We start from the raw sequence: 69,986 nt of genomic DNA on the forward strand, positions 1-69,986 counted from the left end.
TAGCTCGTAAGAGGCAGAGCCAGGATCTGAACCCAGGCAGTCAGGCCCTAGAGTTCCATTCTAACCTCCAGGCCAGTGGTTCTCCAAGTATATGTGGGGCCCCTGGGGGGCAGCTCTGAGACCCTCTCAGGCCATCTATGAGTCCAGAAAGACTTTCATACATAATTAAGAGTTTCCTTTCTTGCTGTCTTTCTCCAGTGAATGGACAGTGGAATTTTCGGCGAATACATGCGCGTGATGACGTCATTGTTCTGTGGCCAATGGAATGTGGGTGCTTGCATATTGTTCGAACATTTCCTGACTTAATTTTCTAATTAATGCGATAAATATTGATCACTAAAATCCCCATCAGGGGGCCTCCCCGGTGGCGCAGCGGTAGAGCGCTGGGTTGCGAAGCTGCCCGCGGCCTCTGCAGCGCTGGTTCGATCCCCGGCTGCTCCCCGGCCACCGGAGGAGGGTCCCACATGGCGCGCACACCTCTCCTGCCGCCCGCTGCTCCCCTCAGCAGTGTACTTCGGTCCTTCTGCCTGCTCTGCTCCCCGCTCTGGCTCTGGTGAATTCTCTCACCCTCCCGCGCTTCTGACTGTACCCAGTGCTTGTATAAATAAATAAATAAATCTTTAAAAAAAAAATACCATAGACTGGAAAAAAACAACAGACATTTATTTAAAAAATAAAAAATCCCCATCAATAAAAACTCGGGGGTCTGGAGCCAAGGGGGGTCCTGAAACCAGAAAATCTGTGATTGGTGGCTCAGGGCTGCGCCTCCCCTCCCTGGCAGCATGGAGCCTAACGCCCCAGGGTGAGTGCTGGGGGAGAGTCGGGCCACCCAGGTAGCCTGCTCAGGGCCTCCCAGCAGGTGCCTGGCAGCCTCCCCTTGCCCGGGAGCCCTCCACACCGCTGGCTTCTTTGTGCAGATGGCTTGTGGTTGGCCAGCTGCTGACCCCCAGGGCTGTCTCTGCTCCGCCCTGCCCTCTCCTGGGGCAGGTCCCTCCCTGGGCGGGATAGGGTTGGGTCACAGCTTTGGGTGCTGGAGGCCTTAGTCATCGCTCGGCAATCCCTGTAGTGTGGAGATGGTTTGATCTAGGCCAGCTCCACCTGCGCGCCTGCCTTATCTGGTTCATCCTGCACCGGCCAGGGCCAGCCCGGTTCACAGACGCTGGCTCAAGGGGCTGCCCTTGAGCTCAGGGATGGTACCATGGCTGGCAGGAGGCAGGCCCTGGACTCAGGCTAGGTCTGGTGACCCAGCCCAGTCTGCTGACATGGCTTTGCGTCTTCACAATGTCACTTTGCCTGTCCTGCTCTCGGCCACTCACGGGGCGCCTGGCAGTGTCACCGTCCGCAGGTCCCCTGCCCCAGCATTTGCACCGAGGGTCTCAGAGCAGCAGGGTGAGGTGTGGACTGTGCTTTGGCTGCTGGGTGGCTTGATTGCTCCCCACCTCACAGGCTGAGGGGAGACAGCGCAGTCACCGAGGCCTCTGCTGCCACACGACTAGCAAGGAGCTGTTTCCTTTCTCAGAATCTGGCCCCGGTTCAGCATCTCCAGCGAGAGACTGACTTCCTGAGCCCTGTCTGGCACGTGTGTTTTCAGTGCACTTGCCCCGGGTTGGGGTGGGGGGAACTGAGACCCAGAGAAGGTTATTCGGGCCATACAACTGTCTTTAATTCCCAAATGCCTCCCTGTCTGGATGGTGGGTGCCGGCTCCCCGTGACCCAGCGCTGTGGGGCCTCCAGATTGCTGTAGTGCTGGAGTCTCTTGAAAATGAATGTAACTTTGTCATGAGAAAAAGCCGCATGCATTCAGGCCCTGACACGCACGTCCAGAAGATAGAAAAGCAGAAGATCCTGTCCGCAGAAAGGAAGTGAGCACCGGGTGGGTTTGTGCTTCCTCTTCTTGGGGTGACCCCTCTGCCCCTGCCGACCGGTGCCCCCCAGGCAGTGACAGGTTGAGGACTGCGAGGCAGCTCCGTGTCAGCAGATGTTCTGTCTGGGTGGGTGAGTTACTCTTCCTCCTGACTGCTTGGGGAGTGTGGGGGGGTGTTTGGGGGTTCTGTTCCACTCCAGCGAGGACACACGTGACAGTCTGTTTCTGTGGCATGTGAAGAGGGCAGCAGTTGCTGAGGCTGCTGGAGGGAACCCGAGGTGGCTGGTGCACGCACTTCAGTGAGCAGCGATGTGCCGGGGCCTGTGACGTTGGCGTCCTCGAAGGCCCGGTGCTTGCAGAGTAGTGTTGCCACGGACCAGCCCAGCAGCGGCGGGTAAATCGAAGCACTCTCAGGGAATGAGCGAGAACAAGCACGAGGTGGTCGAAGGAACTGTGGCAGCTTCTGCCCCTGCGGCAGCCTCTGCTGCTGAACGTCAGTGAGCATGCTGAACAAAGGGTGGCAGTTACTCAGACCCAGAAAGTCAGAGTACATAAGACCCCCTTCCCCTGGGCGCTGGACTGGACAGCCAATGACGGGTAAGATCGGGGGCAGACGACAGAAGGCACTGCCTGCACAAGTGTCTGCGACTCCTGACAACCTAAGACAGGCGCAGTCCCCGAGGAGATTCATAAAAACCCCTTCTTTGGCCTTATAAGAAGATGGCTGCTATAAAGCAATGCCATTGTATTCCAGCTGACACTGCCCAGCTTGCTGAGACCACACCGCTCAACTTTAACTTACAATTCAATAGCTTTGTGCTTCACTGCCCAGTTGCTACCTTAAACTGGTTTGACTACTTACAGAAAATGCCTGAGAATCTAAATGTGAGAAACAGCTGTTGTGATTTTATAATAGTAAATTTAATCAACAGAAATAGTTATAAGTAATAGTAAAGAAATATCCATATTGTAGTATATACATAATACACAATGTAGATGGAAAATTAATAGTTGAGTCAACGTTTAAACTAAGGTTAATAGGAAAGACCTGAGGGTCAAAAATGGTTTAGGACGAAGGAGACCGCTCTTGCTGTGGTCTCGGTATGAACTTGATTTATTGATGATTGTACATGAATGGAATCTAGAAATGGTGCATATTGTTTTTTGTTATGTTTCACTGCATGTAATAATCTAATTATAATTAACCACAAACTGTAAAAAATAATCTTATGTAATGGTCAAAATAATGTATAAAAAGAGAAAGTTAATTCCAGCAAATCACACTCAGATTTTCACTCCCTCAGAGTGTGTCTGTGTGTCCTTTCTTTCTTTTCGTCCCTCGCCCTAATTCCTTCGACCACCTCGTGCTTGTTCTCGCTCATTCCCTGAGAGTGCCTCGATTTACCCACCGCTGCTGGGCTGGTCCGCGGCATAGTGTGATTTCTGGTTCGGACAGAATTACACGCCTGCAGAGCACATGCTGGCACCATGGTGGCCGCCGGCCGAGTTTTGGCTCTTTCCCGTTGTCTGCTGTCCCAGCTGCCCCCTGGAGAGCTTCGTTCAGCACCACAGGAGTTGTGGTCTGGCCTCGGGCAGCAGCCCTGCTTTCTGGGGAAGGAGCGGCTGGCATCTCCCACAAGTGGGGATGGATCGGGTGGCGGGAACAGTGCAGGATGGAGCCTTGCCCCTCCTCAGCCTCCCCTGCAGTGCTCGTTTGTCTTCGACCGATTGTATTTCTGGGCTCAGGGGGCCCTTTACCCCGCACTGCCCCCCCCCTCACTGCAGTGTCTTTTTCTCTTCGCAGGGGAAGATGGAGACCCTGAAAGACAAGACCCTGGAGGAGCTGGAGGAGATGCAGAATGACCCGGAGGCCATTGACCGTCTGGCCCAGGAGGCCCCCGAGGTAAAGGTCTGCAGCTGGGACAGGCCACGTTCCTCCCCCCTCTCCATGGCCTGATCTCTGGTTTGGACCCAGCCAGGGAGCCCCTGAGATCCCAGCCTGCTCCTCTGGGAGCTCTAGGGGCCAGTGCTGGGGAGTCCAGGGCCCCTGGCGGCCCCGGGATCCCCCTGCCCTGCGTGTCCCCAACCTGCTGTTCCCAGCTGGAGTCTGAGGCAGCTCCTAGAGCCAGGTGCCGTGGTCTTGCCCCAAGCGCCCCAAGGGCCTCGCTGGCAGGCATCTGGGAAGAGCCCTTCTCGGCCTGGGGTTTGGGCTCATGTCAGGGGTTTGGGCTCACCTGCTTGACCCGTTTCCTGTCGTAAGCGCACCTCGTCAGCTCCCGTCAGGGGGATAAAAATAACCCTTCTGTCTCAGAGCTTTATGCTTTTCGAAAGCCCTTCCTGTCTCTTTGACCCGACTCCTCTGTGAGGTCCGGTGACCGGATGTGGCCACAGAGCTGGATGGACCCACAGGCATGCTGGGAGCGGCCGGGCCATCCGTGCTCTGGAAGCTGCCGCCTCCCGCCCCTGCATTAGGAGGCGTCACAGGCGCAGATACGCAAGCTCGTTTGATTAGCATTCGGATGTGTTTTCGTTTTCACTGGTGAGCAGGTGTGTGGTCTGTAAGTTCACACTGAGGAACGGGAAGGCCCGCTCCCGCTTTCGCCTCCCAGGGCGCTTCCCGTTCTCTGTGGCTTGCAGGTGCGGGCTGTGGGCCGGTTGCCTTGCTCCCCACCTCACTGTGCTCTCTCTGGGGTGAGGCCCCCCTTCCCAAATGAGCAGCCTCCGTGGGGCTGCAGCCTGGACAGGCTGTGAGGAGAGGGGAGAGGCGTGGGAGCTGCGCAAGGCTGGTCTGTCCTCGCCCTGAGCTCCCTCAGCAGGACGGAAGCTGGCGAGTCTGGTCAGGCTCCCGGCCCACTCGGACTCTCAGGGTGGGTGGCGGCAGGGCCTCACTAGGCACAGTCAGCCGACCGCCCCGCGAGCAGCTGACAGGGTCTGTGAGGAACGCGCGGGTGGTGGGAAGCATAAGCAGGGACACCTCTGGGCAAAGGCAGCGTGACTGTGTGGGCACGGCTGGGCCTCACTGATCTGCAGGAACAACTCTCCCGGCATGAAGAGAAAACTCGGGAGAATGAGCCCCTCAGGCTTCCAAGACCCCTTTGACGGGCTTTTCCACCAGGGCTGTGAGGGCGTGATGGTGTCGCTGTGGGCCGCCAGGAGAGGTGGGGTGCCTTTAGTTGGGGTGTGCAGCTTGCTTAGAGAAGTGGGTTGGGGGCTACCTTGCCATGTGGAAGGTTGAGCGGTGAGGTTGAGCTCTTTGGGTGGAGTGCTTGAACTGTCTTAGTGACCCCCATAATTGCCGGGTGGGGGGCTCCCTAGTGGAGAAAGATTTGGGGATACTGTGGGGAGAGGAGGCAGAAGTGGGTAAGACAAGGTTTGGGGGGAAGTGATACAAGGTTGGTTAAGACTCGGGGAAAGGCAGTGGATGTGTAAAGAGGCATATCCATGGAGGCCCCGAGGGGCCCCCAAGGGGCAGCTGAGCAGAGGGCTTCAGGCCTTCCACTCTGGCAGCACATATGGGGAGAAAAGCTTTCCTGGCTAATGAAAACGCGAGGCAGACTCCCCAGCGTTGACGTCCGAGTCCATGTGTTTGTGGGTGCTTGTGGCAGCCAACCAGGCGGCTCTGGGGGGCAGCTTGCTGTCTGTGGCAGCACAGCTCTGGCCTGGGAGGCCCAGGAATCCAGCCCCGTGACCCCTGTGCCCCAGCAACCATGTCTGCGGGGCGGAGGGAGCCTGGAACTTGGATGGCGCAGGAGGAGCAGGCCCAGGCCTGCCCCAGCACAGGGCTTGAGCCCCTATGTAGGGGTCAGCAGCTCAGCCTTCCCATAGCCCCCTATTCTGAACCCCCCATGTCAGGGGGTGGACAAGCCAAGCCGGCCTGTCCATCAGGTGCTGTCATGGCGGCGATGCCAACGGTGGCTCCCCTAGGCAAGCTGGTGTTGCTGAGCTTGGCCTGAGCCCCCAGCAGGCCCGAGTCTCTTGTGGGGCCCGTGTGCTGTTGGTGTGTTGTCCTCACTGTTTCAGGGGTGGTGGGCGGATGCCTCCGCCCCCGGTAGAGGGGCTTCCCTGGAGAGTAGATGGGGCTTCGGGTCATGGCAGGGGCTTTGGATGTGGGCGCGGTCCTGTGGCTGCCACCTCACCGGCCGGTGGCAGCCTAGGACCCAGCTGAGGGCAGGCTGCTGCTCATGTTGGGGACGTGCTGTCAGGGGGCTGTCCAGCCATGGAGGTTGGCCTTAGGGCCTTGGGTGGCCCCTGTGCTGTGCTGATGGGGGCACCCCGCCAGCCCCTGGTGGCCCCTCTGCCGCCTCATTGGCACAGCTTCTCTGCAGTGCTCACACGTGGCCGAGGAGGAAGGCACACGTCTCCCTGAATTGCTGTCACCTGGCTTTCTCACTCACTGTTTTGGGACCACATCTGTCCATCTTGTGGTCTGGCTGGGCCCTTAGTCTACCTCAGAGTAGGCCCCTTGACCCTGAATCTTGGGGATAAGTGGTCAGGACTTTTGGTTGCTTCTGCCTGAAAGCCGCTGACTTTCTGATATAAATGGGTCCCCACCTCCCTGGAGCTCTGCACACCTCATGGTGGGCCTGGCCCCCAGGCGCCCGCTTCCCACCTGTGCCCACCACCGCCACCATTGGGCGGAGGATTCGGGAAGGTGCCTGTGTCTGCATGCCCTGCCCAGGGCTAGAACTAGACCAAGCTGAGGGGACCCCACCGTGTGCCAGGATCCCAGGAACCCTGACCCAGCGGCTGGAGGTGAGTGGTAGCGGTGGTGTTCGTTACGGTCCAGTGGCCTGCTCTTCTAGGTCCAGGACCTGCAGCTGGAACGCGAGATGGCGCTGGCCACCAACCGCAGCCTGGCTGAGCAGAACCTGGAGTTCCAGGGTCCCCTGGAGATCAGCCGCTCGAATCTCTCGGACAAATACCAGGAGCTCCGGAAGCTCGTGGAGCGGTGCCAGGAGCAGAAGGCCAAGCTGGGTAGGTGGGCCAGATCCCCGACGTGTGCACTCGGGGGGGGGGCGCCTCTGTTAATAATTCAGGGTCTCTGTCAAGGTTGCACGGGAGAGTGGTGGAGTAGCGTGGAAGAGTAGGTGCCTTCTCCCTTCCCCATGGGCCAGCGTCCCTGGTGGTTGTCCATGCCCCTAAGTGCTTTACATACGCTTTCAGCAGCCGAGGAAGGGTAGGTTGTCATCTTCGCCTCGGGTGGGAAGCACGAGGCTCCGTGAGGCAGCTGGGAAGGCTGCTGTGGGGCTCTGAGTCAGAGAGCCTGCGTCCTGTGCTGAGCTCGCCAGCTCAGTCTCGGCGCAGCTGAAGGTAGGGGTGGGGGCTGGCCTGGTCACCCTCCCCCATGAAGAAGAGCAGGATTGGGGTGGGGGGTGGATTTCAAAGTCCGGGTCCTTTTGCTTCCCAGGCTGCTGCTGGGCAGCTGGTTAGTCAGTGGCTGGGCCGCGCTGAGCTGCCCTTTGCTCAGAAAGGAGACCCAAGGGGACTGGACTGAAAGGAGGGGCCCAGCAGACCCCGGGGCGGTGACAGGGCCTCAGTGCACACAGGCCACAGACTTTGCTGAAACCTCAGCCGCCAGGCCTGAGTCCAGAGCCTCTTTTGAGATGTCGACCTTTCTGCCTTCCCTTCCAGAGAAATTTTCTTCAACACTGCGGCCAAGTACTTTGCTAGACCTTCTGCAAATCGAAGGCATGAAGATCGAAGAAGAGTCAGAGGTGAGAGAGCCGCGGACACCCCCTCTTGCTGAGCAGGAGCCCGTGGAGGGGCGCCGGGTGTCTGCAGTAGACGCAGAGAGGAGTGAGCCCTTTTGGATGAGGGAGCCCAGTCGGATCTCAGGAGCTGCCGCGGAATTGGGCCATGGATCACAAGACCCCGGCAGCTGGCAGACCCAGAAGGGGGCGCTGTGGGTGCAGACCCAGGACTGGAGCCTGGCCCCCGGCCACTGTCCTCTCCCGGGCTGCCTTGTCTTCCCAGCTCCAGGCCAGCCTGCTCGAGTGACCGAGTGGCCGGTGTTTGTCCCGTCACTCAACACACGTGTGCAGTGCCCACTGTGGGCCTGGCACCAGGTCAGGGTGGGGACAGCGGTGACTAGACAAGACAGTCCCTGCCCTCCGGGAGCTGACTCTGGGTGAGGCAGATCGGGGTGAACCCAGGAGTGCATTCCAGTCTGTCTGCAGGGAGAAGGGCCTCGGGGAGCCATTCGCCGGTGGGGATCAGAGCAGGTCGGGAGCAGCCGAGCCCCTGGCCCTGTTGTCACGGGCCTTCATGTCTTCCAGGCCATGGCTGAGAAGTTCCTGGAGGGTGAGGTGCCCTTGGAAACGTTCCTGGAGACCTTTTCCTCCATGAGGATGCTGTCCCACCTGCGCCGGGTCCGTGTGGAGAAGCTCCAGGAGGTGATGAGGAGGCCCAGAGTATCTCCCGAGCTGGCGGGGGATGCTCTTCCTCCTCGCCCACCTCCCCCGCCTCGCCCGGCCCCCCAGGCGACGCCCCCTGTGGCTGGCGAACAGCCACTGCCGCCCCCGCCCTCGGCAGGCCTGCCCTACCCGCTGCCCTACAGCCCGTCTCCCGGCATGCCTGCAGGCCCCACGGCGCATGGCGCCCTCCCGCCGGCCCCCTTCCCCGCGCTGTCACAGCCCTACCCCGCCTACAGCGGGCCCATGGGCCCTGCTTACCCGTCAGCCCAGCCAGCACCCAGGGCTGCTGGGGGCTACTCCTGGTCCCCGCAGAGGAGCACGCCGCCCCTGCCCAGCTATCCCATGGCCCCCGCTGGTGCTTCTGGCCCTGGGTACCCGTTGGCGGGGGGCCGTGCCCCCAGTGCTGGCTATCCTCAGCAGCCGTCCTACCCCTCGACAGGAGGCAAGCCACCGTACCCCACTCAGCCCCAGTTCCCAGGCCCGCCCCAGCCCTCAGGCCTGCCTCGGCCGCCCTATCCCACCGGCCCCACCCCTCCCTACGGGTTCCCCCAGCCTCAGGGGCCTGCCTGGCCTGGGTATTAGAGGCTGGCCTGGCCCTTCCCTACCTCCCCTGTCCCTCAGCCTTGGGCCCACCCTCCTGAGATTCCAGGTGAAACTGGGAGTGGAGCTGGCACTCCTCATGGACTTGTGGGGGCACGCAGGGACCTGGGGCACCTGGCTGGGGCCCTGCGGGCTGTGGGGACAGTGGGCACAACTCATCGGCCTTCCCGGGGAAGGGGGCGCCTCCTTGCAGTGACTGGCTCTAACTTCTGCGCCGCGAGCCTGACTGGGAGTTCACACCTCTCCGTGAGTGTGTGTGAGCGGGCGTGTGTTTGTGATCATCTACTTGTGCCCCACGCTCGCGGCACCGAACCCAATGCGGGTCACCTCGGTGATGAGGCTCCCTACATCTGGCCTTGGCTCCCCCCGCCTTTCCCGGGTGTTGGCCTCTCGACGTGGTGTCCATGCCGAGGGCTGCTGCTCTGCATGTGTGTGGGGTCCCTGAGGATGCCTGCGCCACCCACGCCCAGGGCCGGGTGCGGGGAGAGAGAGCAGCTCAGCAGGACGCTCAAGCACTGTCACGTGACTTAAAGCCATACCTGATCTGACAGGCTGATGTCAGATGCGCGGGGGCCGGGTGCTGTGCATCGAGAAGTCGGGGTTGTGAGGGTGGGCCCCAACCTGACTTGCACTGGTGGAGAATTTGGGGACCCCCTTGTGCCCTGTGGCTGGGAGCGAGTAGCTGTGGTCCAGGAAACTGGCCACCTGGGAGCTCATTTAGGAGTGGAGGGCCGGCTGCCCTCCCACAGCCTCCCCCCCCTCGGGGTGCTCCACTTCTGGCTGACTCCTCTGAGTCACTCCTCTAGTGCCTTGAATCTCATTGGCAGCAGCCCTGCCCTCATCCCCTTCCTCTGAGCCCCCGGATATAACTCCCCACCCGCTCCCCAGCTCCTCCTAAGATGATGTCAGCAGAAGCCCTAACAGTCGCTTCCCCAGGGGTGCTTTCTAGAACACCACCGCTGTGTCGGACTCCGTGTCTTTGCTTCTCTTGTCTTCAGCATGTCAAGGGCAGGGACTGTGACTCCGTGTCCCTGTGGCCTCCAGCACGTCGGGGATTTAGAGCGCGCTCAGCAATAAGCAGTGGCCGCACAGGCCAAAGGGGGGTAAAGAATGAAGCATTAACTTGGCGGCCCCGGCCAGAGCCGGGTCTCCAGGGCGGACGCGAGCTGCTGGGGGTTAGGATGTCACATGTGCCTTGCAATGTCCACTCCTCGAGGACTTAGCATCTGGCGGCCGAGGAGCTGGGGCCGACAAGGAAACTTGACCTTCTGGTGCCTGCCGGCTCCTGGCCCGCGCGTGGTGTGTGCGCAGCGTGGTGCTCGGCCGGCACCGGCGGCTCCTTCCCACTGTGCTCGCGTCTCCTGGTATTTATGAAGAGACGTCACTCCTGGACTCCACCGGTTCGAGCGCTTCGGAACCACATGAGCGCTCGCCCGTGTGTCTGTGTAATTAATTGCCATAATAAACGTGGATGAGTCCAGCAGTGTCGGCCTTCTGGGGTTGGGAGGTGAAGGTGTGGCGGCTTGGCGGGACATGGATTTTCCCGTCCTTGGGGTCACGTTCTGCTGAGAGGCCCCGCTGAGTCCCGTCCACGAAGCCCCCTCCATCCAGGCGTCACTCCTGCGCAGGGTGCCCCGCTGGCCTGTGCCCCAGGCCTGGCTCTGTCCGTATTCCCTTCCCTGTCCTCCGGGTTTCCCCCTTAGCTGTTTGCTGGAGCCTCACTCGGGCTGGTCCTGGCAGTGAGCTGGGGCCCCGCCATGCCTCAGGGGCCCACGAGGGGGCGGTCGGCCCCAATCCAGCTCAGCCTGCCGCGTTCCTGCCCCCCGCTGGGCTAGCCAGGCCCGACAGCTCGCCAGGCTTTGCGTCCCGCCTCTGCTAAGGGGCAGCGGCCGTCAAGCCCCTCAACTAGCCCGCTCCGGCCTTTGCCCAGCCTGCCCCTCCCTAGCTGCCCTGCACTCGGCTTATCACAGGCCTGGGAGGGCGTCCTCTGGCTGGCGGCAGGAAGGGCAGGTCAGGGGAGTCAGGAGACCAGGCGGCCCTCCTGCTCTTGCTCCCCTGCGAGGGGACACATGCGAGGACGAATCCCGGAGCTGCTGCCCCTCCTGTTAGACTTTCCATGGTGGTTGTCTCTTGGGTTCTCTTAACAGCCCTTGGCCCCCCAACTTTAACCAGAGGGAGGAGATTGCAGGGGGGGGCCAGGCTGAGCACACAGCCTGGAGGCAGGTGGGAGGCTCACACTTGATCTGCCTGTCCTTGCTGCTCTGGCTCCTCGGACTGAGAGGTAGCAGCCCCTGGGAAAGCCTGGACAACCTTGGCAGGGCTCCGGTCACGTGCGTGCTGCCCTCTGCCCCCTCTGACCTCTGGTCGGGTCTGAGGAACGGGCTGCAGGGCATGTTGGACAACATGGTGGTGTAGAAAGAAGCTGACACCTCGTTCAAGAGACTAATCAAGTCACGGGCTTGGGTTGGTGCTGGGTGGTGGTGGGGGTGCCTGGGCTAAAGCGAGGGGGTGCCACTTTTAGAGGGGGCTGGTTGGGGGCTGCTTCGGCTGGTTGCTCAGCACGGCTCTCTGCCTTCCTCCCCAGTCCCTTTTCCGCCCTGCACAGAAACCACAGACTCCCTTGGGCCCCCTCCCCAAGTCCACAGTGGACGTGGGGACACCCTAAGGTCAAATTTGAGCCTCAGAGACTCCCCCTCTGGTGAGAAGGTCACTGGCTGTGCCGGCGCGGGTGAGGCCATTTCAGGCATCCCTTTGGCCGACGTGTTCGTCTGTTCGATTCTCCCAGATCCTCTGCAGTCTGAGTGTTCCCCTGGGGTCCTCGGTTTCCTTGACTTGACATGGAATGTGCTAGAACCAGGTGGCACACTGAAATGCCTCCGGGGGTCAGGTGAGTAACCTGCTCAGGAATGTGGGGCCACTCCGCTCTGGCTGGCTGGTTGCTGCAGGCAGGAAGTGGGCGTGAGGTGGTCAGGTCACCCTGGGCATCCTCTCCAGCCCGGGGAGGCAGGGCAGAGAGGGCTGCTCGCCAAGGAAACAGCCCCAACCCAGGCCTGGGGGCTGTACCTCTGCCAGGGCCACCCCTGGGCAGGCTCCTGGTGGTCAAGGATGCTGCTGTTGCGTTGCTTCCTGAAGGGCTCTTTCAGGACTGCATTGCCCACCACTGGGAAAACCGCTTTCTAGAGATGTTTTGCTTCAGTGCAACTTTTGGGGGGAGGTTTGTTTTCCAAGTAGGCCATGGCGGCTTTGAGGCCACTGTCTGGGGCACAAAAGGGGCACCGATGCGGAAAGGCTGGTAGGGCCCCGGTGCCTCCCGTCCTTGGTCTGCCTCTCAGGGTTGCCTTCCAGGTGCCAGAGAGGCGCCCTGAGTGCTGTCCAGTGCAGGGTCATGACTGGGGGTCCCACCTTGGGGTTCCCAGTAGGTCAACCCCGGGCTCTCGTGGAGCTGAGTCGTGAGCAGGGCAGGGCGGGGCCTGGGTGAAAAGTGTTGGGGGGGCCCAGTGTCACCCAGGGCCTTCTGGGGTGCCAGCGCCCCCTCCCCCGCTTCATTGACTGGGAGCACCCCTCCCCCATGCCCACCTAACCCCCAGTTGCTTTTCCAGAGTTGGCTTCTGGGCTTGGACCCTCGACATCTGTTCTCCCTGCGGGCACAGGGCCAGATGGGTGGGCCAGGGGCTGGGCGAGGCCCTGCGGTCTCTCCCCTTGCGAGACCCCTATGTCTAGCTTGCAGGTAAGGAAACCTCGCAGGCCCCGATGACGGGAGGGCCTGACTGTGGTGGAGAGGGCTTTGCACCCCCAGGGTCCAGCAGCGTTTCTCTGCCTCTTAACTGTCATGGGCAGAAAGCGCTCTAGCTCTGGGCTGCTGACTGTTGTGGAAACAGCCTCCAGGGTAGGATTTCTGGGGACCCCTTTGTGCAGGGCCCTGAGGGGGCACTGGTGCCCTTTGGTCTGGACAGCAGGGACCCTGCTCTCTGTCAGAGACTGAAGCAGTGGGGGAGCCGCGGAGGGGTGGGGGGGACACTGGTCGGGGGGCCACGAGGCCTTGCTGGCAGCTGCTGTGACCTCCAGGCTGCAGGGCTCCCCCGGCAGGCGCCCCGGTATCTTTCCCTCCTGCTCCCCAGAGGGATCACGGGTGGAGCTGCACGGAGGAGCGCTCGAGTCCCGGGGGTGAACGAAGCTTATTGACAAGACCATGTTAGACACACACTGGAGAAACGCCCCTGCCCAGCTGTGAGCCTCGTGTCCGCCCCACTGGGGTCACAGTCTCCCGAGAGCAGGTGCCGTGGGGCCGTGCTCCCCATGCACGGGTTGGGTGCTCCAGCGGCCACGTGTGTCTGCTTGGAGCGCTCACTTAGGTCCGGGTTCAGCCTTTTCTTGGCGCCCACAGGTGCCGGGGCCAGCCGGGAGGGGTGGCTGGGTCTTCACTGGGCCGGGCTTGGCGGGGCGGGGCAGAGCAGCTCGCAGGGCAGAGGGACACTTGGAAGGGCCGCCTCACCTCTGCCCCGCCGGATGGGAAACCGAGACCCCGTTTCCAGCGTGGAGGGCTGCGTGCTGGGACCAAAGGTGGGGCCCTTGGGTGTTTCGTTCCTGTTCCCAGTTCTGTGGGGTGAGGAGGAGGAAACCTCGCACCCTGGAGGTGGCTGGGAGGTGGGGCAGCCCCAAACCCCCAAGTCCCCTGAGGTGCGGCCCCTCAGGAGGCTCTTGGGGCCTTGGGGTCGTGGGGACGGTGTCACCAGGCAGCGCGGAGGGGGCCCCTCTTGTGCTACTCGCCAGTCAGCTCCCGCCCCCAAAATCGCTGCTGCTTATTCTTTCGCTTTCAGGAGCTTGAAGCTCAGAGCCCCCAGCGCAAGGGAAGGGCAGGGTGGGCGGGGGGCCGGGGCCGAGGGGCTGGTGCTTATTCCCAGGGATCCTGGGGTCCGGGGTGCCCGGGGTGGGGTGGGGGGACACACCCACCTTCTACAGCCTCAGCGTCATGTGCAGATCGTAGTCGCTGTCGGAGGAGTTATCCAGCGGGGTGGAGACCCGATGCGGGGCGCCCTCCAAGGCTGCGGGGAGGGGAGAAAGGCTGCCGTCTGCGGCGGGGTCTCCCCACCAGCACCTCGAGGCCCGCGGGCGGCAGATCCCCGGGCCCTGGGAGCTGGCGGCTGCGCGCCCGGGCCTGCTTTGGTCATTTGGGCCCGGGCTCGCTAATGGTGCCGCCCTCCACACTCCCTGGGACTGACTTGTTGGGGCCAGTCAGGGGCCGCCCCGCAGGGCTCTGTTCTGCCCCGGAGGGGCCTCGTTTACATGGGGCGTGAGGCCCCGCCAGAAACAGGCCTGCGCTGACGGCTGCCCAGCGCGGCTCTCTGCAGGCGGGCGCGGGCGGGCTGGGCTGACTCCTTGCACGCCCTGCCGAGGCCGGCTGTCGAGAGGACAGGCAGACCCCCCTCCCGGGGCCTCGCTGCCCTCTCTGGACGGTCGCTGCCCGGCCGGGGCTCACCTGGGTAGGCCGAGGCGCGGGAGTTCCTGGGGGGCTGGCTGTATTCGTTCTCCACGTGGGAGGCCGTGGGGTTCTCCGCCTGGGACCGGCGGACGGTGGCCATGTGGTTGCGGTGGAAAGACACTGAGCAGAGGCAGGAGACGGTTAGACTCGCTGCTCGGTCCACCTCCCCCTGCCCAGCGGGGCCCGGAAGTCTGTGTCCTGGTCCCCTCGTGGAATTGGTGGCGGGAGCCCCAGCCCCTGCAGCTCCTTCAGGCAGCCCCCTTTCCCCTCTCCCCTCTCCTCTTGGGGAGGTTCGTACGAGCAGGGGCCAGGCTTTGGAGCAGCTGGGGGTCGATCAGCCACCTGACGTGTGGAGTGGGCCCTCCGACCATCAGTTAGTCAGTCATCAAGCGCTAAGCTGGGCATTAGAACACGTGAAAGGGCCGATCTGGAACTGAGGGCCTATGTGTGGTAAAAAAGATTTGAAAACGGAACCTTCTTGAAGGATTTGGCCCTTGATCTGTACAGGGAGGAAGAATTGGAGTGGGAGGCAGGAGAGCTGCGGCTCCATCCAGAGAGTGGCCTGGCCATGTGCGGAGACCCGGGGCTGCATCGGCCTGTTCTAAACCTGGCCTTTGGGCGCGCCCGTGACAGACCCAGGCTCTCGCCGTGGGACAGGCCCGAGCGTGTCCCGCTTTGGAGATGAACAAGGCAACGAAGCCCGTTAAGCTTCTGCCAAGTCCTGGAGCAGAGACGCAGCCTGATTTCCAAATACGACAGTGGGGCCCCTTAGGTTCCACAGTGACCCCTTCGACGCGCGGCCGCTGGCTCTGTCTGTGGTCACGGTGAGCTCCCCCCGCCCCCCGCGTGCTCACAGCCTCCTCCCGTGGCCCGGGGCGCTGGCGGGGGTGAGGGAGGACCTGCCTGCCGACACTTACTGTTCTGGCTCATTTCTGTGGGGCCGATCCACTGGCGCTGCTTCTTCTGTTGAACTAGGCAGCAGACAGGAGAGGGGCTCAGGGCGGGGCTGGGGCGCTGAGGAGGGGGAGGGCAGGGGCAGCCAGGGAGGGGCCAAGGTGTGGGGCAGCGGCAGAAGTTCTGCCCCCTGCAGCCTTTGAGGTCTGGGCTTTCTGACTGGTTCGGAGGGGGCCTGTCCCAGGGGGAGCTACAAGAGCAGGTCAAGTGTCGGGGGAGACTTGGGACCGGTGCTTAGAGGCGGGGTTGAGACCCGGAGGGCGGAGGGCGCAGGGACCCTGCCCGCCTGCAGCTCCGCTCGCCTTTCCTCCCAACTCCTTGACTCTCACTTCCTTATCTCAGGCCCTTTCCTCTGCGTCTGCGAGGATAAGGAGGAAACTGAGGCTCAGGGAGGCAGCGGCTTGTCTGCAGCACCTGCGGCTGCTGAGGGCTGGAGTGGGCCTGGCCTGCGGCCTCCTGGCCCAGCTGACGCCCCAGGATTCCCAGCCCAGAGGTGGGCGAATCAGCTGCCACCATGTCCCGGCTTTCTGTTTCCTCTACTTTAGCAGAAAAAGGCCAGTGGGCGGCAGAGGGGACTGGCTGGGTGTGGAAGCAGAGATGACCTCAAGCGTCTATCTTGGGTGGGACCCTCCCCCGTGGGGCTTGAGTGTAACCCCTCAATCCCCCCCATGGGGCTCGAAAGGCAGGTGCTTTGGGCCTCTTGCACCTACATTTCTTCACCAGTTTCTTGTAGACGACAGGGCCGCACACGACCAGCAGCACTGCCAGGAGCACCAGCGCCAGGAGGATGCTCATCACGGAGCCGGTGCCCAGGCCTGGTGGGTTGGGGTCCTGGCCTGGGGGAGGCAGAGGAGTCAACTCCGTGCCAGTCCAGGGGCATCGAGACTGTCCATTCAGAGGGACGTGACTGACTGACCGGCTGCTTTTCCCAGGGATCTCACCAGCATGTGCGAAAGGCTGTCTCTCCGCCCATTTCTGAATTCTCTGCTCTCCCTTCCTCCATCCTCCGTTTCTCATCTGACAAGTGACCCTGCCACTATCGCTCGCCACTCTTGTTACCAACTGTTTAACTTTCTACCATTTCTGTTGCTTGTCAGTAATCACCTTGCCATCATACACCACTATGTGATCATAGAACTTCCATCCTTCTATGCACCACCCGTCCAGCAGCCATCCACCAGCCACCATCCACCACCCGTCCAGCAGCCATCCACCAGCCACCAGCCATCCACATCATCATCCATCCATATCCACCATCCGCCATCCATCCACCATCCTTCCATCCATTTCTCTCTCGTGTTCATTACTCAGTTGCCATTAGTGTAACAAACATGTGCCATCTAGCCCTTGCTTGTCTGTCTGCCATTCTGGAAGAGCGGACGGTAGAATGAAGAGTCAGCCACTCATTGGCTGCCGACACGATCGCCACTCTGCATGTTAGGGTTCACGCGCACTGCTGTCCGAGTCGGGTCCCCCCTCCCTGCCATGTGCCTTCCGTCTTCCGGGGCGCCTGTCTAGCTCCTGGGCCTACTTGTCAGACATGCGCTCAGACTGGGCCCTGGAGGTTGAGCGCAGACCCGCCCCCACCCACGGCGGCTGTGGCCAACTCACATGTGATAAATACCCTCTGGCAGGTTTTCTCCTGAAGCTGGTGGCACTGGGACAGATTCTCCTGGGAACAGCTGAGCCCCTTGGAGGTCGCACGGGGGTCCAGCACCTGGTGGGAGATGAACTGGCCACACTGGTGCTCCTGGCACACCTCCTCCCACCTCGCTCTGCTCTTGACCGGGGTCTTGTGGCACAGGGGCAACCACTGCTTGGCCAGGCGAACCTCCACAGAGCCAGCACACGGGCCACTGCCCCCCACCAGGCGGCTCTGCACCTTGGGCTGGAAACCTGTGAAGGGAAGCGGTGGGAGGTGAGAGGCGGGCTTGGAGGCAGCAAGCCTGCCACTGGGCCCCGTGCCGCTGGCCTGGCGCAGGGGTGCGGGTCGGGGGACATTCGGCACCATGTGGGACCACCTTCCCTTCCACCCTCCGCTCCCGCTGGCATCCTCTCATCCAAAGACAGAGTGTCCTGGTGCCTCTGAGCTGCGTGGGCCCCTCAGTGGTGGTGATGCCACCCCCAGGAAGTGGCCTCCTCCCAGGTGGAGGCCAGAGATGAGCAACAGGAAACAGCTCCCACCTGGGCCACTTCCCTTGCAGAAACACCTGCTCATTTCCTGGCTGCTCCTTGGGAGGGGTAAGGCTCATCCGAAAGGGGAAACTGAGGCCAGGGATGGGAACTACCTCCTGCTCTGAGCCCTGGGGTCCAGGTGGGGGTTCAGGGCAGGAACGCTGCTGCCCAGGCCCTGTGTGCTGGGAGACCTGGTCAGCGGACACAGAATTCACTGCTGCTTGTCAGGGCGGGCCTGGTGTCCACCAGGGGACCCGCACTGCGTAGGATAGAGAACCTCTGTGGAGGTTCACCAGGACAAGCCCTAGTGATTCTTCTGTTTAGAAAAAATAGCCTATGGCTCTGCAGGCAGCGACCTGCGGGGCCCCTGGCCCAGGGCTGAGTGGGTTGGGAGTCAACTCACTTTCCCTCCACAGGCCAGAGGGCTTGGGGTTGCTTCTGCCTGGAGCGGGCAGCAGGGTACTAGCTCACACCCAGCCAAGGGGTGGGGGTGGGGGCCTGCTTGCAAGATAAGCCCGGGTCCTGAGCAGGGCGTCTTGGATTCCAGGGATTTCGAGGATCCCGGGGACCTTGCTGAAATGCAGATCTTGATTCACCGGGTCAGCTGTGGCCGAGCATCTCGTGTCTAGCCAGACCCCTGCCCCAGACTGACCCAGGACACACTTCGAGTAGCCCCTGTGTAGACAGTAGCCTCTGGGAGTGACACTGCTTGAATGGACATCCAGCGAGGGCTGTGTGGTCCTGGGCAAGAAATTTGAGCTCTCTGAGCCTCAGCTTCTTCTCTATAAAGTGGGGGATACTAATAGCACCCACCTTGTAAAAATGCCCTTGGCCCAAGCCATGACTCCCCACCTCCTCCTCTTCACCAAACCCAGGAGGAGACCTTGCCTCCCTGGAAGTCCTGGGGGTCCCACCACCCCCCATGGCTGCCAAGCCAGCAGTATGTTTGGGTTTGGGGTGTCCCTCTGCAGAGATCGCCACGGCTCTTGCTGGGTATGAGAACAGCCTTGCTGGCCCCGGTCGGTCCTGTGTTTGAGGCCAGCGGTCAGCTGTCCACCACCCTGCGCTCTGCATAGCGCCGGCACCCTGGGGAGCACGAGTTGACGGCTCATCTGGAAAAGTCCCAGGGTGCTGGCCGGCTCTCACTCACCAGAGCAGACGAGGGCGAGCGCCTGGCCGCCGCCCCGGTGCTGGTCCTTCCAGAAGCACGGCTCCAGCAGGCCACAGCTGGTGTTCTCGACCTTCCACCGAATGGGCAAGTTGCCGCTAGCCCCTGGGTGAGGTCCCCACAGTGCCTCGGCCTCTGGGAGGTGATCCACGAAGGAGCCACACTGGACTTGCGCACAGATGCGGTCCTCCACGCCCCGGAGGTCCTCGTTGCTCACCAAGCCAGCCAGGCTGCCGTTGTAGAACTCCACCACGCCGGCACACTGCAGGCCCCAGGGCCCTGGCACCAGCTGCAGCACGGGAGGAGCTAGAGGGAGGGGAGACAGGGATGGCCGCGCGGGGGCCCGTCTTACTCGGAGCCTTGTGGTTCCCACACACAGACATTACGCGAATGGCAGGCGGGGGCTTTGGGGGCCGGTGAGGCCCCAGGTACCGTCTGGGACGCGCGGACACTCGTGTTTGTCTGAGAGTGCAGCGTAACTGGGCTTCTCATGTTTTATTTGCTAAATCACCAACATTTTGCTAAACAAGCTGTTGGCTAAAACACCAGGATCCAGGGGCTGAGAACCCTCTTACCTGTGGGCGCCGGAGGGGCTGTGGGCGGGGGGCTCGTGGGAGGAGGTGTCGTCTTCGGCTCTGAAATGAGACTCCTGGTGAGGAAGGGCAGGGGACCTGGGTGGGCGGGCGCGGGGGGTGCCCAGGGAGGGCTGGGGCAACCGGCAGTGTTGAGAAAGACCTGGATCACCATGTGGCCCCCGCTCCCCAGGAAGCCCGGCTCACCCACACACTGTCTCTGAGCCCCTGGGGGTGGGCAGTACCAGCTCATTTTTACAGTTGGGAAAACAGGCTCTGAAGGAATAAGGAGCCAACTTGATCTTTTCCATCCCAGCAGGCAGAGGCCAGCACCCCTGGGCTATATTTCTGGGGGGTGTGATTGTAAATCAGGGACCCCCTCCCACATGCCTGCTCAGGCCCCACATCCCAGTTCCTGGGTGGCCTCCTCAGGGTGGTGCCAGGTCAGGGGCCTCCATGTGGCCGACTAGTTGCCCACCTAAGCAGATCAGGCTCAGAGGGTCCTGCGGGCCTGTGTCCTCGGTGCAGTTGGAGAGAGACCCCACTTGTCCTCGGCAGAAGATCTGGGGATGGCTCTGGGGATGGTTGAAGCTAGGCAAGTAGCCGAGGGCCATGGCATCTCCACACTGCAGACTCTGGCAGAGCTCCGAGGCCCACTTCTCCCAGTCGTCCCGGTTCTGGCCCCGGCTCAGGCGCCAGCTCCGGCTGCTCACTGTGTACTGCTTGTCCTTGTAGGGCACTTCCACCTGGCCCTGGCACCTCGAGTTGGAGGCATTTAGCTCCACCAGGCCAACTGTGGATCAAAGAGGTGTGTGTGGTTCAGGCAGGGAAGGGCCCTCCAGGGGGCCCCTCCCTGCACCCCCCCTCCAGCAAAGCTCCCTTTTGCCCCAGTCTGCCCGCCTTGCCCCATGAGAATTTCTGCAGGGACGTCTCAGAAACCCAGGCTGGGGCTGCACCTGACCCAGGTGGTCCCCAAAGCCCGGGCGGATGAGGCTTGAGACCTCAGTGGGAACCGTGGAGCGGTGGACACAGGTTCTCGGCAGCCGCTGCTCAGCAGACTCACCCACCCCAGGAAATTCTGTTCCAATAGATCTGAGACAGCCTGCGACGCCCCCACCCCAACTTGTAAAATCAATACGATGGTCTAATTTGCATGTGGTGAAATGTTCTCACTTCAAGGGTATTTGTCCAATAGATTTGGACAAATTCACACACACCTGTGAGCAGCGCCACACTCAGCACAAAGGACATTTCCATCACCTGGAAACTTCCCTCCATTGCCCTGAATCCAGCCCCAGGCAGTCACAGGCCTGTTTTCTGTCATTAGACGAGGGTCCTGATTGTGGGCAGATGTCACAGACGTGGCCCTGAGAACACAGTCTCATTTGTTTGCGTTCCCGCCTGACTGCTTTGGCTCGGCAGGGGTGGAGTTTTCTCTGTGTCGCTGCCTGCGTCCTGGTCACTCCTTCTGACTGCAGATAACATGCCATTGTCTGGCTGTCCCGGCATTGTCCGCCACTTGGGCGGCCCCCAGGTTTGGGCTACTGTGAATAGAGCTGCTAGGAACATTCCTGTCCTTTGCCTTTGTGTGGGGGACGTGACGCTCTTCTCTTGGGTAAATACCTAGGAGTGGAGTCGCTGGATCATAGCGAGGAGCAGAGCTAATGTGATTTTCTAAAGTTCCACGAAGGAAAAAAGAACCGTATATATTTGTATTTGCGTGAAGGGATTCTGGAAGGACATGCAAAACACGAATATATGCGGTTATTGTGTGGGGTGTCAGGGTGGGGAAGAACTGGGCGGATGGGGGACGGAAATGGAAATAAGATTCTTTACTTAGGTCTTTTCATATTTGTAAGATTTTGAGCCAGTCAAGGAATTTTTCAAAAATGTAAAAGCCTCTTCCAGGTGGCTCTGAGGCGGAGGCCAACCCTGCTTGGGGACTACCAGGCAGACTGACGTTCTCTTCCCACAGATGAGACGCCTGGGGCCCAGAGCCCGAGCCAAGGACACATGGCTCGTCAGAGGCCCTCGCCCCAACCCTGGCACTGCCCTTCCCTCCAGCAAGCAGACTGGTGGAAGCCTCGCGGAGGAAGGATTCAGCCCTCCCCATTTTACAGTCGGGGAACTGGTGGGGCTCAGACAACAAGGAACTTGCTAGAGCTTGGAGCTAGGACACTATTGTGGGGTTCCGGGTTCTGGCTCAGGGCCCAGCAAAGTCCCGCCGGCCCTTTCTCGGTGCAGGGTGGCTTCCTGAGAAGCTCCAGCCCCATTGTCCCCTAAATGCATTCAACATGGTGCTACCTCGGGAAACGTGAAAACAAGTGCTCTGTGGTGAAATGGGTTTGGAACAGCTGAGCTTAAAAATGTCGCAGCCTTCTCCCCCGCAGGACTTCTCAGAGCCTTCACTAGGCCGCGCGCACCGTCACTCAGCGGGTGATGTGCCAGTGCCCACCCTCTGTCGGACGTGTTCCGTGGAACCCTGCTCGGGAAGCGGCAGTCTCTAGGCTTCACGTTCCGTCTGGAACTGAGCTGCAAGCGTCTTTGCTGAGAACTCGGCAGGGACGTGGCAAGGCGCGTCTCTGGGCAGCCTGCTTTCTGTGCATGGGGTGGCGACAGCCTGAGGGATCTCCGCCTTGCTCCCTCCCCGGTTTCTTGCCCCCTCGCAGGCCTCCTGCATTTTCTCCTTACCTGCATCATCGCTCCCCTTGAGCTCTCCCAGTCGGCAGGACGTGGCTGGAGAAAGGAGAGAGGTGTCAGGTGAGCCTTTCCCTGCTCCCCCGTGGGCGCTCGCCCGCCCGAGGCCTGGTGACGGTCCTGTCCCCCCACCGCTGGGGCTCCGGGCAGGGTTTTCACGCTACACCGCCTGGGTTGCTCCCAGGGCCGGGCCACGGTCCTAAGTCCTGGGCGGGCGTGGAATGAGTTGCGGGGGTTGCGACCATCATTTTTGTTCTCTTTAAAAGAACTTTACTTTTTAAATGAACATATAGTAAAATGAATTTTCCGTATCATAGACAGATCCGTGGTCGCCAGCACCGTCATGGCAACAGCACTGGCGTCCTGCCCCCGGATTCCCTCAGGCTATCCTTTCGCGGACATGCTACCACCAATAGTAATTTTTAATGGAATGGACTAGAACAGAGGCTGTCCAATGCACACTACGTCGTGTGGCTAAGGATTGGGTTGCAATGCAAAATAGCCTGTGTGTTGCTTTCCTTCAGAGGAAGAAGGAGAGCAATTTATTGTAACAGCTCCCAGTTTCCAGCAGAGGAAATCAGAGCTCAGAGAGACTTTGATGTAAAGGGACTTGCCCAAGGTGGTGCCACAGCTGGTGCGAGAGCAGGGACCACAGCCCTGGGGACTTGGGTCCCTAGGGACCTGGCCCTCCCTCTGGCCATCCAGTAGAAATGTGGGATGGCGGCTTAGAAAGTGGGGGGCTCCCTGCAGAGTGACCGGTAGCCAGCTCCTCTGTGGGTGGGGACAGGGTGGGTGGCCCGCTGGTGCTGGGCCCTGGCTGCCCCCAGTTCTGAGTGTCCAGGAGCAGCTGTGAGCTGGCCCGGGTCTCACTCCCCAGCGGCTGCTCAGCCGGGAGCCGGGGGCAGCTGCGGTGTCGGGTCAGGTCAGCGCACGCAACACAGTACGTGGCTGTGTTGAAGTAGCTTTTAGGAAATGGTTGCTGGGTGTTAAAAAAAAAAAAATAGGTGTATTTTTAAAAGCCTATTCTTGCCCAAGTGTTCTGAAGCTGCTGGTGAAATTTTAAGGGGATGTGCCCCCACCAACACCCTTCCTGTGACCAGACTCTTTGAAGAAGAAAAGATGACTTCCTCCATCTTGACTAGAGTCTGTCACAGTCGCCCTGGGGTGACGGGCCTCCGAAGGGCAGAGAATTTCTCACAGACGGGGAGTGTCCGTCCAGAGCAGTGGTCTGGAGGGCGTGAGGGGAGAAGCGTGTCAACCAGCTCAATCATCTGATCTCTTGTAGTGGACAGGGCACCTCAGGAGGACATCACCACCACCTCCACCATCTCCACCACCGCGACCATCACCACCACCATCATCATCACCAGCACCACCATCACCAGCACCGCCATCATCACCATCACCCGTACCACCATCACCAGCACCACGACCAGCACCACCATCACCAGCACCATGACCATCACCAGCACCACCATCACCAGCACCATGACCATCACCAGCACCATGACCAACCACCATCTCCACCACTAACCACCAGCACCACCATCACCAGCACCATGACCATCACCAGCACCATGACCAACCACCATCTCCACCACTAACCACCATCACCACCATCACCATCACCACCATCACCAGCACCACCATCACCACACAATGACCATCACCAGCACCATGACCATCACCAGCACCATGACCATCACCAGCACCACCATCACCAGCACCACCATCACCAGCACCATGACCATCACCAGCACCATGACCATCACCAGCACCATGACCATCACCAGCACCACCATCACCAGCACCACCACCATCCCGAGCATTATCATCATTTTTTAATACTATTGTTGATTTTATTCTCTTTTGCTATTTTAAGGTTTTCTAATGGATGCACCATTGGTTTACAATGCTGTATGTGACTTAGAGGTATAGATTCACACCCCTCAGTGTATGTCACCACAACACACCCACCACCAAGGCACCCACAGTCTCCACCACAGTCCATTGTGCCCCCTCCCCACTCTGCCCTGCCCCCTCCCGCTCTGGTGGCCTCAATTCTGCAGTCAGAGTTCTAGGGTTTGCTTTCATCTGTCCCTTTGTTTTGCTTCTTTATATTCCACATGTAAGAGACACGACCTGGTGTTTTCCCAGGCATTTTTATGAATTAACGCTCTCAAACCTCACCACAGCTCTGTAAAGTAGGTACTTATTATTTTGATCTCCATTTCACAGACAAGAGAATGGAAAGAGAATAAATAACTTGCCCGAGCAACTGGTGCGTGCTGGGCCGGGACTCTAAATCAAGCCGTCTGGCACAGTCTGCACTTTGGCCGCGGGCCAGGCTGCCGTCCCTCCAGGCAGAGGGCAGGCAGTGATGGCTGCCTCCTGCTCTTCCTGCGGGTAGGCCTGATGGGAGGGAATGCCTGTGAGCAGTGACACGTGCTGTAGGAAGACCTCCTCGAACTTGCTGTGTGTCCTTGGCAAGTCACTCAACCTCTCTGGGCTTGGTTTTTTTATGTAGACTCCACAAGCCCTCAGCTCCTTCTGCGATCTCTGATCTTTGGCTCCTGATCAGGGGAGGGCAGGGTGTGGGTGGAGGTGGACGGTGCGATGCCTGCCTGACCCTGGGACTTAGCCTCTCTGTTCGTCTAGGGACGCAGTCAGCTTTGGATCCTCTGCAACTTATTTTCATTCTTTTTGCTGCTTCTCAAAGGCGCCAACCCAACATCCTCCTTCTCCTGAACCTGGCAAACTGGGCTCAGGTTCTCGTGACCCCCCTGGGCTTACAGTTTTCTCAGCCCCTGCCAGCGGCTGGAGCCCAAGGCTTTCCTGCTGCAGAATCTGCAAACAGAAACCTTGAGATCCTTTAGACCACGGGATGAGGCGCGGAAGCATTTGCTATTTCCACGTCTGCACCCACAACTGCTCTCAAGGCTGGAGCTGGGAAGGAGAATGTTCTTCCTTTCTTCCCCTGCCAACCCTTGTGGAGCCCCCACAATTTAGGGCTTAGACTGAGAAATGCCTGGGCTTTTGACCCTACCTGCCCTGGTGAGGTCTCAGTGAGGGTGAATCCTGAAGGCACGGTACCTTCATCCCCTGTACCTACTCCGCTGGCCCCCCATCATTCTGGATGATTCTCATGCTGGCTCCCTGCGAAACAGCCCCAGAGCCTGCATCAGGCCACGGGTGAGTTCTGTTGGGTCTGCACAGTGCTTGAGATATTTTTTGAGTCCCCCCACCCTTTTTTAAAATAAGTTTCTTTGCTTTACTTTGCTTTTTGAAAAAAAAAAATCAAAAGATCTAGATTTTTTTTAAAAGTAGGACGCCCTGGCCATGGCAAGCCATGTCATGGGGAGCCTGTCCGGATTGGGTTACCGGCATCCCAGGGCCCCTGCCTCTGGCGAGCCCCAGCTTCAAATCCTTGATGGCTTCTGCAGACCCATGGGCATTTTCCTAGGTGGGAAAGCATCAAGATTTTTAATAGCCTCCTGTTGGCTCAGGGCAGAATTTGCATGGAGAGCATCTGCCAGAAACTCACAATATCTTCTGGCTTCAGGACAGCAGGTGAACACTTACGGCCCTGTGTGCGGTCAGCTTCACAGCGCTCCCCAGGGTCAGAAATAGCCCAGGCCAGGCCCCTCCGGCTCATTCATAGGCCCTGCCTGAACCCATGAGCATCTCACTGTAGCCCCTAGGCTGGGAAACTGAGGCCAGGGCATGGTCTGCTGAGGGTCCTCTGGCATCGGGACCCCCAAGGATGCTGAGGCGTTTATGGGACTCCTACCCCAGCAGACCCCAGTTGGTTTCATAAAGACCCCGTTCTTCCCTCCATGAGGGGGCCCGTGTTCACCCTGCTTGCCGGGTAGGGAAGCCAGCAGGCGCTTGGTGTGCTGTGGGGCCTGATGTGCCGCAGCCACAGCCATCAATTCACCTCCAACGTGACATGCCCGACAGCCTCAGGGGCTTTCTGGCTTTTCCTTCCTTTCATCCTCTGATGAGAGTTTGACCTGGAGGCCAGAAATCCCTCTTACTGGCAACAACACAAATCAGCAGAGACTTGTCTGACGGAAGCTGTATCAGAGCTTCAGGCTGCTTGGGGCAGGGGAGCCCGGATGAGGCCGCTTATGATCAGGACCCTTTTTAAGTGCAAACTTGCAGAGAATCACCCTGGACTTTTGCCAGGAGAGGCCTGCAGAAAGGAGCGGGTGGAAGGCCCAGCACTTTCGGGTCTCTGCTCTTGCTCAGCCAAGACCTGTGCCAAGAGCATGGACAGGTGATGGCGGGCAGAGGAGCCTCGGTGATTTGAATAGTTACTGCTCCCTCTCCCGGGGCCCTGGTGTGTCTAATGGAATTGCATGAATTTCATGCCCTGTGTGTGTCCCCACTGTCAGTGACAAGCCTTCCGCTTGGTTGAGAGTGTCACATATCCCAAAGCTCTTTCACGCACAGGCCTCCTTCTGGTTCTGGGGAGAAGCATGCTCACCTCCATTTTCAGATCAGGAAATTGAGGTTCAGAGAGGTTGAGCTACTTGCCCCAAGGTCGCCCAGCTCATGGGTGGGAGCAGAAACTCAGTCTCCATCACCCGCCGGGGCCCTGGGCATCTACCTCAGGGGTGGGTCTAGAGCCTGATAGCCCTGGATGCCCCTGGGGGCCTGTGGGCCACACAGGATCCTTGGTGCCTCTGCCGATTACTCCACTTTCTTATCCTGTACCACACATCTCTCCCAGCTGTTCACCAGGAGAGAGTGTGGAGTCCCTGTGAGAAGGTGAGAGTCAGCCCCGGGGTACATAAGGATGAGGGCGTTGGTAGTGGGCACAGTGACAGAGGCGGTGAATCGGGGCCACACTCCCTTGTCTGCATTTCCAATTCCAAAAGCAAAGTCTTTTCTAATGCATTTGGTGGGAGGCTGTTTGTAGCTTCCAGGGACCCTGGTAGGGCAGGAATTGTCTCTTTCACTGCAGAGATGCGGATGGACTTGATGAGGTGGTGTTACCCTCCCAGACTGGCTGGCTCTAATTGCACACAGCACATACGATGTTACCCTCTAAAATCTGAAAAATTCTGAGCTCTGACATGCTCCCGCCACAAGGCCTGGAGAAGCGAGCTACCGTTTCTTCCCAGGGTGCTGGGCATCAGGTGGCTCAAGTTCAAATAGGAAAAAGTCCAAGTCCTCGAAGAGGCCAGCTGCCTCCCCCCGCCGCGTGCTGACCAGCTCTTCACCTGCTGGGCCTCCCCAGACCCCCACCCTCCAGCACTCACCCGCCTCTGTGAGTACTTGCTCAGATTTTAGCCTTTCCTTGTTCTGGCATCTGCCAGATTAAGCACCCTCCAACCAGCTGTCTCCACGCAGCTCACAACCTCGGGCACCCCTACACCCACTGGCCTGGGGGCCTCTCGTCTGCCGTCCCGTCCCACCCCTGCCCCACTCCGACAACTGTGATGGTCCACCAGGGCAGGGATTTTGACTTTTTGTCTCCAGCACTTAGAGCAGTGCCTGGCATGCAGTAGGTGCTCAATAAATACTTGCGTGGATTGGATTTCATGATTGCCACGACCCTTCATCAACTTGGTCTCCCCCATTTTAGAGACGAGCAGCTGACCCTTGGAGAGGTCTTTGTCATCAGCGAGTGGCCAGGTAGGACTTGAACCCGAATCTGCTTTGTTCCAAGCCCTATAGACCTTCACAACACACACGTGTGCATGCACAAACATGAACACAGCAACGCAACACAGCACACAACACACACCACTGTCATACATGTACACACAACACACGTGCCCCGGCACACATGCATGCGCCCCGCATGCTTACGTATGCTCCTACATACTCATAGCTGTCGAGTTTTGTTGGATGGAACCGAAGTCCCTCCCTGGTCACTGTGGTAAGGGCCACACTGGGTCACTGTGGACCTGGGCAGAGTGACCGGGAGGGCCAGTGCCCCCTCCTGAGCTCTCAGAGCCTCCATTCCCCAAGGAGCTGGGTTGGTGCTCCGGGCATGGTGCCTTGTGCCCAGTGCCAACAAGGGCCAGCAAGGGCCTCTGCTTCTGCAGCCTGGGCCCGGCCGGGCAGCCTGCTCCTTCCTGGAGCCTATCCCCTCCTCTCCTGTGTGGGCCCAGCCCCTCGGCCTGTCTCCCTCTGCCAGTCCCTGCGGGCGTTGTTCCCCTTTTCTCTGCCTGACTGACTCCTTCCATCTTTCTCTCTCGGTGAGGCCGCACCGCCTCAGAGAGGCCCTCCCAGCCTGCCCAGCCTGGGGGACAGTCCCTCAGTGCACTTGGTCCCTGCATCTCACCCTTCACTTCCTTCCCTGTACTTCTCGCTGTATTTAGAAATACTTTTCGGGTGCCAGTCAGCCTGTGTCCTCTAAGGGGTCTCTGGAGCCCTGTGCATGTGCCAGCTCCGTGCGAGGCGGCGCTCCGGGTTTGTAACCTGCTGCACCCCAGAACTTTGCACAGAGCTGAACGCAGAGCAGATGCTCAGTCTGACAGATGAACGAATGAATGAACGAATGAATGAATGAACAGCCTGTGCAAGAGGACAGGAGGAGAGAAAGCTGCTGGCTCCCTGGCGTCCGGCAGGACCCCTCCCCACCAGGGCCGGCCCGGCCTTGTTTCTTGCTGACTCTGATGGTGATAATACCCGCGAGCACATACTGGCCCCAGGAATCACTGGCGCTTCCTGAGCACTTCCTACACGACGAGACCCTCCTGCCGAAGCTCCACGTTCCCTGTGCCATTCAGTCCTTACGGATCCACGAGGCCGGTGTGTCCATCATTCCCACTGTACAGAAGAGCTAACGGAAGCTACCAGAAAGAGCCCAAGGTCACCCAGTTGGCAAGTGCAGACGGGAATTCAAACCCCAAGTCCCTGACTGTCCCGTGCCCCAGTGCTGGCTTCTGGAGTCCAGCCTGGGCACCACCTGTAGGGCCCAGGGCTGCCTCCCTGCACCCCCAGCAGCAGGTGCTCCCCAGGCAGGCTGGGGCTACGGGTAGGGCCGGAACGGCGCCTGTGGGAAGCCCGGTCCCTGACACCTCAGGCCAGCCGTGGGCATCTTCACACCTCAAGGTCCCCAGGGCACAGGCACAACCCCCACGGCCAGTCAGGGAGCTGGCACCCTGGGGCGCGGGCAGAAGGCCTCTCTTCCTGGGACGGCTGGAAGGGTGCCTGTGCTGCGGCCAGTCCCAGCGCGGCCCTTGGTGGCTGCGTGTCGCTGGCGGTGGTTGGTTGTGTCTGGCAGCCATTTTCTTACTTGTGGGAGTGATTTGCAAGGGGATACCGGGGGTCACAGGGGAGCATGAGAGCAGGGCGGGGGTCGCTCTGCTGCTCACCAGCTACCCCTGCCTGGACTTGCCACTAGGGTCTTGGGGGTCTTAGTTCTCCCCTCTGTAAAATGGGGCCACTTGGCCCAGGCTATGCCGCAGGCTGTTGTGAAGCATACAGAAGAAAATGGCTTTAACGGTATTTTGCAGGCGGTGGCCCTCTGAGCAGGGGATGCCTGTGATCCCCCAACTCGCACGCTTGTGCCCTGGGCACTGCGTGCTCCTGGGTTCCAGGGGCTTCCACACTCAGGGGAAGGCACTGCCTCCCTGTGCTCCCGACTCTGGGCTCTGCGGGCCGGAGACCCTGCCTGGTCCTGCCAGGAGTCAGCCTCACGATGGGCCTCAGGGGGTAGGAGCAGGGCTCCCACCCCCCACCTAGCTGGTGGGGTCAGAGGCCACAGGTGGAGGCTTAGGGCCTAAAGTCCCCAGGGCCCAGGAGGCCCCCGTAGCTCCTGGGGAGGGTCCCGGAGGCAGCCCGGGCGGCCCGCGCCCTCTGCCCTGGGGACGGGAGGCCTCTGTACTTCCCGTTGCTCCAGCAGCTCCATGTAGAACAGCCACGTGAACACAGCTGGGGACGTGAACCTGCATGTGGGGCTGAGCGCCCCCCCACTCCTGTGAAAGCACGCGCGTGCACACACGCGCACACACACCCCTCACACATGTTTACACACACCCTTATCCCATGCACATACACAAATTCACACACATCCTCACACACAGATGCTCACATTCACACACACACTCGTGTACTATGCCCACACACACACACTTCTCACACAAATCCACAACTCCCTTCTCACACACTCACCACTTACACACGCACTCACACGCTGGCCTCTCCAGCAGGGACTGTGGCTCCCTGTCCAGGCCAGTCATGTCTCCCAAGTCCGTCCCCGGCAAACGTGGAAGACACAGCTCCCCCAGTCCCCACCTGATGCCCCCACAGCGCTTGTCCCAGCCCTGGAGTCAGGTAGCTCTCTCACCCCGCCAGACCTTCCATGCCCCTGAGAAATGGTCGGAGCCCGTCCTGTTCGCGCCGCTGCGTTTTATGAATAGGGGGATGGCGGCCCGGAGGTGCCCGGGCTGTGTCCAGGAGCGCTGGCCACCGGCGCTCCCGTCCCTCACCCTGGTTGGCCCAGGCTCCTCCCCATGCCCCGGTGCCAGTGCCAGGGGCAGGGCGGGGGTCTGGTCCCGAGCCGGGGGACAGCTTTGAGGTGGAGGACACCCCGCTTCCTCCCCACCACGCGGAGGCCCCAGCTCAGCCTCCCCTGACTTCATTCCCTCCCAGCTTCCCCAGAGCCCCGGAACTTTCCAAGTGGCCCCTGGGGACTGGCCAGGACCCCTCTTCCAGGCCGGGGTGTGCTCAAGCCTTGCCTGGCTGTCCCGGCTGGGCCCTCTGGGACCGAACGGGCAGGACAAGAAGGACGGTGTGCGTTTGCCATCTGCTCTGCCGCCTTTTCAGAGGCAGTCCCTGCCCTGCCTTGGTCCATCCTGCCCAGGTCGAGGTGGATGGTGAGTTTCCCGTCCCTGGAGGCTTCCAGGTAAAGGCCGGGCACTCACGGGGTGAGGGTGGGGATGCTGCTGAGGGAAGTGGCCCTGATTTCCAGGCTGAGTCTGAATTGAGCACGGACACCCCCTGGAAGGGCGCAGTCAGGTCCCCAGCAGTGCAAGGCAGAGCAGAATGGCAGCCGCGGGGTGGTCCCTGCAAGGCTGAGAACTGAGACCAAGTTGCGGGAGCCTGAATGCCCCCCGTGATGCTCTAGAGAGGTGACATGTGGGCACCAGAATCAGACCAAGGGAAGAATTAGCATCTCCTTTCCTGCTCCCAGACACCCTGGCGGACGCCCCAAAGGGGTACTCACCCAGCACCCCCAGCAGGTACAGGGCGGCCAGTGGCGGTTGCTGAGACCCCATGGGCGCGGCCTCCTCCTGCCTCAGTCCCGGCAAGTTCAGCACCCGTGGGTGAGGGTGTATGGCTCCAGGCACCCTCCAGAGAGGAGGGGGCGGGGCGGCAGGCGTGGGCAGGGGTGGGCCGGGGAGCAGGCACTGAGGGCCTGCGTCACCGTGTTTGAAGTTGAACTGTCAACTTCCTTCTGGTAAAACCACCTGCCGGAGTTTGAATGGCGCCTCTGGCCTCTGCCAGCTTCCTGCGTGGGGTGGCCGGGCTGGAGCGGCTGTGTGAGGTGCCCCTCTGTGCCACCCTGGCACAGGACCACGGTGTGGGGAGCCTGAGTGGGGTGGGGCTGCCGGGAGGGAGGGCGGGTCTGTGGGGTCGCAGGGCAGGGGCCCAGGCTGAGGACTGAGCTGTGCCGGAGTGGACGGAGTGGGCCGCAGGGTGCAACACGGTTCTTGCTGCAGCCTGATGGAAATCCAGAGGCGCCTCCACCTCCCCTTTTGATTGTGATGAGGTGGGAGTTGGAGGTGAATCCCCAGGTGGTATTTTACCAGCCAGCAGGGGAGGGTTCCTGCAGGGAGGAACGCTCTGTGTGTGTGTGTGCGCGCGCGCGTGTGTGTGTGTGTGTGTGTGCGCGCTCACCGTGACAATGTGTGCTGGTCTCTGGTTGGATGGGTGCTGCCCCAGAGTCCCACTGGGGCTGTTGAGGACGGGCAGGGCTCAGGGCGCTGGGTCCTGGGAGCTGGTGGGGAAGTCAGGGCTGAAGGGTAGGGCTGCAGCTTCCAGCCCTGGGTGGGTTCAGTGACTCCCTCCAGGCCTCTGCTTTCCAGGTGGGGTCGACCAAGACCCAGAGCCAGGCTGCCAGCCCTGCTCAGATCCGGGCCATCCCAGGCAGAAGTGAAGCAGTAAAGGCCACTCCATAGCTGAGCGTGAACAGCTATGGCTGCAGCCTCTCCTCCCTCCACTCTCCCTCCCATGGACGGTGGGCTCCCCAGCCCTGGCCAGTGGGCGGCTTGGCAGCCACCCGGCTGTGGCCACTCACTCTCCGCCAGGCCACACTCCCCGTCTGCTAACATCAGGGCTGGAGGAGTTTGACTATGTTCACCAGGGGGAAAGGTCCAGGCCGGGGGAATGAGAGCTTCCATCTTGGCTCGAGGGCCACACCCCCTGCCTCGGGCGGGAGGGGCCCCCGTCCTTCCTGGGTGGTGAGGCGGGGTGTCTGCCCAGCAGAGGCCTCACCCCGCTGCCCCTGCCCTGTGTCGGTCCCCGCTGCCCTGCGGCTCGGGAACGCCCTGGCTTTCACCCATTGCTTCGCTTGTTCGGTCCCTCGTGCCTCGGGTCTGTCATGGTTCTGGACCAGGGGTGTGGCGACGGGCCTGGTGTCCGCCCTGCGTCCGCCCCAAGGCCTCCCCCCATCATTTCTCGCGAAGGCCTCGGTGTGCACGGGCCACGCTGGCTGTATGCACCCGGCGGCCCTCCTGGCCCGGTCTCCAGACTTCACAGACTTGCGCTGACAGGGAGAGGGATTTGTATTCCAGAGACCTGGGCCTTCCTGACGTGCCCAGGGAACGGGTGGGGCTTTCTGTTGCACACCCAGGAAGCCAAAGCTCAGAGCGTCAGGCGAGAACCCACCAACCCTTGCCTTACCTCCACCCTGCCCGTCCCCAAAGCAAAGAAAAACAGAAAATTGGGCTCCTTAGTCCCTACCGAAGTGTTCGACACAGGCAGGGGCATGTTTTCTGCTTTTTGTTTGTTTGTTTATTCATTTGTGCTTGGAAAGTTGGAAGCAGCCCAAGGGCGCGCGGATGGCCCCTAGGGCGTGGGACCTGCCTGTCCGGGGGGACGGGGTCCCCACACCCCAAAGCCGCTGCTTCATCCTCTGCCTCCCACAGCCCCACCCGCCCTGCCGCCACCCCAGTCGGGTCCCCTCCCTGCCACCGGGCCTCCAGCCCAGTCCGCACGCAGACCCCAGATCCCGGGCGTGCAGCTTCCTGCCCTCACCATCACCGCACTTTCCATGACTCAAGAGGAAGTCAGCTGCGCCCGGCCGGGTTTTCCAGGCCGCCCTGACGGCCAGGAGGGCAGAGGCCGAAGGGTGGGGAGGGGGCAGGCAGCCCCCGGGCCCGCAGGCTCCCCCCCAGCTCAGTGTCTGCTCGGCCTCAGCGGGAGAGGCGGCCGCTGCGCTCCCGGCCCAGCCCAGGTAACCACGGTGCGCGTCTGCCCGCCGGTCCTCCCGGGCTGCCCCGTCCCTCTGGCTTCATGACTCTCCAGCACCCCCAGGATTTGCCCTCGCCGCGGGGGGTGGCAAGGGACCTTGGGACGGCGTGGGGGAAGGGGAGGGGCTGGACTGGGCGGCGTGGAGGAAGGAGCAGAAACACGACTGGTGCCTGGTTGGACCTCAGCGTTTGCTGAATGAATGCACGACTCTGTGGGATGATCCCAAGGACCACGGGTCGACTGGTGGCCTCAGGAGGCGCCTCAGCTCTGTGGAGCGTAGGAAGAGCCCCGCGAGTATTTGTTGAATGACTCAGTGATCTGAATCTTTCACGACCTGTACTTGGCAGCCCAGAGAGGGGGCGCCCAAGGAGGGGCCAGGTTTTGCGGCAGCTCTCCCTCCAGCTCCAGAAGCGCGCCCTTCCACCACCTTTGCTCAGCCCAATCCATCGCTGGTTTGGAGGCAGGGAGGTGGGGGAAGAGGCACTTGAGATCGTGGTTCTTGTTCTGACGGACAGCTGAGGGGCAGGCAGGAGTGGCATAGGGCCACTGGCCCGGGGTGGGGGGCACCTGCCTCGGAGTCCATCTCAGCCCAAAAGGACCCCCTGCCCACTCAGGGTCTCAGTTGGCTCCTCTGTAAAATGGGCTTGGGTGACCCTGAGGCCAGGTCTAGGAACGGAGCTGGAGGTGGGGAATTTCTTGGTTCTGGAGCCTGGAGGGCTTGACTGTCTCTTGTGGCTTGCGTGTCAAGGATGCTTTTGGGAAGAGCAGAGGGCAGAGGTGCAGCGGTGGTAGGCACAGCTGGCTCTGGGACGTGTGTGCCCTGCAGAGTCCCAGGTGGGAGTGGGGCTCCTCCGGGCTGTGGGTCCTGCAGGTACAGGTCAGGGACTCCTTCCCATTTTCCAAGCTCTTCTGTGGAGCCAGGGGTTTGTTATCATTTAACACTGGCCTCAAATTCCTTCATAAAACCTTGACAAGTTCCCTAAATCCCCCCCATTTGTAAAATGTGGTTGACTATGAGAGGACTCTCTGTTAAAACCAAAGCACAGTCAGGATTGTGATTCATCCTGAGGGCTCCAGGAGCTATAGCTATTGTGTTATGATGAGTATTGGGGAGGGTAGCAGGGGTACAGGTTTTGGGGGCCCATCTGAATAGGTGGGTGACCTTGAGTAGGTCATATCCCCTTTCTGAGGCTGATTATCTTGCTCTATAAAAATGTGCATAGGGAGCCATCCCTGCATCTCAGGGGTTCTGGTCGTTTCTATTAGAATGACGTGAAAGGCCTGTAAACCTTGTGCCCCCCCTTGCGAGTGAGGACCGGCCAGCTTTGGGCCTCATTTCCCCACTGGGCTGTGTGCACACAGGCCCTGCAGACCCCTTCAACGGACTGACCTACTCTTTCACTCCCACCCCCGACTGCAGGCCTCCCCCGGAGGTGTCCTACAAACACACACGGTGTGCGTGAGTCGTAAGTCTCGAGGACTCGGCCTGCATGTTTTCTGATGCTCTGTCGGTGAGATTAGACTTGTTCGACCACAAGGCATAAATCTTGATTGAGAAAACAAGGCCACCTTGTGGACAGAGGGCAAGAGCTAACCCAGCCCATTTTTCAGGTGAAAGGACTGAGGAGCAGAGAGGTTAGGTGAATTGCACATGGCACACAGAAACCAACCGTGAGCTCAGACTGGACTCCCGGTCTCCTGGCATGTAGATGACCCTTTTCAGCACAGCATCTCTCATAGTTGGGGCTTTCCTGCCCTTTGAGGGGTGGCTGTATTACAGTAGAGATCATGGGGCCCCATGTGTGTGTCCTTGACCGGCAGCCTCAGATCGCTTCTGTAAAATGGGCAGAGCAGAATATGTCTTGAGGGTTGGGCAGGTGTGGCTGCTGCACCTGTGCAAAGGCCCGTCGTGTGTCTTCAGTGAGGTGTCTTCAGAGCCCTGGGCTCCCCAGCTGATTGAGCAGTGTCCCTTGTTTTTAAAGTCCCTGGCTTGTTGGAAGCTCTTCAGTCTCCTTTAGTACTCCAACCCGAGTCTTCTCTCCCGGCACCCAGCATCTGGCAGACATCTTCTCCTACACGTGAATGAATGAATGAGAGGGAGCTTTCAGCATGGACTGATGAAGCAGGCTGACAAGCTCCCCCACCCCCGTCCTGGCCCTCGGCTTCTAGTATAGTGGGCAATCACCTGGCAGGCGTCTGGGACAGTGCATGGAAGGGCTAGGCCTGAGGGCACCTGCAGGAGGAGGCATGTCCCGTCCAACTCTGGGAGAGTCAAGGAAGTCTTCCTGGAGGGAGTGACATCCAGGCTGAGACCCAAAGGGTGAGTAGAAGCTTGTCAGTTTGGCAGTGGGATTGGTTTTCCAGATTGAAGGCAAAGTGGGTCTTGTTAGCACAATATCCATGTTACTATAAGTGAGAAGGGTCTAGAAGTTGGGGGACCTGGGTATCAGGCCTGACTCAGCCCTCACTAACTGTGAGTGTCTCTCTTAGGTCTTAGTTTACCTATGACATAAAGGGGTTACACCAGATGGTCCCAAGATTCTTCAGTCTGTGAGTTGAGATCATCTGGGAACTTATTTAAAGAATACAATTTACCAGAAAAGTATATGTAAGGGTGTTTTGGTCAGATGGGGCAATGAAACGCAGAGTACAGGGCACCTAAGTTGTACCCCAGCTCCATTCTGGAGTATAATACAGGCAAGAAAAATGAACACAGATCCAATATACTGATGTTCAATGACAAAACCAGTTTCAGGGAAGCTTGTATATATCATATATTCACAAAATAAAAACGGGAGTGGATTGTGTAGTTAGATAAAAGGTTTCAACATTCACTGAAATAGATTTTACAGAATTTCATAAAAATAATGACAACATAATGAATCATGGGGGGTGGATTTGATAGAGATGGAAGAATGAGGACTTTTGTTTTTATTTTCTTACACTTCTGTGCATTCATTTTTTTCATTGAATATATATTATGATTAAAATAATATAAAACATTCTTAGTGTTAATTAAATGTTAATTATAAGGCAAAAATATCTTTTGTAAATAAAAAATGCTTGCAAGACAAAATGACATAAAAGGATCTGCTGAAAATCTTTAAAATTTCCCTGTCTTTATTTGTAGTTCTACATGGCATAGAACATTGTTATAATACGATTTTCTTTAATGATAAAAATAAGGAAGGCTTATTGAGAAAAAGCAGCAAGTATAGTATGAATAAAGACAAAAATAAAGCCTCCCACAATCTTCTATGCAATAGCACCATTGTTAACATATAAGTGCATATATTTTTATTCTATTTTCTATCTATAATCATAGCTATAAATTTTTATTTATAATTATAATGATTATATTTTGTGTCAAAATTGATGTCATGTGTGTATGTATTTATATATAAGATATATATGTATATAGAAGATATATACATAAAGATATACGCATATACAGATATATGCTACACAGACACACACATACATACACTATATATCTTTGCAACCTGATTTTTCTCTTAAAATATATATTGGGTATCTTCCCTAGTCAAGGCTTATCTAACTTTTTTTTAAATAACTCTATAATAGCTAATATATGAGTCCTGGTATTTGTTTAACACCTTTTTTATATATATATATTTTTAAAGATTTTTAAAATTTATTTATGCAAGAACCGGAATATAGGCCAGATGTGCGGGAGGGTGAGAGGATTCACCAGAGACAGAGTGGGGAACAGGACAGGCAGACTGACTGAAATACACTGCTGAGGGGAGCAGCGGGAGAGACAGGAGAGGTCTGCTGAGGCATGTGGCTCAGTTCTCTGGCCGGGGATCGAACACAGTGCTGCTGATAGCTTCATAGTGCTGAGACTTAACCCTTTGCACCACCAGGGAGGATCCTCACAGATGAACATCTTTATCTCACTAGTTATCTGTTTGTTTTCATTTATATTAAATTAATATACTAGAAAATAGACAACATACTAAATCATGATTTATAACAGTGGCATAAAGTTTCATTTGTAGATTATTTTTTTTAAAGATTTATTTATTTATGCATACAAGAGCTGGGGTACAGGCCAGAGATGTGGGGGGTGAGAGGATTCACCAGAGACAGAGTGGGGAGCAGAACAGGCAGATTGACTGAAATACACTGCTGGGGGGAGCAGCGGGTGAGACAGGAGAGGTCTGCTGTGCCATGTGGGTTGCTCCCTGGCTGGCCGGGGATCGAACTTGTGCTGCAGTAGCTGTGGACAGCTTCATAGGTTGTGTCTTAACCCCTTGTGCCACCAGGGAGGCCCACATTTGTAGATTATTTATATAAAGCTATTGAGTTGAATAGAGGGGGAAATATTAGTACTTGCCACCTGGAAAAGGTAGATGTTAAGAAGGTGAGATTTTAAAGTAGTTGAAGTTTGGGACCTTTTGAAGCAGATGCATTGTTGGTCCTGTTTTGCGGAGGAGAGTAGAATGGAGAGTCTAGCCTGAGATCACCGGGTACCAGTGGCAGAGCTGACCCTGAACCCAGACGCTGAATTGTAAAGTCTTTTCATTTTAATATGGGCCCCACACAGACAAGGTCACGAATCACCTCTGAAGAGCTTCACCAACTGAACACACTCATGTAAGCAGCACTCAGCTCCAGAAATAGGACCCAGAGGCGCTCTCTTGTACCTTCCTCTGGTCACCCCCCACATCGCCCAAACGCTCCCCATCCTGACTTTCATCATCATAGATTGCATTTACTTGGTCTTGAACTTTAAATGTTACCACACAGTTTGTACATTTTTGCATCTGTTTTTTTTCATTCGACATCGTGCTCGGGAGATTTGCCTGTATGTTTGCGGACAAGAGGAGTTTGTTCTTCATTGCCGTATAGTATTCCACGGTGATAGGACACCACCTTTTAGCCATTCCACCGTGTTCGCCATTCAGGTTGCACAAAATCCATGTGTTTTAACCTTGGCGCTCTGCTGCTCACACAGATACCTGCTCATCACAGAGTAAGCAGGACTTTCAAAGAGCTAGAGACCAAAACGGGTGTGAAACACACAAACCCACAATTACAGAGGCTGGTGCTTTCCTAATTGCAGAGCAGCCTTGAGGTGGCCTGGGTGGTGAGTGGTTTGGACAATCTTAACGTTTCTCTTGCAACATCGTACTTTATAAAGCACTTTTCCCAGCAGCATCTCACCGCCCTACCAATGAGCTGTCAACAAGGAAGCCGAGGCTCAGGGCAGGACTAGACACATCACATGGCCATAAAGAAACTGAGGCAGGCTCTGAACTTGGGTCTCCTGAGCCTGAGTCCTTGGCCTCAGCCTCCTTCCGGGGGCCTGCTGGGCGCTGGAGACCCTTGAGCTGGGGATTTGAGCTGGCTTCTGAGAAGGATTTGACACCCGAACAGACCCCTGGGTTTGGAGTGAGAGGTTACCTTCCTTCCATTGAGCTTCATGCTATTTTATTTGAAAAACACCAGGAGGGTCCCTTCTTCTCCCCAGGGGGAGGGTGGTGTCCCAAGGATCAGACGACAACCCTGCCTGTCATCCTCACCCAGCCGTGTACTTTCACATTCACTGGAGGCGAACTTACAACCACGAGGAGGAAGGCAGCGCCCATGACATTTGCCCCATTTTTCAAAGAGGTGGAGCGACCCGCCCATCGTCACTTGGCGGGCTAAGAACAGGGACCCACGGTCCCCCCTCTCAGACCCAGAGCATGGGCGTTCCTGCAGCTATGCTGGGCCTTGTCCGCTACCCCTGCGGGGCTCTTTTTGAGAACCTCCATATTGAGGCCTTGGGGTCTGCAACAGGGACAAGGGGCCTTGTGATTTTAGGGGCTTCCCTAGGACACACAGAGGAAAAGTCAGGCCAAGCGGGAGCCCATGGCTCCTTCCTCCCGTCACCTGCAGCTTGGGGTCCAGGCAAGGAGGCTGAGGGGTGAGGTGTCGGAGAACCCCCAAGCAGGCTGATTTTACGATAACCTCCCTGGTGGGGTCAGGGGGGCTAAATAGACTTCTGGAGCTGGTTTTATATTCTAGAAAGTTCTTCTTGGTGATCAGGGTTGAAAAGGCTGAGCCTCAGGTTGCAGGTTTTGCGGGGCCGTTTCTCAGACCTCAGGTCTCTGCCGAAGGCCTTGCTCTCTTGTCCGCTAGAGCAGGGAAGGGTTGTGTTCCCAGAAGGCCTTACAGTGTGTCCACACTTGGAAAGTGAAATATGCCCCCACGCATAAAAACTACGCCCTCCTTATCTGGGGGAGCACCACTCTATTTTCAGGGAAGCCCCTTATCTGGGCTGTGTGTCCTGGGGCATCAAAAGCTGGGTCCTGCTTTTGAGGGGCCTCTCTCAGGGCCTGGCGCTGTGCCCCTATGGCAGTCAGTATGCAGGGCTGGTGTGGGTCCTCCATGAGCCAGGCACTGGGGAGGAAGCCCTGGGCTTGCTGCTGGGGCACGCGCCCAGGGGTGAGGTCTGGGTGGGGCGTGGGAAGCAATGTGGGGGACGGAAGGAAGGGGGAGCTGGTCCTGCCCCCACTCTCACCCTCAGCCAGGTTTTGGCCCTGGGGTTCCTCCCCCAGGAAGCCCTCCTTGGTTCCCACTCTGTAGTGAGGGATGGCCTGCCTCTCTCCCTCCATCTTCTTCTCTTCTATAAGCTCTCCGGCTTCCCTTCTCTGATGAAGGGGCTGGAAAAGTAGCTGCAAGTCTAAACTCTGTGAGCTGGAGAGCTCCTCCCTCTAGGGTGCTGGGCCCTGAAGAGGCAGCTGCATGCTGGGGTTGGGGGCTGATGCGGGGGTGGGGGCTGGGGCTAGGTCAAGGGCAGACGGGCTGCCCTGCCGTGCTGAAGTGCAGGCTGGACACAGAGCTCCTACCTCTGGACCTTTCTGCCTGTGGGGCACTCAGAGGCCCTGGGACTGAGCTGCTTTTTGGGAGTCCTGTTACACAATGATGCCCCTTTCTGAGTGAATCTGAAGGGGGTCCTTTGGGGTCCAGGACCCTCTTTTTTCTTCCCAGAGCTTGGGGGCCATGGGAGAAGGCTTGAGACCTCCTGGGCGCAGCCAGAATGACACCAGCCAGGATGGCGGTCAGGCCCCAGCGCTGCTGGACCTCTAGCCACTTCCTGCTTCCTCTGGGGGCTGCCTCTGGCTGGGCAAGTTATCTGGGGGCACCCTGAGTCCTGGGGTGGGGCAGGGGCCCCACGGTGGAGCCCAGGTTTTGCATCAGCATTTCCTAAGCTGCCTGATGTCCCGTGTGTGCATCTGTGCATTTTTCTGGGGAGAAGCCCCATATCTTCAGTCCGAGTCCGTGGCTCCCTCCCCGCTCAAAAGCTCTAGAGGCTCCAGTGCGGGATGAGGCCGTGGACCCGGGAAGTGTGGTTTCGTGGCTTGGCTGCAGAGAATACAGTTTCGCCCCACTTAGGAAACCGCAGCTTGGGGGCCGGGTGCTGAGCTCTTTGTGTCTATTGCCGGGCTCTGTGGGCCATCGATTGCTCTCTGGAGATGACAGATTGCTCGCATTTCCGTCCTCTCTCCAATCCCTCATTGAGACGCCTCTGGCTGGCGCTGGCTGCAGGGGCCGTGAACCCCTTTGTGCAGAGAAAACCCCCAAGGTCGAGTGCTGGCATATTGTCAGTCCATAATGGCTTCTGGCACTTTCGATTCTGGGTCCTGGGTCCTTTCATCTCTTTATTCCCCAACATCACCGGCTTCCCAGTTGCCATGGCAACAACAGAATAGGGTCCCAGGAGAGATGGGATTTCCTAGTACTTTCTTGCTTTTAGTTCATCCACTGCTCACCCCACCCGGCAAGAACAGGATCATGTCCCACCTCAGACCACTGCCCAGCATGGACGAATCACCAGGCCAGGCCCTGCTGTCCTCCTCAGGCCCCCGTGTGTGCCACGAACTTGAGCTGTCTCCTCACATGTTCGTGACCTCTTCCTGCATCGCCGTGGGCTTCTTCTCATCTCCAGGCCTCAGTCCACTCATTTCAGGCATCTCTAGATGCATGAGGGCTGAGCAGATCTGACAGGGGCCCCTGTAACCCCCTGATTTTTGGTTGACAAAGAGCCTTCCCGCTCTTGGTATGAGGATCTGGGGAATTTGGGGAGCATGGGGCTCAAGAGAGGAAATCAAACAGAGCTTGGCCTGGTAAAGAGGGACTGACAGAACCACAAGCTGGGAGGAAGTTTGTCCCCTCTTATAGTCACGGCCCTTTTTTGAGGTCAAATGTTTCTTTTTTGTTCCTGGGACCATGGGTTTAGGAGTGCTTGGAATGACTAGTCCCAGCTTTGGGGTCTCCCGGGGAAGGGGTGGGGATGGCCACTCCCAGGTTCTCAGGAAAAAGCTGTAAGTGACAGAAAGGCGAGAGATCTGTCAGCTATGCGAGCGGCAAAATGCAAGCTCCTTTCGTATTTGCTCTGACAGTGAAAAAATTCACAGACATTTTGTGGGAGGTTCAGAAAATTAAAAGGCACCACTGCTCAGTCTAGGTAACCCATCTGTGACTGCTATGCTGGGTGGAGTGGAGGGGCTGGTGTGGGGGGTCGGGGCCTCTGGGGCCAGCCCCCGCCCACAGCCAGCACCATGGGCTCCTCTTGGGGTGTCCATGGTACTGCCCGCCTCCCAACACTTAGCTCTGACCCCTCAGGACTTATCGCTGTCTGACTCAGTTTCCCCCCAACTCGAGGTAAAGGAACCTCGTTTCTTTTAACTACTATTTATTCTGACTACAAACAGCAGTACCACCCAGAAAATACATAGAAAAAAATTGAGGTCACCCCAGGGATCCATCGCCCAGAGGTGACCCATCCCCCTAAGGCTATGCTGGTGTCAGGCTTACATCAGCTCTCTTAACACAGCCGATGAAGTGAATTTCTTTCTTTCCACCTTGTTTGTGTTTTTTAAGCCGGCTTTGCGATGGCGAGGTTGCATGCTCACTGGAGAAAATTTGGAAAGCACAGAAGAGATTCTCTGGCTTCTTTAACAAAGAAAAGGCAGCTGATAAACCCACGTTCTCCAGGGGAGCTTGATGAACAAGCTGGAATACCTGCCTCTTCCCTGTGGACATTTTGAAATGGACATTTAATAAGTGTGCAGTTGAGGGCATGTTCTGCAGAGGCTTCTGGGTTGTGTAACCGCCAGGAAATCGTGTAGCTAATCCTTCCCCACGTTGTTGTAATGAGTGGCTCTCTCGGTTGGTCTGTTGTGTTGTTCGCTTTTGCAGGCAGGTCTTGCCTATTTGCCTGCGACCTCATGAGGCAGGGGCTGTTGTCAATGTCACTGGTGAGGAGTCGAGGTGACCTTGTCTGAGATCGGGGAGCAGGGAGCTGCAGTACGGGGGATCCCTGCCCCCAGTCACTAGGTGATGTCCACGCCTCTGTATATTTAACAACATTTCCTGTTCCACACAAAGCAGCAAATGGCCATCGGTAACAATTCAGAAATGACTGAACAGCATCAAGCATATTCAGAATCCCATTATCCTGGGGGTTTATTTCTGACATTTGATAGCTTTTCGTGCATTGATTATCCCCAAATTTTTATAGTTGATGTTATCCTGTTTAGTTTTGAATGATTTAAAAAAATCTAATTTTATGTCATAGGTATTGCTGGGTCATTAGAGACTCTCAGAAAAACATAATTTGTATTGATTTTTATCAGTCCAGGGAGTGGGGCTGGTTAGTGACTATAATCACTTCCCAGGGGCTCTGGGCTCTCTTTCTGAATTTCAGATTACTCAGGGGCAAACAGCTTTCTGCAGAAAACTGTTTCTATATTCTATTTCTTTAAGATCTATTCCCAGAACCTGAATTATTGGACTGAGGGTTTTTATAGTTCTTAATTTCTATTGCTGAATTATTTTCTAGGTGGCCAGTAACTCTCTACTCTTCAATTAACACCACCCGCTTTACTTCTAAATTAGATTAATAACACTACATTGGTGATACCCAACTGAGGGAGATCCTAACATTCCCTCAATTTAAAAAGTAAATGAATAAATTTTTTAAATGAGATTAATATAAAATATTGCCTTCATTTGATTTGCACTCCTTTTATTCCTAAGGAAGTTGATTTTAAAATTTTTGTTTAGTCATTCGAATATCTTCTTTTGTGAATTGTCTGAAGTGCTTTCCAATCACGCTTTTTGCAAAGGTAAAAGTGGTCTATATGTACCTACATCACCCAAAAGATAGCTACTAGATAAATATGGCTAACTGTTAAAATGTGGCTAGTTTGAGAAACTGAATTTTCAATTTAAATTAAATTGTATGTACTAAGGATTGAATTAAAATCTAAATTAACTTAGCTTTAGGTGGCTAGTGGCCACTGTATTAAAAAGCACTGGTCTAAGCTATTCTACACTTCTATATTGGCGTCTCAGTGGGCATTTTGTATTGATTTGTGGGAGCTTTTTATATATTATAGCTATTAATCGTCTCACATTTATTGCAAGTATTTCCCCCAGGTTGCAATTTGACCTTTACTTTTCTACACAATGTTTACAGAGTATCAACATGTTAGGTAGCCAAATCTTGAGATCTCTTCTTTTGTGGTTTCTCCAGCAGCTCTAGGCTTAGAAAATTTGACAAATACTCTTAGCAACATTATGTGAGTCTTTCTGTGAGTTCTCCCTTTTAGCCCTTTAATCCACAGAATTAATGGTATTCTGTAGTTCGAGGCACAGCATGTTTTAGTCATCTCTGTGCCTGTGCAGAATATGTCCTGAATACACTTTATCTTGGAAGGGAGGCTTCTGTGCCTGCAGGTTAGGTGGGAAGGGGATGGGTCAGCAAGATATGATAATTAGATTATATAACACTGCTACTTATTGATATGTCTTAAAAGTTCTGATGTTTATGAAGATTTTAATATCATAAGAAAAAATTCTTTGGGGAGGCACTTCAGGCTGTGACTAGATTCTAGTGGACTCACGGAAGAAGCTTATCCTAATCTCAACCTGCAGTCTTCTCCCATGTCCACTGAAGACAGTTCCCAGGAGGATTCAGCTGCCTCTCAACTTATCTGAGAAGGATTAATAAAGAATCTTAGTAACTTGACTCTCAACCTTAGTAATCAAACTTCCTTCCTGTTTAGCAGAATATCCTTCCCAACAGCAAGACCGAAAGAAGAACTTATAGGGGATTGGCAGTGGCACCCCCGCTATTGGAGGGGAGTAGGAACATTGATGACTGCTCGGCAGAAAGTGAGGGAAAGGATGGTGAAAATCAGACACCAACAGGTCAACCGATTTTCTCTGCTCAAGAAGAAATATGATGGAAGGAAACAGAGATTGAAAAAAAGAACTAAAAAAATGTCAACGCAGTCTTCATTATTGCCTGAAAGTTCCTGAGAAGGCCAGCATGGAGAACAATTATGGCACTGAATGGGATTAGCCATAAACCTTATTGTTGCACTGCTTTTTCTCGGTGATGATTTTAGGATCATTATTTAGCAGCTTGGGAAAGCTACTCCATGCTGTGAACACGGCATGCCATAATTGGATAACCTACGATGTAAGTTCTGTAACATCTTTCTTGCATCTCTCATCTATTTTGATTCCAGTAACTTAGGAATCTAATGTAGCTTGCTTTTGTTTTATTTTTAAAGATTTATTTTATTTATACAAGAGCTGGGGTACAGGCCAGAGGCATGGGATGGTGAGAGAATTCACCAGAGACAGAGAGGGGAGCAGAACAGGCAGGTGGACCAAAAACACTGCTGAAGGGAGCAGCGGGAAAGACAGGAGAGGTCTGCCGCGCCATGTGGGTTTCTCCCTGGCCGGCCAGGAATCGAACCTGCGCTTCAGAGGCTGCGAACAGCTTCACAGCGCTGCGCTCAACCTGTTGTGCCACCAGGAAGGCCCACAAGCTTGCTTGTGAATGATTTGAATTTATTTTAGTTCCACTTTTTTATTGAGCTCAAAGAAGCACATTAATAGGTCTTGTCTGTGTATTTAGAAACCTGAATCAGTAAGATGAACCCAACACAGGAATTTAAAGCAAAGTAATTTGTGTGGGAGCAATGTAAAACAAACAAATAAAAAACAACCAATGGGTGTTAATTTTTGATGTGCAATTTCACTTTTCAGTAGCAAATAAGGGTGTGTGTAGAGGACCTGTTCATACTGAGATGTATTTGGGAACTGTGAAACAACATAAATTTTAAGGAAAAGTACAAAATCATTTTGTATGTTTTTAAAAATAAAGTAAAAATATTGGAAGAAATATTCCAAAATATCAATGGTCTCTGGGTGGTTGGTATTTTTTCCCCCCTGCTTCTTCACATTTCTCTACTTGCCTAGTGTCTATGGAACTTTGATGATCAGAAATGTTAAATGTAGGTCCTTCAATGGAAGACTGGTCTAGCCACCCTATGGAATACTACTCAGCCATAAAGAAGAAAAATATTGCAATTCACTGCAAAATGGAAGGGATTTCAGGGAATGAGGTATAGTAAAGCAAGTCAGAATGACAAAGACAAATATTGGCCATTTATGTAGCAGACAGTTTGATTAAGTAAAATACTTATAAAAACTAACATACATTAATAAGCAAATTGAGTCTTCTGAGGTTGAGAGGGATGGGGTGAGAGAGATTCATAAGGGAGGTGGGGGGATATGTCTAATGAATTTAAAAGAGAAAGAAATGTTAAATGTAACACTTGGAGGAATGAAATCTCACGCTACCTCCAGCTGCCCTCATCTGACAGCCACATAAGTAATTCACAGACCAGGCTCTGGGGTAATGGTAGGTGGGTGGTGGGTGGAAGAGTCCTCTCTGATTATCAGCTCATGCAAACTGGGACTAGAATTTCTTTTCAGTTCTCACAGCCTGCAAATGTCTCAGGCAGGTGAAATAACCTGGGACTGTTTTCTCATCTCTAAAATAAAAATAATAATAGCTTTGTGTGGGGCCTGCAAGGATAAGCTGCTTTGTTGTTAATTACACACCGCAGAGTACATATGTGCCAAATGACACATCTTCAAGGCACACCTAATCACTTTTCTTTCTTTTTTATTTAACATCCCTTGTTTATTTTTTCACAGTATAGGATTTCTCCCCTCAGATGGGGTCACTATAGTTTTCCCACCACCAAAGTGTCCACAGTCCCCACCAACCCTCCGCCTGGCTTGCCTCCTCCTTCTCTAGTCCTTGCTCTCCCCTCCCGAGTGTCTCAGCTCTACCTTCTGCTTTCAAGGGTCAGTCTTACCGTTGTTGTGTGATTCTATCTTTGGTTTCTCTAGATTCCACATACAGGTGAAACCAACCAGTATTTATCTTTCTCCCTCTGGCTCACTTCACTTAGCATAATGCCTTCCAGCACCATCCATGTTGCCACAAATGGCTTGAGTTTATCTTGTTCGATGGCTGAGTAGTATTCCATTGTGTGTATAGACCACATCTTGATCCAGTCATCATTCTGGGGCATTAGGTAGTGTCCACATCTTGACTATCGTAAACAGCATCAATTTTTAAAGAGCAACTTTCCCTTATGTGTATCGTTCTACGCCAAACCTACGTCCCAGATATAAAACAGCGAGTAAATTTGGCCTGAATTTTTATTTTACAAAATGGGATCACGTTATACCAACGGTTACAGAATTACTTCCTTTTTTCACTTTCCAATAAACCAAGACTCTTGCTATGTCATCCCCTGTGGATTATGCCTTTTTTTTTTTTTAACGGTGTGTTTGTGCAGTGCTGTGGATGTGCTATGATTTCTGTTATCTTCCTCTTGATCAATGTTACATCTGCCCCTATTAGAGGGAGGGCACAGAGGCGTGACAGCAGGCACACGTTCAGCATCTTTTGGGATGGCTGTTCAGATGTGGTGTGGCTTTTGTGTGCACTCACAGTTACAGTTGTCAACGATAACACCAAAGTGGTTCTTTTAAGACAGTCGAGTCGGTGGCCATGGTGACTGTCAAGGTAGGAACATACTGGTTGTTTCCCTCTTCTCAGTTCTGGATGTTACCATAATTCTAACTTTTACCAACACGATGGCTATCAAATATCTAATTGTGTTTAGCATTTATCTTTTTTATTTATTGAGATAGCATTTGTTTACAACACTGTATGATTGTGGGATAGGTTCACACCTCAGAAGTCTTTTATCACACCATACCCTCCTCCAAGGCAACATCCTCCACATTGGCCCCCTAAAGTTTTATTTTGTTTATGACCAGGGGGGCTGGAGATTTTTTCTTTATGCTTTGTGGGCATTTATATTTCTTCATTGGTTCTTTATTGGTTAATTATCTATTCCTGTTAAGTGCCTGTTTTCCTTTTGGGTTGTCTGTGACGTTTTGATGGATTTATAGAAGCTCTTGACGTATAATGGAGAGTAATTATCTTTAACACCTGGTGCAAATACATTGTCCAACGCCGCCATTTTGTTTGTTATTTCTCTTTATGGTGTCTTTCACTACGGATGAGTTTAAATTTCTATGTGGTCCAAATTCTTTTTCTTTTTCTTCAAGGTTTCTGTTTTTTATATCAAGCTTTTCCAGCTCGAAGGGATACAATTTCCCCTATGTTTTTGTTAAGTTTTTATTGTTTTATTTAAGGACACACATATATTTAGTCTGAGTACAGTGTGAGCTGTGACTCATTTTAATTATTTCAGGTTATCTTTAAAATTTTATTTGAATTTTTTCTCTAACAGGAGGGCCCTTGCTTCAATGCCATTATTTGAAAATTTCACATTTTCTCTCCACATTGTTGAACCTCCTTATAAATCTGAGACTTTTCTGGACTCTTTTCTTTTCCATTAATGAAAAGACAGTACACCCAGTTTTAATTTCCATGAATCTGTGGACTTACTCTTCTCGACAGCTGGAAGGTCATTCTTTTTCTTTCTCAAACATTTCTTAGTTATTCTCACTTCATTTTTAAATGAATATGTCAAGTTCCCCACGCCTGAAAAAATTCCATGAGATTTAAACTTCCATTAACTGTATAGAGTGATTTGAAGTAGAATTAATTAGATTATAATACTGAACCTTCCCAATGAGGATCTGGTATTAGACTAAAATTTACCCTCTGGGCCTCAGTTTCCCCATTTGTAAAGAGAGAGATTGGCTTAGATGTGACACCCCTTTGTTCTATAATTGAAAACTAGAATAACTCATCATAGGGTTTATTTATTTATTTAAAGATTTATTTATTTATACAAGAACTGGGGTACAGGCCAGAGGAGCAGGAGGGTGAGAGGATTCACCAGAGACAGAGTGGTGAATAGAACAGGCAGACTGATGAAATGGAGCAGTGGGCGAGGCGGGAGAGGTCTGCCACGCCATGTGGGTTGCTCCCTGGCCGGCCGGGAATCAAACCCGCGCTGCAGAGGCTGCAAATAGCTCCACAGTGCTGTGCTCAACCCGCTGCACCACTGGGGAGGCCCCTCATCATAGGGTTTAAACACTGTGCTGGACATTGGGCACAAGGATGCAGAGGATAAACCCCTACTTTCTAGGAGTTTTTAATCTATGGGGAGATCCAGCTTGTACAAGAAATCATGGCCAAAATGCCAATTGATGGGTTCCAGATTTATGAGCAAAAGTAGATTAAACAAACACAGAAATGGATGGAAGGGGCAGTACCTGCCAACAGGTCCATAGCGTCTCAGGAATGCTTTGCAGGTGGCAAAGAGGTTTAGTAAGATTCAGACATTAACAGTGGTCCATGTATTTAAATCCCTAGGCAACTTCCCACCAAATTTTGGGGATCCTTTCCACTTTTAATAGCTAGTTGTTCTCCTCTGGCACAGGAAGAAGGTTCCAGACCTGGACACTTACACTTATTTAGGTTCAGATGGGACCTCAGGGACCAAACACTCTATTGCATGGGCCAGAAAAATGAGCCCCAGAGAAGGCAAGGGACCAAGTCACACGGCGAGTTGGAGAACTGGGGTGAGAACTCCCGAAGGCCCTGTGGGTACCTTGTGGTTTATCCTATTTCACTCCAGGCCTCTGGGCTCAAGGGCACAGTGAAGGCCAGGTGCCACCTGCTCTGTCCAACGCCAGGCCGGTGGCCGGAGCGTCTAGGGAGCATCTGGATAAGTGAGGGTGGGTGGCAAGTGGGGGCTGCCCCCCGTGGGGCCAGCCAATACCACATCCTGCCATTCAGGCCTCTTGGGAAGCCCTGAGTTTTATCTAGAAAATTCCCCCTTGTGCTCTACACCTGGGGCCTGGGGCCTGGCTTCTGACTTGAGCAAGTCTTTGCCCTCCCTGGACCTGCAGGGAATGGCCCTGAGCAGCTTCTAAGTGCCCCCGAGGGATCCTGAGCCATCACGGCTGGCTCTTCTGGGTTCTTTGACATCTCGGCCATAGGTGGGGCTCGCAGCTCTGTGTCCAGCCTGCTGGCCTGAGTGTGACCAAGGCCAAGTTGTGTGTTGGGGGTGACCATGAGCACTGACTGGCCCCAGCATGTCACAGGTCGGAGGTATGGATGGAACCTCCGCTCACACTCCCTGGGTGGTCTCGCTGAGTGGCCCATCTCCCCCACAGACCAGCCCCATGCTCTTGGATCTTCTCATTCCCCACCAGGGCAATTAATTAACAGGTGGTTAATCTGTGTCCCCTTCTGGCCCAGGCAAAGACCCCCCATTGAGCTTGCCCCACCTCCAAGTCACTTGTCATGACCAGAGCCCCTGATTTACGTCTTCACCTGGTGGTGGACACCTACAGAGAATGGGGCTTGGGCTGATTTACCCTGAGCCCCGTGCCTGCAGGCCTCCCCTTACAAGGGCAGGAAACAGGCCTGGCACCTGCCCTGCCACCTCCCTCCTCTGGGACTGCCCCAGGTGAGGCCCCACTTCTTCCCAGAAGCTGACTCCTCCTCACCCTGCATGGGGGTGGGTAGGGTCCCAGACCCATTCCAGTCACCGGGCTCCAGACTCCAGGGTGGGGGCCTTCCTGCTGTCAAACAGCTTCTTTCTTCTGGGCAAAGATGCACTTCCAGCCCCCAGAACCCCCTGGGCACCGAGGATGTAAGTTGCAGGTGTACAGCTTCATACTCCGACGTTCATAGAATGGCCTCAGGTCGCCACCGAAGGTCTAGTTTCCAACCATCACCATGCAGTTGACTGCCTTTAAATATATATATATATATATATATATATATATATATATATATATATATTTTTGCATAGAAGAACTGGGGTGTAGACCAGAGGTGCAGGAGGGTGAGAGGATTCACCAAGGACAGAGTGGGGAGCAGAACAAGCAGACTGACTGAAATACACTGCTGAGGGGAGCAGCAAGGAGACAGGAGAGGTCTGCTGCACCATGTGGGTAGCTCCCTGGCCGGGGATCAAACTCAGGCTGCAGCGGTGATAGTGCTGAGACTTAACCCCTAGGCCACCACAGAGGCCCTGTTTGTAGTTTTAAATGTGTTTTGTTAAAATGGGTACACTTTCTGCTATAGATATAAAATACCAACACTGCCGCAGGCTAATTATGAAATTACTTGTAGAATACAGGAAAGAATAAAGAGACAGTGGGTCTAGGCTCATTAACCAGCAACAACCACTATCCAGGTGGATAGACATCCTTCTGGAGCCTTCTCTGCACGGACAGACATAGTCCTAAACATGAGAGTGGGTCCCCGTGGCCCACGGCATGGGGTTAGATCACATCTGAGTCAGGAAACATAGGTCACGCCCAGCGCCTTCATCACGGCCTATACATCCCGCCTCCCTGATCCCGCCGAGCTGCCCTTCCCAGCTCCCCCGCGATGGGCAGATGCGGTCAGGGGCTCCCGAGGCCGCCCTCTGGGGTGGGGCTCACAGGGATGCAGGTTTCAGAGGCGGGGGGTGCTGCTTCCTGTGTTCTGATCAGGATCTGCTTTAGGATGTCAGGACAGTGGGTGGGGGACCCAGTTGCCCGGTGTCCTCCCAGGCCTACGTGAACCCCCTAATCCTTCCGCATCCCCCAGTCTCCTGGCCTATGGGTGGCTCATTTCCTCTGTGGCAAGACCTGGGTGTTGCCCTTGTGGCTCTGGACAGACAGGGGATAGACACAGGACAGAAGCGAGGGGGGCCACTGTGGCGCCAGGATTCTCCTCCTTCCCTGATGCACATCCCTGGGCGTTAGTGTGAGACGTGGGCCTGAGCCGCAGGAGGCTGACATCTTGCTCAGGGCTGGTGGGAGCGAGGGCTGAACTCAGACCTGGTGGCCAGGTGCTCGCAGGCCACGGAAGGCAGCGCAGTTACGAGAGGGGCCTGGAGGCCAGGGGCACCTTGGAGGGTGAAAGAGGAGATGAGGGAACACTGTCCCCGCCTCTGAGGGGGCTCCCTGCACACCTGCCCTGGGTGTGGCACTGAAGGGCAGGAGGGGAGGTTTTGCTTCCAGGCTGTGCCCCCTACAGGGAGGTCTCTGAGCCTGGCTTGTTCCTTTATCCAACTACTCACCAAATGCCCACCACACACTGGACACTGTCTTGGTGTTGGGAAGACAGAACAGAACAAAGCCCCCCCACCCCCACCCCGCCATGGGCCTCCCCCGTGGCGCAGCGGTTGAGCGCTGGGTTGCGAAGCTGCCCACAGCCTCTGCAGCGCCGGTTCGATCCCCGGCTGCTCCCCGGCCACCGGAGGAGGGTCCCACATGGCGCGCAGACCCCTCCTGCCGCCCGCTGCTCCCCTCAGCAGTGTACTTCGGTCCTTCTGCCTGCTCTGCTCCCCGCTCTGGCTCTGGTGAATTCTCTCACCCTCCCGCGCTTCTGACTGTACCCACCACTTGTATATATATATAAAAAAAAGCCCCCAAACATCTCTGCCCTTATGCTTCTTACATTCTAATTTGGGGAGAAGGACATTAGACAAAATAAATAAGTAAAATGTAGTGTAGTCTGATGGTGATGAGTGCGGAGGGGACAAAGCCAGAGGGAGTTGGGAGGGAGAAGCGGAAGGTGGCGTTTGAACTAGGGTAGTCAGGGAAGGCCCCACGGAGGAGGAGAGCCGGGCAGACAGCGGGCGAAGTGCTTTCCTGGCAGAAGGACTGAGCAGTGCAAAGGCCCTGAGGCAGGAGCCGACTGGCATGTCTTGAGGCCAGGAGGGCTGGTGGTGGGAGCAGAACGAGCTGGAGCTGCAGGCCGTGCCTGGAGAAGTGAGCAGCCTTCTGGCGGGGTCACTCTGTGGGCACTGAATACGCAGGCCAGCCAGCCCGGAGGCCGGAGAGGAGGCAGCCAGGACCGGTGGTCTCCAGGGAGGGGTGTCCGGGGTGTCTGGCTGCGGGTGGAGGGGATTGCATGTGGGATGTGAGAGAAGGAGCCGGGGTGATGCCGAGGGTTTGGCCAGCCCCCTTGGAGTGGTTGAGGAGCCCCGTCCTGAGGGGGCGGCATTTGCTTTTGGCTGTGTTATGCCTGAGATGCTATCAGACACCCAAGCGGGGTTGTTGAGTGGCAGGGCCCAGGGGCATATGCTAGGGGCCAAAAGGGGGTTCTTCCCTGTGGACACGGGAGGGGCTGTGGGCAGTGGCGGCTGGGCCAGGCGAAGCCCCTGTGCCCCTTCCCCACGCCCCTCAGATGTGCCTCAGAGAAGGTAAGAGGGAGGTGGGGCCTGACAGCCATTCCCCTGCCCCCCACCTTCCTTTTTTAGTCACCTGCATCTATGTGTGGGTTGCGGGAGGGGGTGCTATTTTGAGCTCCCCTTCTCCCAGCAGAGGAAAGCACATCAGAGGCCATCAGCGCAGCCCAGCTTGCTGAAACTAGGTCACTGCGGAGCCCGGCCTGCTCGCCAGGCTCCGCCACATCAGTCCCTGCTCCCAGTGGACAGTGTCCGGCCGGAAGTGGCCCTGGTCACGCCACGGCTCCTCTCTGGAGCTCAGAGGACAAAACTGCCCGTGTTCATTGCACTTCTGCTCACAGACCTGGTCCCCGACTGCCGGGGGAGCTGTCCCGGCTCCCCGTTTCACAGGATCCAAACTCGGTGAAGCTGGCTCAGCAATGCCTCTTCATCTTTCAGTCGAGCAGGTTTGCTCTGGGACAGATGTGTAAACAGACTCTGCTGGTGATTTTAAAAAGGCAGACGTTTATTGAGTTATCATAGAGTCACACACACAGCTACCACTCGGCTAAAGAGAGATACAGAAGGCTTCTCTCCCCTGGAGGCTCCCCCATGACTGCCCCCCTGGCCTCCCCCCAAGCCCCCTCGGCTGGGGGTGGCTGTGACCCCACCCCTGTGGATCTGCCGCAGCGCCTCTCCTGGCCCTTCCCCCAGCAGAACAACGTGCTCGCTTGTGTGGCTCCTTTCACCCGTGTTTTTGCACAACGCAGGGTTTGCACGTTTTCACTGCTGCGTTGTACCCTGTTGTACGGACGCCATGTCCTGATGCGGGTTGGAGCTCTGGGTCAGAGCGCCCTGGGGGTCTGGGTGCTTTGTCTCCCTGGACACCGCGTCCGCAGAGCCGGCACCAGCCTGGCACACGGTCTTGTCCATTTGCCAAGTGAATCGTTGTTCTTCGGTTCCTGGATGTTAGCCGGGGCCGGCTTCTGTCCACACCGCGCTCAGTTCTGTCTGTGGGGTGCCTCTTGGTCTTGCTGGGGTCACCTGTCAAGGACTGTGAAGTCACTCACAAAAACCTCTGGGGAGGACCCGCGTCCACAGCCCTTGTCCCTCCCCTGTGGAGGGCAGGTCCCCTCATCCACCAGACCCACAGCAGACCACAACCATGACCAGACCTGAGGTCACTTGAGCTCCTGACATTATCCCCGGGGCTCCACTGTGGGGAAAGGGATGGGACATCTGTACGCCGGGTAGCCTGTGGCAATGTCAGCTGCAGGGGTGATGTGCCCAGACCAGAGTAGGGAGGTGGAATGCTAGAGGCTTGCTGTGTGACCATGGCCACACCACTGCCCTCTCTGGGCCTTGCTGCCCTCATCTGACGGATGGTCTGGCTTGAGCACCTTTCCTGTCCTCTCGGGGCTTCTGTCCGCTGTTAACTGCTGATGGCTATAGAAGCTGCAGGGTAGACTGGCGGGGGACATTTCAGAAGGTTCGTCCTCTGTTGGGGTCAGGATAGGCTCTGGGCGTCCACAGCTTCCATCCCAAGGTCACTCTCCAGGCAGAGAGCTGCTGCTGAGCGGGGCGTGCGCCAGCCAGGCGCCCCCTGGCCGGCCCTGGCCCTCGTCTTTGATGGTGAAGTGTGAAATCAGGAAGCGGCTAGCTCTTGAGTGAAGTTGTATCGAAATGAATCCATCAAGGCAAATGGGATCTTGATTTTTTTTTCTGTTCCGTGGTTGCTGTTTCCTGGGTGGAAACGTTACCGATGACAGGGTACTTTCAATAGAAAACAAAGCGAGATGAATGATGGAGTAAAACATTAGAAGGGAGTGTTAAAACCAGGCTCTTCGTAAGGAGAAGCGTTCTTCCCTCGGGGACCTGGTCTTCTGCCTTCATCCACAGAGGCTGGGTCCTCACCCTCTAATCATCTGGGTGAAGCCAAATGAAAGGAGGCCAGATATTGTGTGTACACCGGCCACGCGCATGACACACATATCATCACTGCATTCCTGTGCCCCTAACAGACATGGCTAATCAATGCCAGTATTTTCAGCTGCATTCACATCATTCCCAGAATAATCAGTGTTTCCTGCCATCTGATCTGCTAGGTGAATTGAAATCTGTCAACTCTGGTCTATGTAGAGCCAAGCAGTGTGAAAACTTGGAAACCTCTTGAGCTGACTGAGATTTTTTAAGTTTTTGTCCAGTTCTTTTGCTTACCTTAATCTTGATGGTCCCTGGGTAGAATCTGAGAGCTGTAGGAAAAGGGCTTCGCAATGCCTCCTGAACCCCTACCCCATTCCTTGGGACGTGTTTTTACAAGTAGGAGACTGGGAGGATCTTCTGAACAGCTTTCCAGTGTGGGTTTGGTAGCCAGAAAAAGGGTCATGGGACACCATCGGAGCTGGGGAGCTTTGGGAAGAGAGAAAGGGCAAGACGGGGAGAGGGTGTGACCCTCCTAACTGATTTCCCCTTTACTGTTGGCTTCAGCCCTGGCTTCAAAAGCAGACAAATGGCAACAACGTCGTCCACACATTGGGTGCACCTCACATCTGCAGGCATTTCACAGTTGATAAAATGCTCTCACAGACATCAACTTGTTTCTCCCTCCTCCTGCCCCACCCCTGCCCCAGCTATTAAAGTGGAGAAAAGAGATACAGGAGCCCAGCTAAGAATGGCCCCGACCGTCCCCGAGTCCACCAGCGTGATCTTTCCACGCCACAGGTGAAGTGTCCTCCCTGGTCACAGTCCTCCAGTTCTTTCCCTGCGTCTTGCCTGAGCACGCTGCAGCACGCCTGCCTGCCACCCTGTCTGCTTGGACCACGGGGCCGACTGATGTAAGATGGAGCCCCAGTTGCTTCTATGGGGCTCGACCCCAGCTCCTTTCCCCGTGGGAGTGACTTTAGGGGCTCCCCTGCACCCACCCAGCCTTCCTCTCAGCGCTCCTTGACCCCCAGCTGCTGTGGGTTGGGAGGGGAGGGGGCCGGGGCTCTGGGGCTGGGGAGAGAAGTCCGGTTCTCTCAGCCTAGCCTCTGCGACTGCTTTGCTCTCGCCCCTCAGGGGAGCCAGCTTAGTAAACGCCGCAGTGCCCGCCAGTGAACCCCCAGAGCGTCTTCCTCTTTCTCCACTTGGCTCTAAGCTCTTGCGAAGGTTCTCTGCGGGCCTGCGGCTCCCGTGGGAAGTCACGCTGCTTCCTAAGTGAGGCTGAAACCCTGAACCCCAGGGAAGAAATAGGAAGGCGATTCCTGCACTCCAGCCCCATGGCAGGTCCTGCGTGGCCTCCCAGTCAGCCTCCCGCCGCCAGCGTGCCGCTCCGTCTCACGCGGGCCAGAGCCATCTCTGTCAGTGAATCCTGGTGGCGTCTCCACGGCCCTTCGCCCATTAAAACTCTTTCTTCCAAGTTCTCCAGGCCCTCCCTCAGCAGACACCCTAGACAGGTGATAGTGAGCCAGGTGGTCCAGACAGCGGGGACCTGGGGGCGTGGTAGGGGCTGCAGTGGCCTGGGAGGAGGGGGTGGCTGCCCCCACCCCACTGAAAACAACCAACTCGGCCCTGATTGTGCCAGAGAAGTAAGTGGGCCACCGGTTCCCAGATCCCCATTTTTCCACACAACCTGGGAAATCTGGGTTTTTATATGAAATCTCCCAATTTCATATATGTCCATTAATAGAGTTTTAAAAAGCACCACTCGGGCCACCCACCAAACTTTTCTGGGTGGGGGTGGGGTACCCTCACCTGGTGCACCCTGCTCGAGAGAGATGCTGGCAGGTCTCGTAAACGCCCTGTCCTTTCATCACCCTCCTGTCCCACGAGTTGGCAGGTCAGCTTGTCCTCGGGCGGTGCCCAGACCAGCTGTGTGATTCTGTGTTCAGCTACTGAACATCCTGGGGCTTCTGCTTGTGCCTCCATAAAGTGAAAGTAATAATGGCACCTGCCTCCCAGGGTGATGGGGAAGATTCTGGGAGTTAACGAATGTGAAGTGTCAGAAAGTTCGGCATGTGGGAAGTGCTTAAGCCAATGCCAGTGCGTATTATCACGATCACGATCATCCTTCTTTTCTTGGTTGCCCCTTCCTCCAAGAAGCCTTCCTAGACTTCTTGAGGTCAGACTGCCTCCCTCCCCAGACCCTGTAGCTTCTGTGCACCCCATCCTTTCCAGCACCCACCTCCTTGTATTGAGGGCCTGTTGGCCTCTTCCCTGGACTGCGAGGACCCCAGACTTTCTTCCCTGCACAATTCCTAACAGCAGGGGAAGAGGCCTCCATGGTGAATGGATGGATCTTAAATGAAGGGTGGGCTGGAAGCCTCATACCACTTAATATTTCAAACCAAGCCAGAGAGGTGCTTCTTCTGAAGCCTCACAGGGTGGGCTGGTGCCATCCCACCTTGGGGTGACATCCGACCCCTCCCCCCACACCCCCTCTCCACATGGAAGCCAGAAAACAGGAAGTGACATTGACCCACAATGACCAACCTGGTTTCGCTTCAGGTGTGGCTGACAGGGGCCAAGCCCCTGAGGGGGGCGGGGGAGGCATGAGTCACCTCGCATCATCCAAATTTCTTTGGATGCGTCTTTCAGTTTCAAAGCGTGAAGTGCTCTCGCTGGGGGCTGAGCTCGAGTGATTGGGTCCCAAACCGGACGTGGCCCTCTACACCTGGTAAAGTACCCGGGAGTTTTCTTTGCTCCAGGCGCGGCTGGTGGTTGAGCCCTGGGGCCCTCCAGCCACGTGAGGGTCCCGTACAGTATCGGTCCTCCGCCTCTGAGCCCTGACTAATTCTTCTTCCCTTGAGCTGGTGTTAAAAAAAAAAACAACAAAGCCCTCTGTGGCCGCAACCAAGATGAGATGATAGACAGCCCGAGAGTCTCACCAGCCCACTCTGGCACGTTTCAGGGATGCTGTGAAACTCTGCCTGCCGTCATCAGAGAAGGGGCCTGGGGAGGGCTGCAGATCAGCAGGGCTGTTTGCACAAACAGGCGCTTGCCGGAAGCGGCCTCAGTGGGAACGAGGTGGGGCTTGGCGAGACCATGCTGACGTGTGCTGGGAATGTTGCAGGTCTTTTTTCCACTTTCTCGTTTTCCATTCGCGACCAGGGACTTTTTGTGTGTGGGGTCCTGGCTGGATGTTTGTGACATTCAGGAGTTCTGGTGGGAGTCAGATGGGGCACATAGGGGGCGAGCCGGAAACGTGCCCCAAATTTGTGTTCCATTCATCACTCTCAGTGGCCCACATCATTGAGTAACGAGTGTTCAAGCGATGGGGGTGTGGCCGAGAGAACGTGGGGTTCGGACTCCCCCAGGCTGGGCGCTTTCTGCACCCCTTGGTCAAACAAATTTCTTCACCCCTCTGAGCCCCGAGTTCTCGTCTTTAATAATGCATTTGTGCATATAGGACTGCTGGGTAAGAACAAGAGGGACAATGTGCAGGGGGTCCTGGGACAAAGTGGGCTAAATGTGGTTGCTGGTGCTGGTCCCCAAGAGCCCATCCCCAAGCTCCAGGCAGGTTGACCTCGAATCTGGAGAAGGTCATCCTCAGGGCACAGACCCTTCCGTGACCCTTTCTCCAATTTTATTTTTGCATGCTCTGATCCTTTTTAAAGAGGGCCCCCCAAATTTTATAAACCTCAGGCCCAGCAAAACCCAAATCCATCTGATCTCACGTATCATGGGTGACGAAGAACTGGTGCCTTTGGCCAAGTGGTGGGATCTCAGCTTTGTCTGTGGACGGGGCCCAGCTGGTGACACATTTCCTCACCTTGCCGGTGATGGGTCTGGAAAGTTTTTTACTTAATACTGCAAACAGGATCGTGCCCCTGGGACCAGTTGGCCTGTGCAGACAATAATGACGGCTAGTCCTTGCTAGAAAATAAAAGGTTCTGTGTGACCATCATTTGCATTTGCTTCAACAGCAGAGTGAGTGCGAAGGGCTTGGCTTCCAGGGACTTCTCCACGGACAGTGACAGGTGGCCGTCGTCGGATCAGCCAGACACTCACAGGTAGGGTGTCAAAGGGCCGACATTTCTGAAAGCTGGACAGGGCGGGAGTCACCATTACCTCCTTCTGGCAGGTGCACAGACAGGCCCAGGGAGGTCAAGGAGCTCATTAAAGACCTCACAGGCACTAGGAGACACTGCCACGATTCAAGTTCCAGTCACTGAAACCCCGAACTTAGTGCCCTTGCAGCTGCTGCCATGCTTCTCCAAGCGGGTGCGCCCAGAGAAGGCCAGGGGCGATTTGCTGACAGGTGTTTCCGTTTGTGGAACGAGCCCCTCTTTAATGCTGATTACATGGGTGGGCAGGAGCTGACTCGACCCTGTGGACTCACCAAGGCCTGTCGGCCCAGCCAGGGGCATGTTACCCTCCCGGGCTTATAGGAGAGGAAACTGAGGCTCCCCCACCCTATCTCCTCCTCGCCAAGGCTCAAGGAGACTGCCAGTGGTCCAATGGGTAGAAAACCAAATTGTCCATTGGCTGTGTGATGAGACTCTGAGGTGTGTTTTTTTCTTTAAAGAGTTATTTATTTATACATCCAAGAGCTGGGGCACAGGCCAGAGATGTGGGGGGTGAGAGGATTCACCAGAGACAAGAGTGGGGAGCAGAACAGGCAGACTGACCGAAGTACACTGCTGAGGGGAGCAGTGGGCGAGACAGGAGAGGTCTGCCTCGCCATGTGGGTTTCTCCCTGGCCGGCCAGGGATCGAACTCGTGCTGCAGAGGCTGTGGATTGCTTCATAGTGTGCGGTGCTTAACCCCTTGCACCACCAGGGAGGCCCGAGCCTCTGAGTTTGTGGATAGTTACCTGTGGAACAGGTGGAGCAGATTAACGTTGAACCTTAGCTGCAACTACCTACCTGTATAGCTTCAGCTGGGGGATGGACCAGTGCTGAGACCCAGGCTGGGGAGACCCCGGGAATCCAGGGCCAGAGGGTCTTCTAATTGTGTCTGGTCCCAGACTTGCCAACCCATGCTAATTGACAGAGCTCAAGGATGAGCGTTTTCTACAAGTTTGTGTTTGAAATGTTGCTCGGATTTTTTTTTAAGCTTGTTTTCTTTTTTGATTCAAGGAAATATTTTTTCCTGTTAGCTGATCATTGTCTTCAGCAATATTAAGTTGCATTTGGCGAGCAAAACTCAACGGTGTTTGCATTTTCTTTCTCCTTGGTGCCATCATAACAGGGAAACACAGTAGTAAGTATTCGTACCACTGTGGCAGGATGCCCGTCTCTCCTTCAGGGACCGGGCCGTGCCAGCCAGTCCAGGGGCCAGCCAACAGGGGTAGCAGGCAGGGCTGTGGAGTCAAATTCAGAAATGTCAAAACACACAGACTATCAGTTTGTTGTCACACTGCCTGGATAGCTGCGGCCCCAAAGGGTACATGGCCCCGTGAGGGAACGTGTCTCCAGCATCTATTAGGCCAGGAATAAATTCTCGCATCTTGTTGTCATTTGTGATTGTAAATTTAAGCAATTTCCTTTGCATGGAAAGCTTTAGAATTTATGACGTGTGGTCACACAGATTATTCTGGTGGGTGCTTGTAATGGCCTGACTTTAAATGTGAGGGTTGGGGCCTCCCTAGTGGCGCAGGGGGTTAAGATGCAGCACTATGAAGCTCTCCACTGCCACTGCAGCATGAGTTTGACCCCAGGCCAGCAAGCTACCGGGGCACATGGCACAGCAGACCTGTGTGGCACATGGCACAGCAGACCTCTCCTGTCTCTCCGCTGCTCCCCTCAGCAGTGTGTTTCAGTTGATCCGCCTGTTCTGTTCCCTACTCTGTCTCTGGTGAATCCTTTCACCCCCCATACCCCTGGCCTGTAACCCAGTTTTTGTATGCATAAATAAATAAATCTTAAAAAAATCATTAAAAAAAATAAAATAAATGTGAGGGTTGAGGGTCAGAGCTGAGTCAGCTCCGGGCGTCAGGGGTCTGCAAGTCCCGCTTGCCCTGGCCGTCCTGACTTACACTCACGGCCCCTCCGTCACTATTCACAGTGCCCTCGTCTCCCCAAAGTGTCCTGGCGCCTGGGAAAGGCACAGGCACTCTAGCCTGGGTCCCTGTGGGACCTGGACCCGGCCCTTTCCCCAGGCCCTTTGAAGCAGCACAGCCGAGCGGCAGACACCCCCCCCAACCCCCACCCCCGTGCTCCTTCCTAGCGAGGACGTGATGTGGGGGCTCTGTGGGCCTTCAGGGGAGTGTGGGGAAGGGCGGGGGCTCTCCTGTCTGTCTGACATGGACTTGAATCTGCCACATACCCCTGGGTCACTTAGCCTCTCTGAGCCTCAGTTTCTACATCTGTAAAGTGGAGGTGCAGCTGCAAAATAGCCTAGGCTTGGAGGTGACCCGGAGCCTGCGTGGGCACCTCTGAGCATGTGGCCTCATCCTCATCGGCAATTACCTTGGGCTGGGCATGAGGCCTGCAATTGGTTAACCACAGGCCCCCCGGGGTGGGGGGCGATGTCACATTCTAAGACATTGGGGTAACTGGCAGCCAGGGCCTCACTGACCCCTGGTGGTGAGTAGGGGCCTAACCCACTTTGGGGCTGAAGCCGGGTGCTGACCTACATACCCAGGAGTGCTGAAGCCACACGCCTGGGCTGGGCCGTGTGGGAGCTCAGTGAGGGGGTGTGGGGGGGCCTGTCATCTTTGCGTCTCACTGAGAGTGGGTCTGGAGTTGAGTGACTAGAGTGGGAGGCTGGCGGGAAGGCTGGGTGTCCTTGGAAATCCAGCAGAGACGTGTTTTCCCAGATCCGCTCTGGCTGCTGTGGTGCAGATGGAACTGGGGCCAGGAAGCAGGTGAGCTTGCCCAGGCCCCGGGGCAGAGGGGCAAATGCATTGAGGGTGTTTCTCCAGGCAGTTCAGGGAGAAGTGTCTAGAACTAGCTGTCTGTGGTATCCCTGGAGGAGCCTGAAATTGGCCTGGCTCCCTGTCATCTCTCAACCACCATCTAGAATTCCCTGCTGTAGAATCCCCAGGGAGCTTAGAAAAGCCTCCCTGTCCGGTCTGCAGCCCAGACCAGTGAAGCCAGAGGGTCCCTGAGTCGGGGTGTGGGCACGGAGACATCAGCCTTCCATCCTCATCCTGCAAGTTCTGAGCAGGCCCCTTGACTAAGCTGAGGCATCCAGATGGACAGTCAGGGCCACCAGCCCACTCTGCCGAGCCATGGGCCTCGTTGGCGCCTCCACCCACTTTCTATTTACCCCTGTGTCCGACCACACATACACACGAGCCGGAGCGGCGGTGAGGTGAGGCATTGACGAGACAAGGACAAGCGTATCTTTGGGAAAGTTCTGGGGTCCGCACTGACCAGACAGCTGTGGCTCCTGCACTGTGGCCTAGGGCTCTGGGTTGCTGGGCCGCACTCTCAGCTGCTACCCACGTGACTTCCTCTCTCCTGGCCTCAGTTTCCCCTTTGCTCCTGGGCTGTGGGCCTGGCTCGAGGGGCTGCTGTGAGAAGCAGTGCAAGGCTTTGTAGTTGGTGAAGCCTGGCATCTAGCTGGGCTGGTCTCTTATGATCCTTGACACAGCAGAGGAGAGTTCTGCTCTATCACCTGGGTCTCTCTCGATTTGCGTCTCTATAATATTTCCCTGCATGATCTGGAGCCGGCGGGTCTTCTCAAACTTCTTAAGAAGTGACCTGGACACAACTCTTTAAAATGCACTTTCTCTGTCTCGGTCAGTCTGGCGGGGGGAGGCCAGGTGTTCTGGCAGGGGGAGGCCTGGCGTGTTCACGAGTGTCCGCAGGGCACACGTCATCAGGATGGTTCCCTCGGCCCTGTGTGTGGGCCGGAGGCCCGTTTCCTCACTGCTTTCCTGTTTGCAACTGTGAGGCGCGGGGTGGGGTGTCCATCTCTCTGAGACTCAGTTTCCTTCACTGCAAAGCCTCATGGAGTTGTTTTTGGAGATGTTGGTTCGGAGAGCGGGGTCCTTGGGGTAACGCTGGGAGAAGTGTCACCAGAGCTCCCCTTTCGGCGGCACGCGGCGAGTGTCCCAGGCGGGTTTCTTCATGAGACAGAGACATTAGTTATATCCAAAGGAGCAGTTTTATTATAAAAGGGAGGGAAGAAGATGCCAGAACACTTGCACAGACACAAGCGGGCAGAAAGGGCTGGCCTGAAAGCGACAGGTTTGCTTCGAGAGCTGCGTGGCCTTGGGAGGAGCTGCCTCTGCTAAGGGAGGTCAGAGCAGAGAAGCCCTGGCTTGGTCACGGGTTACCGGTGGGCAGGAGGCCGCCGCCCTGCAGAGGGAGAGAGTTGGCGGCCAGGAGCTCCCGCCTAGGCCCAGGCAGGCAGAAGGGCTGCTGCCGGGTGCCAGAGCAGAGATTGCCCTGACAGGGTCTTCTTCTCTTGGGGTGGGGGGCTCACTCCTTGTGGAGTGGTTTGTTTGTTGTTGATTTTCACTAACTATGTAGCATTTGAAAGGCAGGGAGATTCTACAATGGCCCTCACCTGCATGTCTCTACCTAGGGTCTGAGCTCATGACACTCAACAGCATTTGACACTTTGCTTGGGTCTGTGCCTGGGCGCCTAAGATTTTTTCTTTCTTTCTTTCTTTCTTTTTTTAAAAAATTTATTTATTTATGCATACAAGGACTGGGGTGTAGGCCAGAGGCATGGCGGGTGAGAAGATTCACCAGAGACAGCGTGGGGAGCAGAACAGGCAGATCTACTGAAATGCACTGCTCAGGGGAGCAGCGGGTGAGACAGGAGAGCTATGCTGCGCCCTGTGGGTCAGCTCCCTGGCCGGCTGGGGATCGAACTTGTGCAGAAGAGGCTGCAGATTTTTACTTCTTACAGCTGGTTTAACGACTCAGTCAATCCCTTCTCCCCCACCCCAGCCCAGGCACTGTGTGATCCAGGCTGCTGGTCTTGCGGCGCCTCCTTGCCAACTTTTCTACCTTTTTCCTCCATTGTTCACACAACCTGGTGTGGCCACAGCTCTTCTCCCCATTTCACAGATGAGGCCGTGAGGCTGAGGTAGCAGGTGACACGCCCAAGGTTGCCTGGCTTGGAGGGGACGTGTCCGAGCAGCACCCAGGTCTCTGGTCCCCCAGCTTCCCGCTTTTAAAGTCGTTCTACAGACACACGCTTCCCCGTTCTGTGGACACCCCTTCCTCACATGCCAGTGCAGAAGCGGGGTGTGGGGGGAAGGCTGAAGAAAAAGACGGCAACGTTGATTTTCTCAGGGCTCGAGGGGTTGCTTATAGGTGATCTAAACAATTTTTTTTAGATGTTTGTGCCTTTTCTAAAATGTGAGCGTGACTTCTGCAGGCGAGGCGAAAGCACTTTCTCGGCGCTCTCTCAGGGCCTGTGCCTGGCCCTGTGAATCAAACTGATAAAGATGGGTTGAGAGGCAAACGCTTAGCTAGCACGTGAGCTGCAGTTTCACAGGAAAGCAGGGAAAACCCAAAGAAGGGGTTAGATGCGGCTTCAGTACCATTTTAACAAAGGGTGAGAAAGATGGAGAGGGACGGGTTGGCTTGCTGAGGAGGAAGCCGCAGGCAGGTGCCCATGCGGGGGGGAAAATACTGGAAGACCAGGGCTGCTGAGGCCGGTTTCCGTGCAGACTCCCAAGGGTGCTTCTCTGCTGGTGATGGGCAGCCCTGCAATGATGAGGGGGCCCCTCTCCCTGGGAGGGGCTCCTTTGCAAATGCAAGTTTCTGTTACCGGTGCAGAGAACAGGATATGCCCTGCTTTCATTCACTGATTTGTTTATTTATGTCTATTATGAATACATTTTTTCCTAATTAAATTTGTTTCCTTTCTTGCATTGTTGTTCCTTTTGGACAGCATTTGATTTCTCCCCTCGCGTATGGTCCCCGCAGATCTCCCCCTGCCCCCGCAGCCCCGTGATCCGTCGCCGCAGTCCCAGACAGAAACCAGGACAGACACCTAACTGCTTTCAGCTCAGAACAACCCTTCGGCCACATGGCCTCATTTGGGGCGTCATACTGTGATCTCCTCCAACCCGCGTTACATGTAAATCGGGAAAAAACAAAAAAAAACCACCTGATTTCAATGTACTAACTTGAAGGACACAATTTATTTATTTTATTTATTTATTTATTTTTGAGGAAAAGGAAAGCGGTTTTATTGGTCGACAAACGAGGAGGGCGGCAGACTCATGTCCAAAAGACCGCCGTCCTGCCCTTTGGCACTGGGCAGGGGTATTTATACTAGGGGGAGAGGGGCAGGGGTTCGCCAAGGGGAGGAGGAAGAGGTCCACACGGAGACAGGTGGGCGCCAGCTCAACACGGAGATGGATGGGTACCAGCTGGTTTTCATCAAGGGGAGGGGGAAAGTGTCAGCACAGAGATGGGGAAGGAGTCTTCAGAGGCCCATGGGTGTCAACTCATTCATTAAGGGAAGGGGAAGGTGTCTGCACGGAAACCGGTGAGCGCCAGCTTGTTTTTCTTCTCAAAGGGCAGGGGGGAGCTGCCGTGTACCTGGTAAATTCAATAAAAGCCTGGAAAAGCCACCGAGGGCTCCAGGACTCCTCCTTCACCCGTCTGCTCGAATCATAGAGATCCTGCACCGTAACTTCCTGCCCGTGCAACGCTGCTGAGGGGAGCAGCAGCAGCAGCAGCAGCAGCAGCAGCAGCAGGAGAGACAGGAGAGGTCCACTGTGCCATGCAGCCATGTGGGTCAGCTCCCTGGCCGGGGATCGAACTCGTGCTGCCATGGGTGCCGATAGCTTGATAGCTTCGTAGTGGTGAAACGTAAGCCCCTGTGCCACCAGGGAGGCCCTCACCTGGTGGTTTCTGTAGCTTCCGTTCCGTTCCGTTCCCATTGCCCTTAAGCAGCAGCTCTCACCCGTGCCAGTGCCATTTCCTTGTTCCTCAACTGTGCCACCTGGAGTGGTGGGTTCTTAGAAAACTTGAAGGACACAATTTAAAGGAGAAAGATGCGGGCACTGAAACGGGTCCCCGCAGCGCTGTGTCCCTTGCTGGGAAGCCCACGAGCCAAGCATGGCGGGAGAACGGGGAAGCCGCGAGAGCACCCCGGGGAGCCCCATTAGAAAGGCCGGGCCAGGTCAGCGAGTGGCCCAGGAAAGTCCTGGCAACGTGATGTGACACAAAGCAGAACCCGGTGAGGCCACGTGGGGAAACAGAGTCACACGGAGGGGGCCGGGCTGGGGCGGGGTGGCCGGCGGGGGAGTCAGCACCCCAAGGGGACTCTGCTCTGGTCTCCGCGGGGGACTCGTTCACGTTCATGTTCACACTGCTTTACAACCTGGAGGCGCCCAGGAAGGAGACCACCAGTCAGCTCATTTTTAAAAAGGAAAACAGAGAAAATCAAGCTGATGACTTTCCATCCCAAGCACGGTTTCATCATCAAATCAAAAAGAACAGAAAAGAAAAACGGCTGGTTTTACTCAGGAAACAGAATCCAGCCGAGCCAGCCATGCTGACCTGTGAAAAGTAGCCGCCAGGGCCCTCGGGCCCGGGGAGGTGGCCGCCATGAGGCGCTGTGTCAGGAGATGAGAAACCAGAGTCCGAGGGAGGGAGGGAAGCGCCTGGCGTGACCGAGGCCGCCGTGCAGGGAAGTGCATGCTACCGTGTGCGGGACGCGCGGATCACTGCCCTGCTGCACGCACCTGCCGTTGTGGTTAGGGTCATTTCTTTAGATGCATTAGTTAGGCAGTTAGGGCAGGGAGGGCAAAGCCTCCAGAGAGTCATTGTCCGGCTATACCCTGACCCCAGGAAACACTTGCCAGACTGTTAAAGGAGGGGGGAAGCAGACACCCCCCAGCCTGCTCCAGGGCTGATAAACTATGCATCATGCATCACAGTAGAAAAGAAAGTGACTTAGAAACTCCTGCCTGCACGATAAACTGCATCCCAGGAACACCTGCACAGTAAACCTCAGAAAGGGATGGAATGGGCAGCCCTCTGCATCCCATTGAAGCAGAGGTCCCCGCTATTTGATGCCGTTGTTCTTCCCTGAACTCTGCCCGCCCGGATCTCTTCCCTGGATCTCCTCTACTTTGCTTAGCTAGATGTTTCTTTCAATTCTTCCATGGCCAGAACCAAGAACGGAGGAACCCCAAACCCGGGCACCCACTGTGAGGCTTGGAGTTGGGTTGCTCTTCCTTTGAACCATGTCTGCCCACAGCCACGTGTGGGGTTGGCCGCCCCTCTGCCAAGCTCGGGTCTCCATATGGTGTCGGCTGAAATTTGGCTAAAAAGGGAAAGGTTTGTTGTTGCTGCTGTTGGGTTAGAGCTGATGTCCCCAGCTGAAGACCCTCTTGTGCCTGCTGCGTCGCTTCCAGAGTTCTCAGGGAAGAAAAGGTCCTCAGAGGCGCGCTTGTGGAAGGTGTGCTGCTGCCAGCAGGTGCATGAGCGTGAAGTTTGCTCACGAGGCACCTGAGTACATGCAAGTTAGAGGCTCCAGGAAAGATGCAGACAAAGAAAAAGGGGCAGCTGTCTGTAGAAAAGGGGGGCCAGACAACCAGGTGGAAGGCAGGAACTGCGAGGGCCTCCTGCGATGCTGGGCTGGCGAAGGCCACCGCCTCGTCTATCTCCCAGACCCTCTGTGACTTTGCAAGTCACTCTCCAGATTGGGATATATGCGTCCTTTAAGGCTGGTGGGTATTTGAGGACTTCCACAGGCTCATTTGAGAGAGAGACACTATACCTAGCAATGCTATTTATCTAAAATCACACGGAACGTTTCACGGTCTTGAAAAATCACTAGCCACCTCAAGACATCAGGCACTGCTGCAGCTGGCAGCAGCTTGGGGTTCTCCTGGTGTCCCCACATCCTCATCTTACAAGTGGGAAACAGACTCCTGTTGGGTAGTGCATTAGCAGTTGATATGAAACTAGCTTGGGGCCTACTCCCAGCCCGGCTCACTTGCTGATTTGTTAATTACTAAGCGAAGTCGCGCAGCGGCTCACTGTACACCAGCAGAGAGCTGGCAAATAATCATGGTGCATCCAGGCAGCAAGATGTATGGGGGGAAATATCCTAATGCAGACCATTCATTAAAAAAAAATGAGGCCGACGGATTTTATTGATGCGGAAGGATGTCCGTGACATATTGATGAGTGAGTGAAGCAGTTTGCAGAACAGCATTTTTATGTGTAACTCTGTCTTATGTCGATGTAGGTGTAGACATATAGATACATGCCCTGTTTTTAAACAAAATGCTCTAGCATTTTTGATAGGATTCTTGATTATCTTTATTTTTACTTTCTTCTCTAAGTTTGGTGCCAGCTCCAGGTTTTTTTTTTAACGTTCAATGAGTATGGATTTGTTATCGCCAAGAGCACCGTTCATTTTGAAACCTGTTGTTTGCCCATTAAAAATATGTTTGAATAATTACCAAAGAAATATATGTTCACAGTGGGAAATTCTTTATGAAAGCTAGAAAGAAAAAAGATAGCCACTCATTCTTACCACCCAGAGCATCACGGGCGGCTCCTGGGTGTGTTTCTGAACATCTTGCTGGGAGCTGTCAGGCGATCCCCTCCCATCTGAAAACCGCCCAAGATTCCATCGGCTCTTAAGTCAGAATTTCCTCGATGGGTTTCCTAAATGTTGGACACCTAGTTCTGTTTTCTCCTATCGTAACGGTGTCCTGTGCACGCACACCCGTCCACACTGTGAACTTGTCATTTCTTCCACGCGGTCTCCTGGCTTGGGCTTTGTTAAGGCCTCAGGGCTTCTTTCCCAGGGACTTGTCAGGACAACCTCCAGGGTGCAACTTGAAGGTGGGAGAGCGTCTGTTCCTCCCTGGTTGCACTGACTTGGCAACTGTCTTTTAACAATATTTACTAAATGAATTAATTGTCTTTGAGCCCGTAGAGGCATGCAGGCCTCTGATGGAGCTGGGGCAGAGCCCTGGGGTTTCACCTAAAGGCGGCCCCACCACCTGTGGCAGCCATTCCCGCTCAGCCCAACACACATCCCAGGGACGGAGGGAGGTTTGCTGCGGCGGCATGCTGAGGGCATGGACGCAGGCCATGCACTGCCACTTAGAGGCTAAAGCAGTTCTCCTTAAGCCCGGAGGGAAGCATGTGCACTGGCAGTCGTGGCAGGAGAGACTTTAAGCAATTACATCCCCCTGAAGAATTTTTCTGGTGAGAATTACAAAGAAATTTTTGAAAAATAAGATTCTTTCTACAAAGAATCTTGCCTTTCCAGGTCTTAAGATTTAAGTGTCTTATAAATAGAAATAGCAGCTAACATAGGGCAATGTTTATCTGAAGTGAGCATGAAAGACTTTACTAAAGAAAACAATGGGGGCCTCCCTGATGGCGCAGGGGTTAAAGTCTCAGTGCTATCAAGGGATGGCTAGCCACTGAGGTCTGAGTTCAATCCCTGGCCAGGGAGCTGACCCACATGGTGCAGCAGACCTCTCCTGTCTCACCCACTGCTCCCCTCAGCAGTGTATTTCAGTCAATCCACCTGCTCTGCTCCCCACTCTGTCTCTGGTGAATCCTCTCACCCCCCGCACCGCTGGCCTATACCCCAGTTCTTGTATGCATAAATAAATAAATCTTTTAAAAAATAGTTTAAATAAAAAGAAAATATGGAGATAGTTGGATCATGGTTTTTTAAATTATTTTAAAAATAGGTGTAGTCCCACCTAGACATTCTGGCTCGAGGACTTCATCCTAAGCAGTGAGTCAGAGATGCAAACAAGAGCTGGCTCTGGCAGCATGTGCACTCAATTGGAGCCAGACTGAGATTAGTGTGGCCTCTGTGTGAGGAGGACACAGACATTCGTGAAACTTCCATATTAGAAAAAAAGAAAAAAGGCCAAAAAATAGAGCTATCTTCAAGATTTACTGGCAAGGATGCTTTAATCACACACACACACACACACACACACACACACACGGGCTTACCCTAAGGGCTCAAACATGTGAGTATGCTGTAACAAATTAAAGTGCATTTATATGTGAAAAGCTATGTAGACATTAAGAACGCTATTTTCTGAGAATACTGAGTGACATTAGGTGAAAAAAGAAGGATATGAAACTAGATGGATTTTTTAATAACGTGTAAAAGCACACAGCGTCTCTATGCATGCATTTATTTTAAGACTGAAAAGACGTGAAAAAAGTTTGGAAAGATGAATAGCATGTTGTTTGGCGCCCCAGTGGCCCCCCGCCTCCGCCCCCGGTGTGCAGCTCTGC

At 55.7% G+C, this 69,986-nt stretch overlaps 2 protein-coding genes across 2 annotated transcripts; one reads left to right on the top strand and one right to left on the bottom strand.

Annotated features, from left to right (window-relative positions):
* Positions 1-3,668: 3,668 nt before the first annotated feature.
* VPS37C (VPS37C subunit of ESCRT-I) lies at positions 3,669-8,859 on the top strand (the record flags this gene model as incomplete). The annotated part of the gene is made up of 4 exons (XM_084249225.1): positions 3,669-3,767; positions 6,667-6,838; positions 7,496-7,578; positions 8,140-8,859. The coding sequence occupies exons 1-4, from the start codon at positions 3,675-3,677 to the stop codon at positions 8,857-8,859; spliced, it is 1,068 nt and encodes a 355-aa protein (XP_084105351.1). The 5' UTR covers positions 3,669-3,674.
* A 4,971-nt stretch (positions 8,860-13,830) lies between these two features.
* Positions 13,831-31,205, bottom strand: CD5 (CD5 molecule; the record flags this gene model as incomplete). Its single annotated transcript, XM_084254264.1, has 10 exons — positions 31,041-31,205; positions 21,917-21,961; positions 19,704-20,018; positions 19,229-19,288; positions 18,636-18,959; positions 16,922-17,206; positions 16,021-16,146; positions 15,274-15,327; positions 14,354-14,476; positions 13,831-13,919 (listed from the first exon to the last, which is right to left on the bottom strand). The coding sequence occupies exons 1-10, from the start codon at positions 31,159-31,161 to the stop codon at positions 13,831-13,833; spliced, it is 1,542 nt and encodes a 513-aa protein (XP_084110390.1). The 5' UTR covers positions 31,162-31,205.
* Between the last annotated feature and the right edge of the window lie 38,781 nt (positions 31,206-69,986).

Source organism: Talpa europaea (genome assembly GCF_964194135.1).
Source record: "Talpa europaea genome assembly, chromosome: 1".
Taxonomy (NCBI): domain Eukaryota; kingdom Metazoa; phylum Chordata; class Mammalia; order Eulipotyphla; family Talpidae; genus Talpa; species Talpa europaea.